At 43.5% G+C, this 57,593-nt stretch overlaps 1 protein-coding gene and 1 pseudogene across 2 annotated transcripts; both read left to right on the forward strand.

Moving 5' to 3' along the window:
• Positions 1-1,691: 1,691 nt before the first annotated feature.
• Positions 1,692-40,610, forward strand: LOC134344460 (patched domain-containing protein 3-like). Of its 2 annotated transcripts, none has more exons than XM_063044289.1 (4): positions 1,692-2,585; positions 19,303-19,424; positions 19,521-19,666; positions 37,206-40,610. In XM_063044289.1, the coding sequence occupies exons 1-4, from the start codon at positions 1,863-1,865 to the stop codon at positions 38,894-38,896; spliced, it is 2,682 nt and encodes an 893-aa protein (XP_062900359.1). In that variant the 5' UTR covers positions 1,692-1,862; the 3' UTR covers positions 38,897-40,610. The 2 variants fall into 2 exon arrangements, with proteins under 2 accessions (XP_062900359.1, XP_062900360.1); XM_063044290.1 differs by having other exon boundaries at positions 2,063-2,181.
• Positions 40,611-43,062: 2,452 nt separating this feature from the next.
• Positions 43,063-51,572, forward strand: LOC134343773 (uncharacterized; annotated as a pseudogene).
• Positions 51,573-57,593: the final 6,021 nt, after the last annotated feature.

A 57,593-nucleotide genomic window follows, 5' to 3' on the forward strand; every position in this document is an offset into this window, starting at 1 on the left:
TGCAAAATCAAGTACTTAGCAAAGAAAAAAACCTAATTAGGTTATTACAGTCAACAGAGAGAATTTAGGCTTTCAATTAAGTGCAAAACAAGCTGAGAGTCTCCAGTCATAATTCTGCCAGCACGGACCATGGAACAGCTTTTACACTGACTACAATGCAGAGAAGACCATTCAATCCATTGCCTCCCAACGACGTAATCCCATCAGTACAATTCTGCCTTTGGTAGCTCCGAAAAATGTTTCCCACACAACTCAGTGCTGACTCTTTTGCCATTTACCTTCTGTATATAGAGGAAATTTACAGTACCAACTTAATAACTTGCTTTCGGTATGGGGTGTGGTAAACAAAAGCATGGGTTTGGGAGTGTGGGAAACAGGGAAAACATGTAAATGCCACACAGAGAGGAACTGAGATCGGGAACAAACCTGGATCCCTGGATCAATGGGACAGCAATGCTAATGTAGCCCCAGAGAAAACAGCACAACAAGTCTTCTTCTTCTTCTGGCTGTTACTGGCGGTTGGCAGTCCAATTTACACTGTGCATTTCCGGAGTGTGGAGTAGACAGTTGGGAAATAAAACCCCTACTAGTTCTTTATCAAATGAAAACTAAATTACCCCCAAAATCCCAATGATTGTAAACAATCAAAGACAATATAGTCAATTAAATTAAAGTCACTTCCATAACATAGTAAAGGTTTTAAATGAAAACTATCAACCTCTCCAAAGATAGCAGTGCAACATGCATTTGCTTTCTTTCAACCTTGTATGCCTCAATTTGAAAATGAATGTGCTCAACTGTTTCCCAATGATGACAAAACCTACACAGCCTGGAGTGATGTTTTCCAACAAGATTAAAGGAATAATTAAGCATAGTATGCCCTATTCTAAGTCGAATCAATATAATTCCTTCCCTTCTTGTTTTACCCCCTTCTCCCATCAATCCAGCAGTTTTGTGTATTCTGTAAGGGTGTCTCCCCCTATTCCCGTTATCCCACAGGTCTTGCCATAAGCCCCTAATTCTTAGCCCCACTAACCCCTTAGCTTCTGATGTGCAATGTGGAAGGTTTATATCCACAGTTGAACTTTTAACAGCCTCTTTGGCCAAACAATTAACCCACTCATTCCCCTCAACACTTCTATGTGCAGAGACCTATAAGGATGACATGTAAACCAATACTTTATATATGAAATAAAGTTTGAAGAGCTTCCAGCAGTAAATCTAACCTACTGCTAGAATTTTTAAGATTAGTCAAGGCTGAAAAAGAATCTGAACAAATTATAACTTTGCAAGGACAAATTTGCTCCATCCACTGTAAACCCAAAATGATGGCAACTAATTCTGCTGTATACAGTATACTGATAAATATCAGTATATACAGCAGTATATACTGATAAGACGTTATTTTTTCCTATAATTTAGACACAAAAACAGCCACACCAACATTCCCAGTTAAATTATCTTTTGATCCATCAGCAAAAATAGTTAACATATCACAATATTTTTCTTTAACATATTGATGAACCAGCAGACTCAGCGCAGTGAGTCGAATCAGTTGCTAACAAGACTCCACCCATCCCATACGCATCCACGTACGTAAGTACGCACAGATAAGCATACACATACACACCAACACCCACACGCCCTACTGCATTAAGCCTGGTTTCAGAATCGAAACTCTCCATAAACCGGTTGACGGGAAGTCTGTTTTTGAATACGCCACATTGCAGTCACTGATGGCGTTATTTTAATAGCCATGTAAATAAATAAGCATGCGCAGTGATCTCCAAATTATTGCTGCTTCCTGATTTTGAACACATTTTGAAGAGATAAAGGCTTGGGAGTTTTGCTGAACTTTGATCATGTCCTGTTGTAAAACAAACCGTGTTGAGCAAGTTTTCAGGGCAGCTTTTAAGAAGCTCGGGAAGATTGTGGGTACAAATCCCTGGTGGTTCCTCACAATTCCTCTCCTTTTTTCTGCGGGACTCGGCGTAGGTTTTTATTTTTTACCGGTACTTGAAGCCAATGATTTGGAAGAGCAATTTACACCTATCGACGGGCCAGCAAAGTCCGAGAGAGAGTTTATTAAGCAACATTTTCCAACCAATGATTCTGAATTGTTCTTTGAACAGAGGCTTTACACAGAGGGGACGTTTGCTTCCTTTATTGCTGTATCGAAAGGTAACAACATCCTTACCATTGATGCGTTTAAAGAGATTGTATCACTTGATGAAAAGGTGAAACAGTTTAATATTTCTGATAATAACCATACCATGAGAAACTATTCTTCTCTTTGTGCATTGAGATCAGGCTCTTGCATTTCAAATGCTATTTTAAACTTCATAAAAGACAATCTGGAGAGCACCCAGTTTACTTATCCAACAATGAAGGGAATTTTTATTGGTTCAACAGTTGGGGGTGTAAAATTAAAACCAAAAAGCAATATCATGGAAACAGCAAAAGCAATTCAAATTGACTATTATTTACAAGAAGATACGGAAGAAATGAGAGAGAGAAGTTTGCTGTGGCTCAAAAATTTCCTTTCCGCCTTTCGAAAGGAACTGATGAACCTGACGGAAATTGAGGTTAGTCTTTAGTGTTTACATCTTTGTAAGTGATGGATGAATGGAAATGTGCCACTTATGAGAAACCGTTGCAGTAGATGTTTGCAGTTTATATTGAACTTTGATAATGAACAAAGCATCATCTTTCACTCGTGCGAGCTCATACCTGAGGGTGATTACACAAGAGGAAATCTCTCCTTCTGTGACCTGGCTATTTTTTTTGGGTTTTTAGTAATCTGCCAAATTTATCATGAATGAGCAGGTAAACACCAACAATAATTCACAGATCACTGAATCCTGCAATTTTCACTTTCTTTCTAAGAGCAGAAATAATTGTCGAAATGGGTAGGATATTGGATAATTGTGCCTTTCTGTTGCCCTATATTGGAAAAACTGCTTAGAGTCAGATGTTCTTCACTTTGAGGAAACTGGAAACATAAAAAAATTCCACACATCCTCGAGTTCATTCTGTATTCAATTCGTTCAACTTCAACAGCTTGGGATTCTGCAGTGTTTTAAACTCAGTGAAATGTCCAAAAGAACTTCATGCTGTCACCAAAGTGGGGGAAAAAAATGACATAAAATACAGGAAGAGATAGCAGAGTGGGAAAATATTTTAAGGAGTATTTTAGAGAGGTAAGAGAATAACATAAAGACGTTTAGGTGCAGGCACCTGAATGTTGCTGTGATTAAAATAAAGGAGGCACAAAAGAATATGTAGTATTTACAGAGCAGAGTGATCTGGCTTTGATATTGAAGGAGACCATCAAAATGGACAAAGGGACGACCATAGTGTGATTTGAATGTAAGTAGGAGAATTTTAATCGGAGACATTTGCTGCTTTGCAGTTCTCAGACCATACATTCATATCCCTAAAAATTAAACAATTGTCACCTGGGAGTCTGCGATTATACTATTTCCCTTGGGTACCTGGCTTTTCACTATTTAGAATGCAATCTGTTCAGCTCTTGTTGATCCAAATTTGAAAACCTCACAACTGGCCTGAACAATTTTGGTCATAGATAATATTGCCTTAGTTTCAGCCCAATATGAAGCAATCACTTATTAATACAGTCTAGCAACATTGGCTTGCATTTTCACCACCATCTGGTTGAATGGGCCTAGACTTGCCTTTTCCAATCCTGACAACACTGTTGTAGCTAAAGAAGCACCATCAATGGTTTCTTGTTCTTCCCTCAGAATATTGGGGACTTTGCCTCCTTTCAACTTCCATCTGCTGCTTAGTGATATTTAATATAAACAAAGTGTTTGCTTTACATCCAGCAGTTGATATCAAGAAGGTGCATCACCTTCAGTGTCTCTCTTGCCTCTTTTGTTTCCTTTAGTTTGTCATTATTTTTGTCTTAGATCTAGTCCTTGAAGAACAAAAGTTTCCTCCAATGCATGTCATGCTTAAAATTCTGTTTGCTATTTTATTTTACTCAGAATCAGATTTATTATCACCGGCATGTGATGTGAAATTTGTTACCTTAATTTGTTAACTAGTTCAATGTAATACATAATATAGAAGAAAAAAATAAATAAAATAAAAATAATAAATGAATCAATTACAGTATACATTGAATAGATTTTAAAACGTGTAAAAAAACAAATATGGGAGGCAGGGTTTAAGGGTCGGCACAACATTATGGGCCGAAGAGCCTGTACTGTGCTGTACTATTCTATGTTCTATGCTAAAGCACTCACTCCACCAGGGCTATTAAGGCTCAAGTCCCTTAAGGCTGTTACCATACTCTGGGTTAAGGTTGTCTGAAACAGACTACTCCCTCCCAGCTCCCCCAAAACAGAAAGCCAAAATCCGAGAAGTCAGATAATTTCCTCCAAAAGTCTTTTCTTTGTTGTCAAGGGATTGATATCAGTGGCATCCCTTCTGTCATGTAGTAAGGAGTCTTCATACAAATTCAGCAAACTGATCTGTTGGTCCAATGCGCAAATTCAAATACCAACCCCAGGAATGTATCACAGGAGCACCCACCACTAATCAGCATCGACCACTTTGCCATTCTGTAAAGCAGAGGGACATAAATGCACTTGGTCCTGATTAGTCACTGGGTATTTAGAAAACACAAAAACAATAGAACTACAAGATTTGCTCCCCAAATACTTAATTCCCTCTGAAATGTGGGCATCTCGTATCTGGAATAAAGTAGTCCAAATTTCTACTCAAATTTCAAATGTCCAGTATGAAAAATGAGTAATCCATAAAACCAATCATATGGGGGAACAAATAACAGATTAAGACACAGTAAACACGTAACTGTCATGGTCCGGTCCGTGAAGTCTATATTCCGGTTCACGGTCCGGTCCATTGACCCTTGCTCCAGGTTTTCTTATCTACCCTGTTTCTGTTCTTGAGCTAATTGAGGCAGCTGATGCTCATCGGGGCTGGCTGCATAAATACCTTCAGAGACCCAGGCGTGGCTGCTGGATTGTTCTTGTCCTTACTCCTTGTACCTCTTGCTCTGCCTTCTGTTTCCTTGCCTGAAGCCCTGCCTTGTCTTGCCGGTAACTCTCGCCTCGCCTGAAGTTCTTGTCTCGCCTTGCATTGCCTGAAGCCTTGCCTTGTCTTGCTGTTAAATCTTGCCTCATCTCGCCTGCAGTCTTGTCCTGGAGCCACCCTGTACCTAGCTCCCTTCCTGTCCCTTGCCTCTGCCCAGGTAATCCAGGCTGTCTTGCCGTTACCTGTGGTTGGTTCTGTCCCTTCCTGTCCCTTGTCTCTGTCGGGTGGCGATCCACACCCTGCCCAGGAGGAGCCTGCCAAGCCTCCAGCCTCGCTTCAAGTCTCAAGTCTCAAGCCTCCAGCCTCGCCTCGCCTCAGGTCTCCAGCCTCCTGCCAAGCCTCGCCTCATCTCCTGCCTAGCCTCAAGCCTGAAGACTCCAGCCTCTAGCCTCTTGCCAAGCCAAGCCAAGTCTCTAGCCTCTAGCCTCTAGCCTGAAGACTCCAGCCTCGTCCTGCCTGCCTGCCAAGCCTCATCCTTGCCTAGTTCTGGGGTCCAAGTCATAGGCAAGACCCAGGTACTGGGTGTCCTTGTCCAGTCTCTGGCTCGGAGTCTAAGCCCGGGCTCCTAGCTGTCTTGTTCAGTCCTGTTCCAGGTTCCTGGTTTTCCTGTCCATGTCCTTGCCATCGCCCTGTATCCTAGTCCTGTCCCTAGTACTTCAGAGTCCGTGTCTTGTACTTGGGTCAGTGCCCAGCCACCTCCTTATGACAGTAACAGATTTTTAAAAAAAACAAACTAAGTAAATGAACAAGAAACAAAGTAACAAATCAGAACTCAAAACACAAATCACAAAGCCCAGGCTGTACTTTTCTTTAAAACTTTCTATGAAACTGCAAAAACTTAAGATAGTTAATTTCTCACAGAAACAACATAAGGGAAAAAGCAACTGGGTGGAGACCAACATATTCACAGTGTCTCTTAAGGACAAGTAAACTGACATTTATGGCCATGCTTCATATTTCTCCACTTTCAAATCATTCACACTATTTACAGGAGAGGGTCCAGGGAGATTGATGGGAATAAAAGGGTTAACATTTGAGGAGTGTTTGGCTCTCAGCCTGTATTTGCTGGAGTTCAGAAGAATGGGGGGGGGGAGGGGATCTCAATGAAATCTATTGAATGTTGAAAAGCCTCGATAGAGTCGGTGTAGAGATGTTTCCTATTGTGAGGGAATCTAGGACTGGACTCGTGTTGGGCACGTGGCCAAGTGGTTAAGGCGTTCGTCTAGTTATTTCTAGGTCGCTAGTTCGAGCCTCAGCTGTGGCAGCGTGTTTGTGCACTTGAGCAAGGCACTTAATCACACATTGCTCGAGTCTGTGCGAGGAGTGGCGCCCCACACAGACTTCCAATCTGCGCCTTGTAAGGCATGAAAATGCCCGACGCAGGCCTCTCATGGTCTGAGTCGACGTTTCCTCCCCTCCCTCCCTAGGACTGGAGGGCCTAGTCTCAGAATAGAGGGATGTCCATTCAGAACAGAAATGAGCAATTACTTTAGCTGGAGTTTGGTGAATCTGTGGAATTCATTGCCACTCACGACTGTGGAGACCAATTCATTGGGTATATTTAAGGTGGAGATTGATAGGTCCTTGATTAGTCAGGGTGTTAAAGGTTACAGGGAGAAGGCACAAGATGGGGTTGACGGGGATAATAAATACGCCATCAAGGAATGGCACAGCAGACTCAATGGACTGAATGGCCTAATTCTGTTACTATGTCTCATTGTTTTATAATCTCATGGACTTTGACGATTCTTAAAATGAATGATGTTTCAATGTTTGGATCTTGTTGTTATAAGGCTGGAGAGCTTTGCAAAAGCTGCTTTAGAGTGTTCCAAAATTGCAGAAAGTGTCAGGGTGTTCAAGCAAACAGGTGATTAATGAGCTGCTAGTCAGTAGAATCACTTTGCCTAAATGTAATGGAATTTGAGATTGTGTAATGTCAGAGAACAGCTCCATTTCTAACTAAGAGAAATTCATTCAGTGGATTACTGATGGATGGATGTTGGATGCTCTGAAGAATGCCTTAGGACTGACATAATTTTCCTCCAACAATCTCAAACACTGGTAAAGTGAGGTCTCCAGCAGCAGAGCCTCTATCTCTGGAGACAGCTTATCTACTGATGTCTACTATAAGCCTACAGACTCTTACAGCTACCTGGACTATTCCTCTTCTCACCCTGTTTCTTGCAAAAATGCCATCCCCTTCTCGCAATTCCTCTGTCACCGCCGCATCTGCTCTCAGTATGAGGCTTTTCATTCCAGGACAAAGGAGATGTCCTCCTTTTTTAAAGAAAGGGGCTTCCCTTCCTCCACCATCAACTCTGCTCTCAAACACATCTCTCCCATTTCATGCACATCTGCTGTCACCCCATCCTCCCGCCACCCCACTAGGAATAGGGTTCCCCTTGTCCTCGCCTACAATCCCACCAGCCTCCAGGTCCAACATACTATTCTCCGTAACTTGCGCCACCTCCAACGGGATCCCACCACTAAGCACACCTTCCCCTCCTCCCCCCTCTGCTTTCCACGGGGATCGCTCCTTACGCGACTCCCTTGTCCATTCATCCCCCCCCCATCACTTCCCACCAATCTCCCTCCTGGCACTTATCCTTGTAAGCGGAATAAGTGCTACACATGCCCTTACACTTCCTCCCTCACCACCATTCAGAGCCCCAGACAGTCCTTTCAGGTGAGGCGACACTTTACCTATGAGTCGGCTGGGGTGATATACTGCATCCGGGGCTCCCGATGCGGCGTTCTATATATTGGCGAGACCCGACGCAGGCTGGGAGACCGTTTCGCTGAACACCTACGCTCTGTCCGCCAGAGAAAGCAGGATCTCCCAATGGCCACACGTATTAATTCCACGTCCCTTCCCCATTCTGATATGGCTATCCATGGCCTCCTCTACTGTCAAGATGAAGCCAAAGTCAGGTTGGAGGAACAACACCATATATTCCGTCTGGGTAGCCTCCAACCTGATGGCATGAACATTGACTTCTCTAACTTCCGCTAATACCCCACCTCCCCTTCGTACCCCATCCGTTATTTATTTATCTTTTATTATTATATAATTTTTTCTCTCTCACTGTCCTTTTTCTCCCTCTGTCCCTCTCACTATACTCCTTGCCCATCCTCTGGGCTTCCCCCCTCCACCTTTCTTTCTCCCTAGGCCTCTCCTCATATCCCTTTTGCCAATCAACTTTCCAGCTCTTAGCTCTATCCCTCCCCCTCCTGTCTTCTCCTATCATTTTGGATCTCCCCCTCCCCCTCCCACTTTCAAATCTCTTACTATCTCTTCTTTCAGTTAGTCCTGACGAAGGGTCTCGGCCCGAAACGTCGACTGTACCTCTTCCTAGAGATGCTGCCTGGCCTGCTGCGTTCACCAGCAACTTTGATGTGTGTTGCTTGGAATTCCAGCATCTGCAGATTTCCTCGTGTGTGGCAGAGTATTTTCTTCTGTTCAGATTTATTCCTTCAATTGTAATATTTATTTGTGCTTCCTTGTTGCTGAGGACAATCACTCCAACCTCACCATTGGAGATGGTTTATTTTTGGACCAAGAGGTAATAAGGTGCATTAGTGAGTTTTTTTTTCGGTAGAAGCCTAAGTAACCATTGTGGGGCAGATTATTGATGAGTAAGGCTCATTTGTCACTTGCTTCTTGATTTTGTGTGTTTATGAGATTGGGCTTGGGTGGATATGTCCTTTTTTTTTGAAGTGGCATATCTTAGTTATCTTAAAATTATTGGGTACATGCCACTGTTGTCTATGCATCATATCAGCTTGGCTAGAGGCAGGACTAAATGTGAGAAAATACGATAACAGGTAGCCCTCCTCAGAGTCACAGCATTGTTCCCCTTACTTTTGTGAACACATTGGAGAGCCAAAATAGACATCAAGGAATCAGATCTACATGATAATTCATTTTATGGGATGTGGGTGTTACTTTCAAGGACTGTATTTATTACCCATTTCTCCTTGTCCATGAGAATGGCGAGTCTGAACTGCTGTGGTCCTTCCCACAGTACTGCTGGATAGGGAATTAAAGCATTTAGATTAAATAACAGTGAAGAAACAACCATGTATTTCCTGCAGGAAATGATGTGTCCATGTATTTGCTGCATATGCTTTAAGGTTATCAAGGTGATGGGTTGGGAAGGTATTGCTGGAGACATCTACACTCACAGGTGGTCCTTCAAGATTGAGATTCATTTGTTTCCGCTCCAGTTTGATGGGTTCTGAGCTAGCTGATAAGATGCTACCAATTTAGGATAGGAGACACTTGATAGGAATGGGAAATTTGGGACAAAGTAAACTCCTTCAGGGTTCCTGTGTGCTTTCGTTAAATGGATGAGGTTTTTAATATCATTCAAATATTCTTTTCCATTTTAGAGATCATGGTGCAGGGACTCACGAGTCATATGGTGGGGATACAGGTTCCCCCCGCCATTCGAAGGTAGAGTGTTCCTATGAAACGGTTCATAAGCCGGAATGTCGTAAAGCAAAGAAGCAATTACCATTTATTTATATGGGAAAAATTTGTGAGTGTTCACAGACCCAAAAATAACCTACCAAATCATGCCAAATAACACAAAACCTAAAATAACAGTACCGCAAGGCTCAGTGCTGGGACCCCAGTTGTTTACAATATATATTAATGACTTGGATGAGGGAATTAAATGCAGCATCTCCAAGTTTGCGGATGTCACGAAGCTGGGCGGCAGTGTTAGCTGTGAGGAGGATGCTAAGAGGATGCAGGGTGACTTGGATAGGATGGGTGAGTGGGCAAATTCATGGCAGATGCAATTTGATGTGGATAAATGTGAAGTTATCCACTTTGGTGGCAAAAATAGGAAAATAGATTATTATCTGAATGGTGGTCGATTAGGAAAAGGGGAGGTGCAACGAGACCTGGGTGTCATTATACACCAGTCATTGAAAGTGGGCATGCAGGTACAGCAGGCGGTGAAAAAGGCGAATGGTATGCTGGCATTTATAGCGAGAGGATTCGAGTACAGGAGCAGGGAGGTACCACTGCAGTTGTACAAGGCCTTGGTGAGACCACACCTGGAGTATTGTGTGCAGTTTTGGTCCCCTAATCTGAGGAAAGACATGCTTGCCATAGAGGGAGTACAAAGAAGGTTCACCAGATTGATTCCTGGGATGGCAGGACTTTCATATGAAGAAAGACTGGATGAACTGGGCTTGTACTCGTTGGAATTTAGAAGATTGAGGGGGGATCTGATTGAAACGTATAAAATCCTAAAGGGATTGGACAGGCTAGATGCAGGAAGATTGTTCCCGATGTTGGGGAAGTCCAGAACGAGGGGTCACAGTTTGAGGATAAAGGGGAAGCCTTTTAGGACCGAGATTAGGAAAAACTTTTTCACACAGAGAGTGGTGAATCTGTGGAATTCTCTGCCACAGGAAACAGTTGAGGCCAGTTCATTGGCTATATTTAAGAGGGAATTAGATATGGCCCTTGTGGCTACAGGGATCAGGGGGTATGGAGGGAAGGCTGGTGCAGGGTTCTGAGTTGGATGATCAGCCATGATCATAATAAATGGCGGTGCAGGCTTGAAGGGCCGAATGGCCTACTCCTGCACCTATTTTCTATGTTTCTATATAGTGAAAGCAGGAATGATATGATAAATACACAGCCTATATAAAATAGAAATACTTCTCTAAATCATTGCCGCACTGTTCTCCGCAGCAAAAATCTCACGCAAGCGCTCTCGGCAGAAACACGGCACAAGCGCTCTTAGCAAAAACACTCTCTCTAGTAACCTTTAAGCCATGAAGCTGCCAAATCATACCAAAGAACACAAAAATACACAGCCTATATAAAGTAGAAATAATGTATGTACAGTGTAGTATCACTTACCGGAATCGGGAAGACAGTGCCGAGCACACTGATGATGGTGTGTTTGGCTGAGTCATCGGAGAGTGGGGTGGTGCAGTGGTCCCCACCCTCCAGGCCGCCGACCGATACCGATCCGCGAAGCATGCAGTGGTACAGTGGTGGCCGGGGTGCACCCAGCACATCTTTAAGAAAAAAAGCCAAAATAAACAAGCTAATTAATTACACATAAATGTCGGCCCAGATCAGAGGCGACGCAATCAGCAATCGCCCCTGATCGGGGCCAACATTTACGTGCCAGGCAGTACCTAATTAATTAGCTTGTTTATTTCGGCTTTTTTCTTAAAGATGTGCTGGGTGCGTCCCAGCTACCGCTGCATTCTCCGTGGATTGGTATCGGTTTGCTGCCCGGGAGTTGGGGCGTTGGGACACTGGGGTGTCATCTCATCATCGTCTGTTTCCATCAGGGCAGGGAGGTCATCTTCGATATCTGCCTGCCTCGATGTCGAAGGTCGAGGTTCGTCGTCAGCTTTGGCTGATGTGGAAGGCTTGCTTGACTGCTTAGCCTCGTGCATTTTTCTATCATACAGTTCTTTGTAAGCACTCAATCCATCTTGCAAATATGCCCTAAACCGACATAACCTTTCAAAATTAAAGTCATACTTTTCTGCAATAATTGCAGCGAAAATCTCACGCAGTTGCTTCACGTTCAGTTCCTGGACGACTTCACTTTCGGTCCATTCACTACTGCATTCGGTTTCGATTGTTATCCTTTCCTCTTCCAATTGCATCAGCTCTTCATCTATCAGTTCTTGGTCATGGGATGTCAAAACCTCTTCAACATCATCTTCGTCAACTTCCATAAGCCAATCTCACTTTGTCCTTACTTCGTTCACCACGATCGAAGCGCTTAATTATGTTTAGTTTTACTCTAAGTGTAACACCCTTACAAGCTCTTTTATGCTTTTCCGATACCTTAGAACTCATCTTGCTAACGGCTGCTCACAGGCACGTGTTTAAGCAATGCCGGCGAGAATGCAGTTCCGAATCCGGGGGAGGAGCAGCTGCTCGGGGTGTGTACTGCCTTTTTTCGTAACAGTGAAAACACCTCCTGTTAGCGAAAACAGGTAACTAATGTAGGTCTTTCGTAACAGTGACGTCTCGTAAAGCGAACGTTCCAAAAGCGGGGGACACCTGTATCGCCTTCAAGGAGATTTCATGAACATGCTTGAATTGTTTTCTTTCTCCGTCTAGTAATCACTTCCAGTGGAGCTCAGAATAGAGCGCTTTTTTAAGAAACAGTTATCAAGCATAGCAGAGTTGTCTGTGAATGGCCCAGGTTGATGCTGAAGAAAGAAAGTTTAGAGGATTTCAGAACAAAAATGTAGATGGGTTAATTAGTGGATAAAAATGTATATGGGTTGTAAGTTTGCAGGTGACTCAAGTTGGTTGAGTTATGAACAATAAAGGTTATTAGTGAATACAGATCAGTTATAGCTGTGGATGGAGAAGTGGCAAGTAAAGTTTAATATGTGCAAGTGTGAGGTGTTGCACTTTAGGAGGTCAGATCTAAGGGGAAAGTATACAGCTAACGAGACCTTTAACAGCATTGATGCACAGAGGGATCTTGAGGTCGAAATCCATACTTCCCTGGAAGTGGTACACAAGTAGATAGAGTGGTAAAGAAGGCATATGGAAAGCATGCCTTCATTATGAGGGACTTAGAGTACAAGAGTAAGTAAGTCATTTATGCAGCTGTATAAAACAGTGGTTAAGTTGCACCTAGAGCATTGCATACAGTCTGGTTACCCCAATGCAAGAAGGAGAGGGTGCAGAAGAGGTTATCAGGATGCTGTCTAGATTAAAGGCTATTGGCTTTAAGGAGAAGCTGGAGAAACTTGTGTTTTTTTTTCTGCACTATCAGAGGCAGAGGGGAAACCTGATAGAAGTTTATAAAATTAAGAGCAGCATAGATAGGGTAGGCAGGCAGAATAATTTTCCCAGTATAGAAATATTGAGTACTTGAGAACGTAGCTTTAGGGTGTGAGAGGGCAAGTCTAAAGGAGATGTGGAAGGCAAATTTATGTATTTATTTATTTACACAGAGTGGTGGGTGCTTTGAACGAGCTGTCAGGGTTGGTAGTGGGGTTGAAGGTGCTTTTTGATAGACAACTAAACATGCAGAGTAAGGAGGGATATGGATCATGTGAAGGTAGAAGGGATTTGTTTAATTTGGCATCATATTCAGCGCCATATCATGGGTCAGAGGGCCTATTCCTGTGGTGTACTGTCCAATGTTCCATGAGGAAGAATTTTCTCACCAAGAGGGAACACAGTGCCTGACTGGGTGGTAGAGGCACGTGCTCCCACAATATTTAAGGAGTACCAGGAAGAACACTTGAATTGGTTACAAATAAAATTGTGGACCAAGTGCAGGTAAATGTAGCACTTTATTCTGTATTCTGTTATTGCTTTTCCCTTTTACTACCTCAATGTACTGATGTGATGCAATGATCTGTATGGACAGATGCCAAAAGTAGTTTATGTAACCTTGTTACATGTGCCAACAATAAATCAGTAACTGAAATGGAATTAGCATAGAGAAGTTCTTGGTGGTCATCATAGACATGATGGACTGATACTGTTACTCTACAAATGTGTAATTACAGCTTCATTGATGTATATGTTGACCTGGGACTGGTAGATTTAAAAAATATTAGAGGTGGTGATTGTGGTACCTCTGGAGTGCGCTGAGGAGAAGCTATAGTTGTCCCTTCATTTTTGTCTGCATATCGGCACTTCCTGCTGCCTCAGTAATGTAGCCAACAGACTCAAAGACCCCTGTCACCCAGAATATTCTCTCTTTTCCTCCCTCCTGTTGGGCAGAAGAAACAAAAGCCTGAAAGCACATACCACCAGTTTCAGGAACAGCATCTATCTTGCTGTCGAATGGATCTCTTGTATGTTAAGATGGACTCTTGATCTCACAAGGTGCCTTATCATAGGCTTGTACCTTACTGTCTGCTTACACTGCACTTCTCTGTAAATATAACATTATATGGTGCTTTTCTCTTGGACTGTCTCAATGTACTTGTATGATGAAATGATCTGTATGGATGGTAAAGTTTTTCAATGTACTTGAGTACCTGTGACAGTAATAAACCAAATTAGCAATTTATTTCCATGCCTCTGAGACATAAGGAGGAAAGGAATCATTGTGACACAGTAGTCTACACTTTGTGCCACATTTGATGTCTTGGTCTTTTTACCATATGGTTGAATGCTATGCTAATACATTGAAAGCAAAGATAGATTTTATGATCAATCTGCCTCCAGCATTGCATATATAGAATTAAAAGAGTTGATGATGTGAGACAGGAGATGTCGTAGGGAAATGTGTGAATTTGGACGGATAAAGTTTCCCTGTTGGGAACCCAATGGGCTGAATGGCTTCTTTCTACATTGTAAAAAATAAATTAAGCTTGTCTTGCTCAAAGCAAAGAATATTAGAACATAGAATAGTACAACACAGTATAGGCCCTTCGGCCCACAATGTTGTGCCGACCCTCAAACCCTGCCTCCCATATAAGACGCCAACTTAAGTTCCTCCATATACCTGTCCAGTAGTCTCTTAAACTTCACTAGTGTATCTGCCTCCACCACTGACTCAGGCAGTGCATTCCATGCACCAACGACTCTCTGAGTAAAAAACCTTCCTCTAATATCCCCCTTGAACTTCCCACCCCTTACCTTAAAGCCATGTCCTCTTGTATTGAGCAGTGTTGCCCTGGGGAAGAGGAGCTGGCTATCCACTCTACCTATTCCTCTTATTATCTTGTACACCTCTATCATGTCTCCTTTCATCCTCCTCCTCTCCAAAGACTAAAGCCCTAGCTCCCTTAATCTCTGATCATAATGCATACTCTCTAAACCAGGCAGCATCCTGGTAAATCTCCTCTGTACCCTTTTCAATGCTTTCACATCCTTCCTGCAGTGAGGCGACCAGAACTGGACACAGTACTCCCAAGTGTGGCCTAACCAGAGTTTTATAGAGCTGCATCATTACATCGCGACTCTTAAACTCTATCCCTCAACTTATGAAAGCTAACACCCCATAAGCTACCCTATCCACCTGTGAGGCAACTTTCAGGGATCTGTGGACATGTACCCCCAGATCCCTCTGCTCCTCTAAACTACCAAGTATCCTACCATTTACTTTGTACTCTGCCTTGGGGTTTGTCCTTCCAAAGTGTACCATCTCACACTTCTCCGGGTTGAACTCCATCTGCCACTTCTCAGCCCACTGTTGCATCCTATCAATGTCTCTCTGCAATCTTTGACAATCCTTTACACTATCTACAACACCACCAACCTTTGTGTCGTCTGCAAACTTGCCAACCCACCCTTCTACCCCAACATCCAGGTCATTAATAAAAATCACGAAAAGTAGAGGTCCCAGAACAGATCCTTGTGGGACACCACTATTCACAAGCCTCCAGTCTGAATGTACTCCATCCACCATGACCCTCTGCCTTCTGCAGGCAAGCCAATTCTGAATCCACCTGGCCAAAGTTCCCTGGATCCCATGCCTTCTGACTTTCTGAGAAAGCCTACCATGTGGTACCTTGTCACTAAAATCCATATAGATCACATCCACTGCACTACCCTCATCAATATGCCTGGTCACTTCCTCAAAGAACTCTATCAGGCTTGTTAGACACTATCTGCCCTTCACAAAGCCATGCTGACTGTCCCTGATCACACCATGATTCTCTAAATCCCCATAGATCCTATCTCTAAGAATCTTTTCCAACAGCTTTCCCACCACAGACGTAAGGCTCACTGATCTATAATTACCTGGACTATCCCTACTACCTTTTTTGAACAAGGGGACAACATTTGCCTCCCTACAATCCTCTGGTACCATTCCCGTGGACAACAAGGACATAAAGATCCTAGCCAGAGGCTCAGCAATCTCTTCCCTCACCTTGTGGAGCAGCCTGAGGAATATTCCATCAGGCCCCGGGGACTTATCTGTCCTAATGTATTTTAACAACTCCAACACCTCCTCACCCTGAATATCAACATGCTCCAGAACATCACCCTCACTCATATTGTCCTCACCATTATCAAGTTCCCTCTCATTGGTGAATACCGAAGAGAAGTATTCATTGAGGACCTCGCTCACTTCCACAGCCTCCAGGCACATCTTCCCACCTTTATCTCTAATCGGTCCTACCTTCACTCCTGTCATCCTTTTTTTCTTCACATAATTGAAGAATGCCCTGGGGTTTTCCTTTACCCTACTCACCAAGGCCTTCTCATGCCCCCTTCTGGCTGTTCTCAGCCCCTTCTTAAGCTCCTTTCTTGCTTCCCTATATTCCTCAATAGACCCATCTGATCCTTGCTTCCTAAACCTCACGTATGCTGCCTTCTTCCACCTGACTAGATTTTCCACCTCACTTGTCACCCATGGTTCTTTCACCCTACCATTCTTTATCTTCCTCACCAGGACAAATTTATCCCTAACATCCTGCAAGAGATCTCTAAGCGTCGACCACATGTCCATAGTACATTTCCCTGCAAAAACACCATCCCAATTCACACCCGCAAGTTCTAGCCTTATAGCCTCATAATTTGCCCTTCCCCAGTTAAAAATTTTCCTGTCCTCTCTGATTCTATCCTTTTCCATGATAATGCTAAAGGTCAGGGAGCGGTGGTCACTGTCCCCCAGATGCTCACCCACTGAGAGATCTGTGACCTGACCCGGTTCATTACCTGGTACTAGATCTAGTATGGCATTCCCCCTAGTTGGCCTGTCCACATACTGTGACAGGAATCTGTCCTGATCATACTTAACTAATCAGGTGCCAGTCAATATTGGGGAAGTTAAAGTTTCCCATCATAACAACCCTGTTATTTTTGCACCTTTCCAAAATCTGTCTCCCAATCTGCTCCTCTGTATTTCTGGGGCTACCAGGGGGCTGATACAATACCCCCAATAGAGTAACTGCTCCATTCCTGTTCCTGACTTCCACCCATACTGACTCAAAAGAGGATCCTGCTACATTACCCACCCTTTCTGTAGCTGTAATAGTATCCTTGACCAGTAATGCCACCCCTCCTCCCCTTTTTCCGCCCTCTCTATCCCTTTTAAAGCACTGAAATCCAGGAATATTGAGAATCCATTCCTGCCCTGGTGCCAGCCAAGTCTCTGTAATGGCCTCTACATCATAATTCTATGTTTGTATCCAAGCTCTCAGTTCATCACCTTTGCTCTTGATGCTTCTTGCATTGAGGTACACACATTTCAGCCCTTCTACCTTATTGTCTTTACACCGTTTATTCTGCTTCTCTTTCCTCAAAGCCTCTCTATATGTTAGATCTGGCTTTACTCCATGCACTTCTTTCACTGCTATATCGCTCTGGGTCCCATCCCCCTCGCAAATTAGATTAAACCCTCCCGAACCATGCTAGCAAACCTACCTGCAAGGATATTGGTCCCCCTCGAGTTCAGGTGCAATCCATCCAATCTGTACAGGTCCCATCTTCCCCAGAAGAGGTCCAATGGTCCAAAAATCTAAAACCCTGCTCCCTGCACCAACTCCTCAGCCACGCATTCATCTGCCATCTCCTCCAATTCTTACCTTCACTGTCACGTAGCACTGGCAGTAATCCTGAGAACGCCACCCTTAGGGTCCTGTTCTTCAGCCTTCTGCCTAGTTCCCAAAACTCACACTTCAGGACCTCATCCCTCTTCCTGCCTATATCATTGGTCCCAACATGTATCACGACTTCTGGTTGCTTTCCCTCTCGTACCAGGATGTCGTGCACCCGGTCAGAGACATCCCGGACCCTGGCACCCGGGAGGCAACAAACCATACGGGTGTCCTCACGTCCACAAAATCTCTTGTCTGCTCCCAACTATAGAGTCTCCAATGACGACAGCTCTCCTCTTCTCCGTCCCACCCTTCTGCACCACCAGGTCAGACTCAGTGCCGGAAATTTTAAGAACTGTTTCCCTCTTTCTCAATTCTAATGGAGAAGCCAGACCTGAAAAAGCTAATTCTTTCTCTTTTCTCAAATGCAATCTGACCTGTTGAGTTCTTCCAACATTTTATGCTGTTATTCAAGATATCCTGCATCTGCAAATTTTGTTTTTCATGGGTTCCAATTCATTGTTGACTCATTCACTGAAGCAAAGGTAGAATGGGCCTTTGCTTAATATGCACTAAACAAAGTTCTTCTACTGATCAGACCCTGCTGTACAATACTGTCCTCCTGCAATTAATGGAAATATAGACCAATTCTTAGAACTTGGTGACTTCTTATCAATGAATGATGGATGAAATACACCATTGCCTTCACTACATCAGCAGAGCCTTTAGCTACCTAAAGATCAAGATCTCAAACCTAGCATAAAATATGTGGCCTACCAGGCAGCAGTAATGCCTGCCCTCCTGTAGCTTGCTGGATATCTTGCAAACATAAGCAGTTCACTTTACAGCATGTGTTCACTAAAATAGGGTCAGCAGTGCCAGAGAGAATGAATGTATAGAGTGATAGATAAGATGCCAAATAATTAAACGGCTTTATCCTGGATACTGTCTCATTTCTTGAGTGATGTTGGATCTGCACTCCTCAAAGAAAGCAGAGAGAAATGCAACACATGCTTGGATTTCACCTTGTAGATTATGGAAGGTCTTTGGAGATAGGTCTGTTTCTACAGATCCCTCAGACTCCAGATTCTTGTTTCCCCTTTATTACTGTCACAGTTCCTTATGAATTTCTGGTCCTTGGTAATCCCTGGGAATTTCAAGATCAAATGGAATTCAGCAAAATGTTGCTTGGCATACCCAAGGACGTAAAATCTTAACCTAAATGGAGTGAAAGTATCGGTCTATATCATGATGCTTGTCAAAATAAAGTCTCTTTTTTACTGAACTCCAAACTAGAGTAATACACTATTGAATGCGGACATCAAATTCTATTCAGTAGTTACTGATTGATATTGTATGATTTCACTTTGTGTTTCTGTAACTGGTTAAACTAAAATGTAAAGATGTTATTCTTCAACGTTAATCTTATGCATATGAATATCAAAGGTTAAATTCAACAAAAAAGGCCATTAGTTTTCCTTGTGAATGGTCAATATTTGCTTTAATGTTTTTAACATGCTTTCAAAGCAATTTGTTCTTAAATATGAATTAAGCCTCTTGTTGCAACTACTTGATGCAAATTTAATAACTAATTGTTTTCATCATGAAGTGGCAAGTCCTTTTGGAGGTTGGTTGAAATTTGCTCGAGAATAATTTGGAAGTACTTATAATTATATAACATTTGTCCCTAATTTACAGGTGTCTTATTTCACATCAATATCAAGGCAAGAAGAATTTGAAGGAAATTCTGAAAAAATCATTCCTTTGTTCTCAGTCACTTATTTTCTTTCGATCTTTTTTTCCATCACATCTTGCATGAGGTAAGATGGGCTACTGTCAGGTTCATTTTTGATATGTTTTATTTTATATTTTAAATGAAAATGTGTCTTATAGAGGACTACCAAATTTATTTTCAGGTTTGACTGTGTGAGGAACAAAGTCTGGGTTGCTGCTCTGGGAGTTGTGTCAGCTGGATTTGCCGTACTATCAGGATTTGGATTGCTGCTGTTTTGTGGGATGAAATTTGCCATCAATACAGCCAATGCACCATTTCTCATTCTAGGCAAGTTGCATTTACCTCAATACTATAAGCATGGTTAAAATATAGTCCAGATGTGGCCTAACTAAGCTTTTATGTAGCTGCAATGTGATCTGCCAACTTTTATCACAGACAAGAGAAAATCTGCAGATGCTGGAAATCCAAGCACCACACGCAAAATGCTGGAGAAACTCAGAAGGCCAGACAGCATCTTTGGAAAAGAGTACTGTCAATGTTTTGGGCTGAGACCCTTCATCAGTCCTGCCAACTTTTATACTCCGTACTCTGATCAAGGGAGGCAAGCACGCTGCACACCTTCCATATCATTCTATTGACTTGTGTTGCCACTTCCAGTGAGGTATGGACTTCTCCTAGATCTCGCAGTATATCAGTGCTCCTATGTCCTGTCAATTCCCGTATACATTCCCGTTGTTTCTATAAATTTATTTAGAGATGCAGCCCAGAACTTCCAGCCCAACGAGCTGTACTGTCCAGCAAACCCCAGCTTAACCCCTGCCTTTTCACAGGACAGTTTACAATGACCAATTAACCTACTGACCATGTGTCTTTGGAATGTGGGAGGAAATCAGAGCACCTAGAAAAGACCAACACAGTTTAAGGGGAGAACACACAAACTCTTTTACAAACAGCAGTGGGAAGTGAATTCTGAACTCTGATGCCCCGAGCTATAATGGCATTGCCCTAACTGCTACACTACTGTGGCAAATATTTGCATCATGCCTTTGTTATTCTTCTTTGCTCTAACTTTAACTTCTGACTTGCCTTCCTTCCCCTGCCCCATCATTTGTAATGCCATCTTCCCTAGCCAAAATCCAGATCAGCCCCACAATGCTGACTAATCAGCCATTGCTGAAATAAATAACAAAATCTAGTACAGATTGGAAGACTGGCAGCACCTGTGAAGATTAAATGTTCTATCAATTCCTTGGGTTGGAGTAGTCAATGTCTCATCATCACAGGTATTTCTACTTAAGCTAGGACCAGTTTCATTCACAATTACACCATTCAGTAACATCGATGTCTTGGGAGTTTAAATACCTATCACATCATCTCTCATTTGTCCGAATTAAATTCCATCTGTCAATTCTCTGAACAAATTTCCAACTGATTCTGCTAAATCCTGTGACAACTTTCCTCATTGTGACACAATTTTTGTTTCATCTGCATACTGAGTCATCAGGCCATCTACATTTTGATCCAAATTATTAACCTATTTTACAAACAACCAAGTTCCCAGCATTATTCCTTGTGGATCACCACTGGTTACAGATCTCCAACCAGAAAAATACCCCTCCTCTGTCTTCTAATAACCAAGCAATTTTTGGATCCGGTTTACCAGTTAACTGTGGATCCCATGTGAACCTAATCTTTTAGACTGGTTTACCAAAAAGTATAATTTAATGCTTTATTAAAGCCCACATGCACATATTCACTACCCTAACCTCGTCAATGATCCTTGTCACTTACTCAAAAAAAAAAAGAAATTTGAGATAGGTCTTGCCTTGCACAATACTGTATACACTACCCCAAACTCCATGCTTTCCCAATCACTAAGAATCATCTCCAAAACTTTCCCTAGCACTGATGTAAGGCTCACAAGCCTATAATTTCCTTGTTTTTCCATTGCCCTTCTCAAACAAAAGAACATTAGCTATTCTCTGGTATTCTGGGACCTTGGCTATGACTATTGAGGATACAAAGATAGATCACAAGATCATAAGATAGAGGAGCATAATTAGGTCATTTGACCCATCAAATCAGTTCTGCCATTTCAACATGGCTGATCCATTACTCCTTTCAGCTTCAATCTCCCGTTTTCTCCCCATATCCCTTCATACCTTGACCAATCAAGAATCTATTAACTTCTGCCTTAAATATTCATAAAGACTTGGCCTTTATAGCTGCCTGTGGCTGCGAATTCCCAGGTTCACCACTCTCTGGGTGAAGAAATTCCTCATCCCCAGTCTAAGAGGACAACCCTCTATTCTGAGCCCCAGCAATCTCATTCCTTACATTTTTCAGTATCCACTTTTATGTTTTTCAAGGCATTCCTCATTCTGAATATGTCTGAATATTCTCGATATGAGAATATCAATATATCCTCTCCTAATCTTGCCACTCCATGTCTTTAATGTTTATGTAACTTAAGAAAGAAATTAGGAAGAAGGCAAAGAGGGTCCACAAAATATCAATGGCAGACAAGATCAAGGAAAATAACAAAGCATTTTATAAGTATATACATACAGGCAAAGAGGGTACCTAGGGAAAGAGTAGGGACCAAGGGGAAAACTATGTGATGCCAGGGTATGTAGGTTGGTCTTGTCATCTGTAATCACTAGAGAAGAATATTGTATTTGAAGATTTCAGGGGATATTGTAGAGAATATGAACATACAGTATAAAGGAGAAGGTTTTAGATGCTTTGGTGCATATGAGGTGAAAAAATCCCCAAGGATTGTTGAGATGTATCTTAGTCTGTGTTGAGAAGTAAGGGAGTAGATTGAGTCCTTGACTTAGATGTTTAATCTAACACTGACCATATGTGAGGAGCCAAATGACTGGAGGACAGCAACTACAGAACTTGTATTTATGAAGGGCAGCAAAAATAAGGCAAGAAATTATTTGTGAGTGAATCTAACATTAATGGTAGAGAATTACTGGAAAAGATTCTGAGAGTCTGGATTAATTTGGACCTGAAAAGGCAGCTGTTAATTGGGGATTGTGTGCACATCTTTATTGTTGAGAGACTGATGTTTTTGAAGTAATAGCAAAATGTATTGATGAGGACAGTGAAGTTGATGTAGTCTGCGTGGGCATCAGTAAAACTATCATACCGACTTCTATTTCAAGCATGGTCCCACATAGAAGGCATGCTGTAAAGGTTAGAGCCCATGTAATCCAAAGCAAATTAGAAAGTGGACACATGGTCAATTTGGTAATAGGATTCAGAGGATAAGTATAGAGGTCTGTTTTATGATTGGAATCTCACAAGGTCCAGAGGTGGTGTGACCTTTACTGTATGTCATATGCATCAACAATCTGCGCTTAACTATAGGAAATAAGACTGCAGACTGCAAAGTAAGTTTGCTGATGACATGAAAGTCGGTGGTCGTGGTAATGTGAAATGAATACTCCTAGGCAAAAGAATGGTGTTGATCCGATGGCATATTGGGTGGAGTAGAGGCAAATGGAATTTAATTCTAGTAGTGTTAGGTGATGTATTTTGGGAAGTCAAATAAGGGTAGTGCATGCACTTGAAAGTAAGGCAATAAGGAATATTGGGAAACAGAGGGAACTTAGCATCTCAGAAATTTGAGTTTTTAAAGAAGTGACAGAGCAGGGTGGTAGATGTTGTCTACATGGTGTTAGAGTTCTACAGCATCGAAACATGCCTTTTGGGCTAACTGGTCCATGCTAACCAAGAGTCCCATTTTCTAGCATTTGGCCAATAATTTTCTAAACCTTTCCATTCCCTGTGTCTGTCCAACTTTTAAAAGTGATATCCTCTTGGCAGCTAATTCCACTACAATAGACATCACCTTTTGTGCAATAAAGATGCCTCTTAAGTTCCAACTAAATCTTACCCTTCTCACTTTAAACCTATCCCGTCTTTTCAGTTTAACTGGGGTTCATGGACCCCCTCAGTTAATGGTAGGAGTCCATGGCATAAAAAAAGGTTGGAAACCCCTGCTCTAGAACTTGATTCCCCAATCCAAAGAAAATGAGAGCACATTCACTCAGTCTATGTCCCTCATGATTTTATACACACCATAAAATCACCTCACAGTCTCCTATGCTCTAAGGAATAAAGTCCTAGCTTGTCCAACCTCTCCCCCTGACTCAGTCTGTTAAGTTCTGGCAGCATCTTTGTAATCTTTTTCTGTACTCTCTAGTTTAACAACATCGTCTTTACAGCAGAGTGGCCAAAACCGAACACAATACTCCAAGAATGGCCTCACCAGTGTTCTGTAAGATCTCGCAACTTTTATACTCATACCCTAACTTACATAGATCAAAGTGCCAAAATCCTACTCTACCACCCGATCTACCTGCAACTCCATTTTCAGTGAACCAAGCATCTGTACTTGAAGATCTCTCTGTTCTTCAACACTCTCCAGTGTCTTTCTGTTCACTGTGAAAGTCCTGCCTGGATTTGACATCTTGCACTTATCCAAATTAAGGTCCATTTTCCATTCCTCAACCCTCTTACTCAGTCGATCAAAATCACTGAAGTCATTAATGTTGATGACAAATAAGCTTGTAACACAAGTGATCTAGGGTGAGTGAGCCAATTGGATACTGAACTGGCTTACTGGAAGAAGTCAGAGGGTGATACTGGAGGTTGTTATTCAGATTGGAGGCCTATGCCCACTTGTGAACCATGGTGATTGGTGCTGGGTCTACTGCTATTTGCTATCTATTTTTAGAAATTTGAATGACAATGTTCTCAACAAGTTTGATGACATCAAAACCAGTGGTGTACTGGACAGTGAAGAATGTTATCTAAGACTGAAGTAGGATCTAGATGAATGTGGCAAGTGTGCCAATGAATGGTACACAGACCATGTTGTAATGTTGTAGAATAGAGAGATCAAAGCTTACTGATACATCAAAATGGCAACACAGGTAGACATGGAAATAAAGACAACAAACACAAAATGCTGGAGGAATTCAGCATGTCAGGCAGTGTCCATGGAGAAGAATAAACTATCAAATGTTTTGGACCGAGATCCTTCACCAGGGTCTTAGCTTGAAATGTCAACTGTTTATATCTCTCTATGGATGCAGCCTAACCTGCTGAATAAACAGTTGATGATTTGGACCAAGACTGTAATAAGCTCTCCGGGCCTCTGCAGGATGCCAGAGAGTGGTGGGCTCTGAGGATTTTAGAACACTTGAATTGGTTAAGCATTTAGAGTTCCTTGTAATTTTCCCTCGAGCGACTTGCTCTTTCTAATGTGGTCTCCTGGTGCTTTCTGTTTAACCTTGTTAAGTTTATTTTGATAGGCTCAGTGAATCAGTGTTACTTGTATTTTTAAGTAGATGGCTGATTAGCGCTAATCACAGTATTCTAGTTTTGAGAACTTACTTCTCTCTGTGTTGCTCGCCAATCTTCTTTTGGAATTATGATGAACAATCGCTCATCGCCATCTCTACATCAGAGTTTGTCTTTCCTTCGCACCTGGGCTCCCATATTGCCAGTGCACATCATGACAGTATGACTCTACCAAGTAATGGACACAGCGGAGGTTGAACAGCAGTGTTTCGGTATCAGTCATCTTGAGGTGAGAATGCCACCTATTCTCAAATCCACGTTCCAAGCTTTCCAAGTTGTCAATACCTGGGCTCCCAGCTTCGGGGCCCCATGACTCAGATCAGCATAACAATTGAGCACTTCAATCAAGCTTGTCAATAAAGTTCATTTGATTTCATTTGAAATCACCATTCAAGTCAGTAGTGTAAATCTTTAAAGAACTTGCCCTTTCCTGATGTTCCTTGCAAGTAATGGTACATCGTTGTTAATGACAAGTCAATGTTTGGAAGGACACTATCAAGAATAAGCTTACATGCCAACAATTGCAGTGGGAAAGACTAACCTTTTACAGTACATAATTCCCATCTGACTGCTCTGATGAGTCATGCTAATTATTGCAAATGTTCCACTGTACAAGTATCTCCTGAAACAGTAATTTGAGTTTGCAACCCTGAAGACCCCTGCTCCAAAAGCTGATCCCTGGCTGGAGTGTCCAAACACACAATTGAAGTAAACCTATGTAATGTTGAATCAGGTTCATGGGTCTGGTAATTGAGTCTGGAAGTGAACTGACTTTGAATTTAAATATATTAATCATTTCTTACAAACGTAAAAATTTGACCAAGCATTCGTGTTCCTGAGTTACAGACAATACAAAGCTGAATATTGAACAAACATACTTGGCTAGCAATGCACACAGAGCATACCTTTCCAATGGATATGTCCGTCACTTACCTTAAACAAAGGAAGAGAGACAGAACCTCAAACACGTGCTCTCTCTCTACCAGGATATTTGAACCTGGACACCAGGCAGCTAACCAATGAGAAAACCAGCTGCAATTTCTAAACTAACCAATCATGGTGGAAGCAACTTTCAACAATTAGAATAAGCTATGCCCCTCCCTCCCCAACAGGACACCCTATCAAGAGTAAGCTACCTTACATTTAACCTCTTGATGAAAATCATGGTACAGGCTGCAAAAGCCAAACTTTCAGGTAACAAATGAAATAGATCTATAGAAACGCAAACACGAGGAAATAGTCGACGTTTCGGGCCGAGACCCTTCGTCAGGACTAACTGAAAGAAGAGCTAGTAAGGGATTTGAAAGTCGGAGGGGGAGATCCGAAATGATAGGAGAAGACAGGAGGGGGAGGGATGGAGCTAAGAGCTGGAAAATTGATTGGCAAAAGGGATGTGAGAGGATCATGGGACGGGATGCCTAGGGAGAAAGAAAGGGGGAGGGGGGAAGGCCAGAGGATGGGCAAGGGGGGGGGGAGGGGAGGGAGGGAGGGGGAGGGAGGGAGAGAGAGAGAGAGAGAATAAATAAATAAATAAATAAATAAATAAATAAATAACGGATGGGGTACGAAGGGGAGATGGGGCATTAATGGAAGTTAGAGAAGTCAGTGTTCATGCCATCAGGTTGGAGGCTACCCATACAGAATATAAGGTGGTGTTCCTCCAACCTGAGTGTGGCTTCATCTTGACAGTAGGGGAGGCCATGGATAGATATATCAGAATGGGAATGGGACGTGGAATTAAAATGTGTGGCAACTGAGAGATACTGCTTTCTCTGGCAGACAGAGCGTAGGTGTTCAGCGAAACGGTCTCCCAGCCTGCGTCGGGTCTCGCCAATATATAGAAGGCTGCATCGGGAGCACTGGACGCAGTATATCACCCCAGCCAACTCACAGGTGAAGTGTTGCCTCACCTGGAAGGACTGTCTGGGGCCCTGAATGGTGGTGAGGGAGGAAGTGTAAGGGCACGTGTAGCACTTATTCCGCTTACAAGGATAAGTGCTGGGAGGGAGATCGGTGGGAAGGGATGGGGGGGACGAATGGACAAGGGAGTCACATGGGGGCGATCCCTGTGGAAAGTGGGGGGGGGGAGGGAAAGATGTGCTTAGTGGTGGGATCCCATTGGAGTTACGGAAAATTATATGTTGGACCTGGAGGCTGGTGGGTTGGTAGGTGAGGACAAGGGGAACACTATCCCTAGTGGGGTGGTGGGAGTATGGGGTGAGAGCAGATGTGCGTGAAATGGGATTGATGTGTTTGAGAGCAGAGTTTATGGTGGAGGAAGGGAAGCCCCTTTCTTTAAAAAAGGAGAACATCTCCTTTGTCCTGGAATGAAAAGCCCCATCTTGAGAGCAGATGTGGCGGAGACGAAGGAATTGCGAGAAGGGGATGGCATTTTTGCAAGAGACAGGGTGAGAAGAGGAATACTCCAGGTAGCTGTGAGAGTCCGTAGGCTTATAGTAGACATCAGTAGATAAGCTGTCTCCAGAGATAGAGACAGAGAGATCCAGAAAGAGGAGGGAGATGTCGGAAATGGACCAGGTAAACTTGAGGGCAGGGTGAAAGTTGGAGGCAAAGTTAATGAAGTCAACGAGCTCAGCATGCGTGCAGGAAGCAGCGCCAATGCAGTTGTCGATGTAGTGAAAGAAAAGTGGGGGATAGATACCAATATAGGCTTGGAACATGGATTGTTCCACAAAGCCAACAAATAGGCAGGCATAGCTGGGACCCATACAAGTACCCAAGGCTACACCTTTAGTTTGGAGGAAGTGGGAGGACCCAAAGGAGAAATTATTAAGCGTAAGGACTAATTCCGCTAGATGGAGCACAGTGGTGGTAGAGGGGAACTGATTAGGTCTGGAATCCAAAAAGAAGCGAAGAGCATTGCGACCTTCCTGGTAGGGGATGGAAGTATATAGGGACTAGACATCCATGGTGAAAATAAAGCAGTGGGGGCCAGGGAACTTTAAATCATTGAAAAATTTCAGAGTGTGAGAAGTGTCACGAACATAGGTAGGAAGAGATTGAACAAGGGGGGATAAAACAGTGTCGAAGTATGCAGAAATGTGTTTGGTGGAGCAGGAGCAAGCTGAGATAATGGGTCTACCTGGACAGGCAGGTTTGTGGATCTTGGGTAGGAGGTAGAAACAGGAAGTGCAGAGTGTGGGAACTATAAAGTTGGTAGCAGTGGATGGGAGATCCCCTGAGTGGATGAAGTTGGTGATGGTGTGGGAGACAATGGCCTGGTGCTCCTCAGTGGGGTCATGATCGAAGGGTAAATAAGAGGAGGTTTCCGCGAGTTGTCGCTGTGCCTTGGTAAGGTAGAGGTCAGTACGCCAGACTACAACAGCACCCCCCTTATCAGCGGGTTTTATAGCAAGGTTAGGATTAGTGCAGAGGGAGTAGAGAGCAGAGCGTTCGGAAGAAGTGAGGTTGGAATGGGAACAACGTGTGGTGAAGTCGAGACGGTTGATGTCCCATTGGCAGTTAGCAATAAAGTGATCCAGAACAGGCAGAAGATCAGAGCGGGGTGTCCATGAAGAGGAGGAGGGTTGAAGATGGGAGAAGGGGTCATCGGTGGGGGTGGAAGAGTCCTCGCTGAAGAAGTAGGCTCGAAGACAGAGCCAGCGGAAGAGGAGTTCAGCGTCATGGCGTACGTGGAACTCGCTGAGGTGTGGGCGAAGGGGGACAAATCTATAGAAAGCCAGCTAGCTCAGAGATAAGAGCATGTCTATGCTGTCACAATCTGTAACATTGAGAGTACAGCCTTCTGTATCCTAATTCCCTCTGGAAAAATAGTGTAAAACATTGTAAGCAAGATCCTTCCAGGACCCTTCGCGGTTTCGAGTTTCATGTTTTCTTGGTCTCAAAGTTTTTTCTGGGTCTAAGAATTCAAGGTCGTCAAGGACTTTTCAAGGGTTTCCGAGGACTTTTCAAAACATTCTCCCCATCTCAAGGACTCCCCGGGCCTCTCAAGTCATCTCTGGATCTCAAGTTCCCTACATCTTCCTGGCCTGTCAGGTGCCAGCCATACAGAGTGGAGGACTGTAATGAGCTCTTTGGGCCTGTGCGGGGTGTCAGAGGGCATTGGGTTCTGAGGTCTTTAAAGCATCTGAATTAGATCATTGTTGGTTAATGGGAATCGTTAATCATTTGGAGCTCCTTGTGTTTTCCTGAAGCCGCATGCTCTTTGTAATGCGATCTCCTGGTGCTTTCAGTTCAAGCTTCTTAAGTTTATTTTGGTAGGTTTAAGGATTCCATGTTACTTGTATATATTTAAGCAGATGCCTGATTAGTGCTTGTCACAGTGAAACTTGGCTGAGCCACCAATATTCTTCCAGCATTTTTGTGTTTGTCAGAATCAGAATCAGGTTTGTTATCACCAGCATGTGACATGAAATTCATTAATTTAGCAGCAGCAGTTCAATTCAATACATAATCTAGCAGAGAGGAAAAAAATAATAAACAAGTCAATCAATTACATATATTGAATAGATTTTTTAAAATGTGCAAAAACAGAAATACTGTATGTTTAAAAAAAAAAGTGAGGTAGTGTCTAAAGATTCAATGTCCATTTAGGAATTGGATGGCAGAGGGGAAGAAGCTGTTCCTGAATTGCTAAGTGTGTGCCTTCAGGCTTCTATACCTCCTACCTAATGGTAACATTGAGAAAAGGGCATGCCCTACGTGCTGGAGGTCCTTAATAATGTACGCTGCCTTTCTGAGACACCGCTCCCTGAAAATGTCCTGGGTACTTTGTAGGCTAGTATCCAAGATGGAGCTGACTAGATTTACAACCGTCTGCAGCTTCTTTTGGTCCTGTGTAGTAGCCCCTCCATACTAGACAGTGATGCAGCCTGTCAGAATGCTCTCCATGGTACAACTATACAAGTTCTTGAGTCTATTTGTTGACGAGCCAAATCTCTTCCAATTCCTCATAAGGTATAGCGGCTGTCTTACCTTCTTTATAACTACATCAATATGCTGGGACCCGGTTGGATCCTCAGAGATCTTGACACCCAGGAACTTAAAGCTGCTCACCCTCTCCACTTCTGATCCCTCTATGAGGATTGGTATGTGTTCCTTCGTCTTACCCTTTCTGAAGTCCACAATCAGCTCTTTCGTATTATTGACGTTGAGTGCAAGGTTGTTGCTGTGACACCACTCCACTAGCTGGTATCTCACTCCTGTACACCCTCTCGTCACCACCTGAGATTCTACCAACAATGGCTGTATCATCAGCAAATTTATAAATGGTATCAGAGTTATGTGTAGCCACACAGTTATGTGTACATAGAGAGTAGAGCAGTGGACTAAGCACTGAGGCTGATCGTCAGCGAGCAGGATACATTATCATCAATCCGCACAGATTGTGGTCTTCCGATTAGGAAGACAACGATCCAATTGCAGAGGGAGGTACAGAGGCCCAGGTTCTGCAACTTCTCAATCAGGATTGTGGGAATGATGGTGTTAAATGCTGGGCTATAGTCGATGAACAGCATCCTGACTAGCTGCTCTGGATTTCTTGCATCTGCAGAATCTCTTCTGCTCAGGGTAGGAAAGAGGCATTTGGAATGCTTGCCTTCATTAGTCAGTGCAATGAGAACAGGAATCGGGGCTTTAGCTTTTCACTGCACAGGTCATTGTTGAACTGTGTACAGTTCTGATCACCCAACTATAGGAAAAATACCATTTATTTAGAGATGCAGAAAAGATTCATAATTATGTTACCGGGACTGACAGCTTGAGTTATAAGCTGCGACTGGAGTGCTGGATGCTGAGAGGTGACCTTACAAAGGTCTATAAAATCTTGAGGGGCAGAGATGAGGTAGCTGGTCAGCTTTTTTAAATCCAGGATAGGGGAGTAGAAAACTAGAGGGCAAAGGCTTAAAGTGAGAGGAGAAAAAATTTATTGGAACCTGAGGGGCAAGTTTTTTACGTGGAGGTTTCAGAATCTGGTTTAATATCACTGGTATACAGTATGTCGTGAAATTTGTTGTTTCGTGGCAGCAATGCATTGCAATATATGCATAATAATACAAACTATAAATTACAGTAAGTATATATAAAAAAGAAAATTAAATAAGTACTGCAAAATGAAAAGGAAAAATAATGAGGCAGAGTTAATTTGGGTTCAGTGGATTAATTGCCCATTCAGAAATCTGCTTCTGAAATATTGGGTGTGTGTACATCCTCCTTGATGGTAGCAATGAGAAGAGGGTGATGGTTGTCCTCAATGGTAGATAGTGCCTTTTTGAAGCATTACCCTTTGAAGGTTTCCTGGATGCTGGGGTTGCTCGTGACCATGATGGCGCTGGCAGAGTTTACAACTTTCTGCAGCTTTTTCTGATCCTGTGTAGTGGCCCCTTCATACCAGACAGTGATGCAATCAATTAAAATGCTCTCCGCGGTACATCTGTAGAAGTTTGTAAGTGTCTTTGCTGACACACCATCTCAAACTCCTAATGAAATATAGCCACTGCCATGCCTTCTTTTGTAATTGCATCAATATGTTGGACCCAGGATAGATCCCCACAGGTGTTGACACCCAGGAATTTGAAACTTGGTAATGGAAAGAACTACCAGAGGAAGGTATAGAGGCAGGTATAATTAGAATGGTTAAAAAAAATATTTGGAGATGTACATGGATAGAAAATGCTAAAAGGGATATGAGTCACATTTGGGTAAATGGAACAAGTTAAAGGAGACATATTGGTCGACACGTTTAAGTTGGGCCAATGCTGTATAACCATGGGCCCCTAAGGTGAAAGCACAGGTAAATATGGTGATGCAGAAGGTATACAGGATACTTGCTTTCATTAGCCAAAGAAGAGAAGACCATGAAGTTCAAAGTAAAGTTTTATAAACTTTAGTTATGCACACAGCTGCACAATTGTATATCATTCTGCTCACTACAGTATAGAAATGATGTGATTGCACTGCAGGAGGTTCAAAGAAGGATCACCAGGCCACTTAAGACAAAAACATTGGCAAAACTCAGCAGGTCTAATGCAACTGTGGGAAGAGAAACAGAATCAGTGTTTCAGGTGTCTGAAATGAATTGAATTGTTGATCCATTGGACACTTAAGTCTTATGAGTCTCCAGGATCCTCTTTCAGGCTTGCTGTTGACTCTGTCTTCCCATAGTTGTGGCTAATCTTGCTGAGGAAGACGTGAAGTCCTGATGGAGTACCTGTGGGCAGAAGTTCCCACTCGCTTCAAAAAGGCAATAATCATTCCAATGCCTATGAAGAATAATATGGGCTGCCTTAATGACTATCGCATGGTAGCATTCACATTGACAGTGATGAAATGCTTTGAGAGGTTGGTCATGACTATACTGAACTCCTGCCTCAGCAAGGACCTGCACCCATTGCAATTTGCCTATCGGTACAATAGGTTAACGGCAGATGCAATCTCAGTGGCTGTTCACACGACCTTAGACCACCTGGACATTACGAACACCTATGTCAGGGGTACTGTTCATCGACTATAGCTCAGCATTTAACACCACCATTCCCACAATCCTGTTTGAGAAGTTACAGAACCTGGGCCTCTGTACCTCCCTCTGCAATTGGATCCTCGACTTCCTAACTGGAAGACCACAATCTGTATGGATTGGTGATAACATCTCCTCCTCGCTAACGATCAACACTGGTACACCTCAGGGGTGTGTGCTTAGCCCACTGCTCTACTCTTTCTATACCCATGACTGTGTGGCTAGGCATAGTTCAAATACCATCTATAAATCTGTCGATGATACAACCATTGTTGGTAGAATCTCAGATGGAGACGAGAGGATATACAGGAGCAAGATATGCCAACTAGTGGAGTGGTGTCGCAGCAACAACCTTGCACTCAACGTCAGTCAGACGAAAGAGCTGATTGTGGACTTCAGGAAGGGTAAGATGAAGGAACACAAACCAATCCTCGTAAAGGAATCAGAAGCAGAAAGAGTGAGCAGTTTCAAGTTCCTGGATGTCAATATATCTGAGGACCTAACTTGATCCCAACATATCAATGCATTCATAAAGAAGGCAAGACAGTGACTATACTTCATTAGGAATTTGAAGAGTTTTGGTATGTCAACAAATACACTCAAAATACACTTATCTATCGATGTACCGTGAAGAGCATTCTGACAGGCTACATCACTGTCTGGTATGGAGGAGCTGCTGCACAGGACCAAAAGAAGCTGCAGAGGATTGTAAATTTAGTTGGCTCTATTTTGGGTACGAGCCTACAAAGTACCCAAGACATCTTCAAGGGGCGGTGTCTCAGAAAGGCAGCTTCCATTATTAAGGACTTCCAGCACCCAGGACATGCCCTTTTTTCACTGTTACCATCAGGTAGGAGGTACAGAAGCCTGAAGACACACACTCAGTGATTCAGAAACAGCTTCTTCTCCTCTGCCATCCAATTCCTAAATGGGCATTGAACCCATGAACACTACCTCACTTTTTAATATATATTTCTGGTTTTGCATGATTTTAATCTATTTGATATACATATACTGTAATTGATTTACTTATTATTTTTATTATTTTATTTTTTCTTCTATAATATGTATTGCATTGAACTGCTGCTGCTAAGTTAACAAATTTCACATCACATGCCGGTGATAATAAATCTGATTCTGTTTCTGAGTATTTCCTGCATTTTTGATTTGTTTTTATTTAGATTTCCAGTGTCTGCATAATTTTTTGTTTTTTGATTGTCACCAGGATGTTGCCTGGAATCAAGCATTCAGTTTTATGGAGAGACCAAATAGGCTAGATTTGTTTTCCATGGAGTCGGGGAGGCTGAGGGGATGATCTGATGGAGAGACACAGAATTATGAGAAGCACAGATAGGGTAGAGAGCAAAAATAAACACTATTTTTCCCCCATGGAGATATTTACAACCATATTGCATAAATTTAATGTGAAACATCAAAAGAAAAGGGAGAATTTGAAGCAATTATCACCCAAGTAGTAGTTGTTATCTTGGAAGCACTGCTTGAGAAAGTGATGGAGGCAGTATCTGAATAAGCACTCAAATCACCAAAAAAATTATAGAACAACTGTTGTTAAATTGGAGTCATAGTTATACAGATTGGAAACAGGTCCTTCAGCCCAAGATGTCTACCTTTGTAGTCCTATTTGCCTGCATTTTGCCATATAACTCTAAATTGGGAGTTCCCAACCTTTTTCATGCCATGGACCCCTACTATTAACCGAGGGGTCCACGAACCCCAGGTTGGGAATCCCTGTTCATGCTCTGTCCATAAGTCTTCTAAACTTTGAAAATGTGCACACCTCTACAGTTTCTTCTAGCTCCACATCACACACCCCACTGTGGAAAAGTTGCCTCAAGTCCCTTTTAAATCTTTGCTCTCTCACTGCCAAATATTTAAGACTTCTCCCATGGTTCCACACACAGACAACCACATTACTCCTTAAGGGGACCATTTCCCTCCCTAGTTAACCACTTGCTTTCAATATATTCTTGTAGAATCTTTTGTGAATCTCCTGTAAGTTATCTCATGTTCCCCTTTTGCACTTGTAATTTCACTCATAGATATAGTCCCATACCCCTTAAACTGCTCAAAGATTTCACTTGATCACATCTGCCTAACCCTGTCAAACAGTGCGCTATAAAAAGTATTCACCATCTCCCCACCCCCGCCCCACCCCGCTCCCCGGAAGTTTTCATGTTTTATTATTTTACAACACTGAACCACAGTGGATTTAATTTGCCTTTTTTTGACACTGATCAACAGAAAAAGACTCTTTCGTGTACGTGAAAACAGGCTAATTAATTACAAGTATAAAACACAAAATAATTGCATAAATATTCACCCCCTTTAATATGTCACCAAATCATCACTTGTGCAGCCAGTTGGTTTCAGAAGTCACATAATTAGAGAAATGGAAATCACCTGTGTGCAGCCAAGGTTTTTCAATTCATTGCAGTAAAAATACACCTGTATTAGGAAAGTCTAACTGCTGATGACTATCCTGGAAAAAAACTGCACCATGAAGACAAAATAACTTACCACGTAACTCCACAAAAAGGCTATTGAAAAGCACAGGTCAGGAGATAGATACAAAAAAACTTCCAAGTCATGGAAGATCCCTTGGAGTACAGTTAAGTCAATCATCAAGAAATGGAAAGATTATGGCACAGCTGTAAATCTGCCTAGAACAGGCCAGCCTTAAAAATTGAGTGACCGTGCAAGAAGGGAACTAGTGAGGGAGACCACCAAGAGACCTATCACAACTCTGGAGGAGTTGCAAGCTTCAGTGGCTGAGAAGGGATAGACTGCGCTAATGACAACTGGTGCCCAGGTGCTTCACCAGTCACAGCTTTATGGGAGAGTAAGAAAGAGAAAGCCACTGTTGGGGAGGGGGGGAGGAGGAACCCTCACATGAAATCTCAGCTAGAGTTTGCCAGAAGGCATGTAGGAGACTCTGAAGTCATCTGCAAGGTTCTATGCTCTAATGAAACCAAAATTGAGCTTTTTGGCCATCAGACTAAATGCTCAGTTTGGTACGAACCAAATACCGCACATTATCCCTACCATGAAGCACAGTGGTAGCTGCATCATGCTGTGGGGATGTTTCAGTGCTGCAGGCCCTGGAAGGCTTGTGAAGGGTAAAATGAATGCAACAAATTACAGAAAAGTCCTGCAGGAAATTTGAACCAGTCTGCAAGAGCACTGAGACTTGGGAGATTTGTTTTCCAGCAAGACGATGACCCCAAGCATAAAGCCAAAGCTACACAAGAATGGCTTAAAAACAAGGAAATTAATGTCCTTGCCTGGCCAAGTCTAAGAGTCCAGACCCCAATTCATTGAGAATTTGTGGCAGGATTTGTAAAGTACTGTTCATTCATGATCACCATGCAATCAGACAGAGCTTGAGCAGTTTTCTGAAGAAGAATGGGGAAAAATTGTAGTGTCCTGATGTGCAAACCTGATAGAAACCTATCCATACAGACTCAAGGTGGTAATTGCTGCCAAAGGTACATCTACTAAATACTGACTTGATTGGGGGGGTGAGTAATTATGCAATCAATTATTTTGTATTTAATTATTGTAATGAATTTAGACCAATTTGTATAAATTTCTTTTCACTTTGACACGAGTCTTTTCTCTTTATCAGTGTCAAAAACCGAAATTAAATCCATTGTGATCAATGTTGTAAAACATGAAAACTTTCAAGGGGTAAATACATATATATAGTATTTACCCCTTGGAAGTTTTCATGTTTTACAACATTGATCACAATGGATTTAATTTCAGTTTTTGACACTGATAAACAGAAAAGACTCGTGTCAAAGTGAAAACAAATTTCTACAAATTGGTCTAAATTCAATACTATATATATATATAAAATCTTCTCCTTTCTCCTCTTCTGAGCCCTTGCAGTATCCCTCGTTATCCCTGTCAGCCTTTTTCTTCACTCTTAACAGGAACAAGTCCATAAGACTCGGGAGCAGCTGAAGAAATTCCTCCTCATCTCTGTTCTAAAGGGACATCCTTGTATTCTGAGGCTGTGCCCTCTGACACAAGACTCACCCACTGCAGGAAATATCCTATCCACATTCACTCTATCTAGGCCTTCCAATAAATCATAAGTTTCAATGAGATTCTTCTGAACTCCAGCAAGCACAGCCCAGAGCCATCAAACGCTCTTCATACATGAAGAAGAAGAGGAAGAAAGCCCTTAACTCCGAGTGGAGTCATTGGGACACCGTCATTGCGACGTTTTTATTTAGCAGGCTTTCTTATTTTTACGAGGCCAAGTTGCTAGCTCGACGCTCCATGGATGGAAAGCGTGCAAGGTAGCCGGCTGGGTTCGAACTCGGGAGCCTTCGCTCCGAAGTCCGGTGCTGATGCCACTACGCCACCAACCGGCTTCTTCATACATTAACCACTCATATGTTGGCACTGACTTCCCCTAACACACTTTTAAAACCCTCTCACTTGCCATATGTCCTTACACTAGCAAATAGTGTTTTCCAATCAACCTTTGCAAGTTCCTGTATAACATAATCAAAATTAGCCCTGCTCCAGTTGAGGACTTGTAGATAAGTCCTATCCATAACCCAGTTAGAACAGATGGGTACCTGACAGTCAGCAGACACACAGTGAGTCAAAGGGCCTGTTTCTGTAGTGCTTGGCTGTATGGCCTACAATGGTTCCTTCAATATATCAATTTCTGATCAAAAGCAGCATTATGTTTGTTTACCAAGAAAATATTGCAGAGTAATCCTGTTGTCTGGAAGAAGTTTAGTAAGAGCACTTGGTGGTATCTTGTTTGCATCTTGTTACAATAATATGGTTTTTAATTTCTATTATATGCTTGTAATGTATTTGACAAGCTCTATTAATAAACATTACATGTTATTCCAGTGATAATGACAGTACAATGTGAGATTTTATTCACTTGAGGTATTTCACTGGTATTAAGTGTCAAACTAATTAATCATATTTTCACATCTCCAGGTATCGGTGTGGACGACATGTTTGTTATGCTTTCAGGCTGGCAAAAGACAAAAGTTGAAGATAAAGTTGAAAAACGTTTGGCAGACACGTATGCTGAAGCAGCTGTTTCCATCACAATCACCACATTGACTGATGTTTTAGCCTTTTATATTGGCATCCTGACACCTTTTCGATCTGTGCAATCATTTTGTGTTTACACTGGTACAACAGTTCTGTTCTGCTTTATTTATAACATTACATTTTTTGGAGCTGTTCTTGCACTGAATGGGAGAAGGGAAGCCAGTAACAGGCACTGGCTGACATTCAGAAAGGTTGACAAAGATCCTAAACCAGGAGAATCTACACTGAGCACCATGTGTTGTGTAGGTGGGGCTTATGATCCAAAAACAGGTGCCGAATCAGAACATCCAGTCCACTACTTCTTTAAGGAATATTACGGTCCATTCCTCACCAATGGATGGACCAAGGCAGCTGTGGTTCTCCTGTATTTGGGATATTTAGCTGGCAGTATTTATGGCTGTTTACAGATCAAGGAGGGAATTGATCTCAGAAATCTGGCCATTGATGATTCATATGTGATTCCATTCTATGATGCGGAAAGAAATTTTTTCTCGGAGTATGGACCACGAATCATGGTCACTGTCACTGAGTCTGTAGATTACTGGAATTCCACTGTGCGGAGTGATATTGAAACCTGTATGGAGAGATTTGAAAACCTCTCATATGTAGATCGTGAACTGTCAGAGTCCTGGCTTCGTACCTACGTTAGTGTATATGGAAATAACAATATAGATATAGACAAGCAAGATACGTTCATGACAAACTTAACAAAATTCCTTCAGTTCGTCCCTGCATTCAAACAAGATATTGACATTTCAGAAAATGAACAGAACATTAATGCTTCACGTTTTTTCATTCAAACCATGAATGTCAACAGTTCAGTTGCCGAAAAAAACTTACTGACTGAATTAAGAGATCTGGCAAAGAAATGTAGCATTCCCCTGCTGGTATATCACCCTGCATTTATCTATTTTGATCAATATCTTGTTATAGTATCCAACACAATACAGAATGTAGTTGTGGCGGCCCTTGCTATGCTTCTTATCGCCTTATTGTTAATACCTAATCCAGTCTGCTCTCTCTGGGTCACATTTGCAACAGCGTCAGTTTTAGTGGGTGTAACTGGGTTGATGGCTTTTTGGGGTGTCAATTTAGATTCCATATCAATGATTAATCTGGTCATCTGCATTGGCTTCTCAGTGGATTTTTCAGCTCACATTTCCTATGCATTTGTTTCAAGTGGCAAAAGAAGTTGCAATGAACGAGTTATTGATGCACTATATGCTCTTGGGTATCCCATTATCCAGGGAGCATTTTCAACCATACTGGGTGTGGTTGTGCTGGCTGCTGCAGGAAGTTACATCTTCAGGACATTTTTCAAAATCATGTTTCTTGTCATATCTTTTGGGGCAGTTCATGGTCTTGTATTTCTGCCTGTGTTTCTAACTTTCTGTGGAGGTTATGCAAAGACAGACAAGGACACAAGTGCATCCCTAGCGAAGTCAAATAAAGGGACATACAATGTGCATTCAAATCCAAAAGAAAACATTCCAGAAATAGAATGTAACTCTTCAGGAACATTTCGTTCAGTCAATGGAAGTATGGAGCCCAGTAAAATAACACTCTTATAAATATATTGCATGGACTGTCTGTGATGATGTATTTTAATTAATTTTATAGTTTTGTTCATTACTTGAACAGATTTAGCATTTTTTTTTTGTTTCTCTGCTTGAAGAAGTGAAGGAAAACAGACTGTTTCCATTTATTAGTCCAACAGTGGATTCCAGTTAATTGGGCCATCAGTTAATCAGGGAGCAGCTGCTTATTTGGGACAACTCTTAAAGAATAAAAAGAAAATGAGAAAATAGCCAGGATTTGTTTTGTTTATTTGGGATACTGTGCAGCTTGATTGAGGCAGGAGACTGTTGCTGAACATTTTCTAACTAGCGTCAGTTGCATGCTCATTGTATGGCTGTTAGACATTACACCCTGCTTAGAGTGAAGTTTTTAAATAGCATCACTTTCTTGTTTGTGTTTAAAAGGCAGTGATTTTTGTCACTGGTAGTTGTCAAGTAATATAGGGTAGGACTGGTTTGCTCACTGTGGTTTCAAGCATTCAGGCTTGGAGATATCAGAAATGGCTGGGTGTGAAAATGAAGCAAATTCACTACTTCGTTAGGAACAACAAAGAATATGAAGGCATCAACAATCATCTTGAATGTTACAATGAAATTTAATATTTGCAGGATGCAATTGTTGAGTGTTCTGTTTGCAGGCAGTCCACTATCTGCGTCTAGCTGGTCTTGTTCATTTACAGTCAACCTAAAGAGCATGTCAGCGTACAATGAATTAATTCTTCCATCGATTACTATTAGAAACTAATACAGAATTTTATAGTACTGTAGTGTTCTCATTTGTTCTGTATTTCATTTAAATACATAATTTGCTACTTAATTAATTAGGAGTTTCTCTTTTTATACCTTTTTAACTATTGGTCTAATTGGGGCAGCTGCTTAATTAGGCTATTCCCAATGTGTCCCAATTAACTGAAATCCGCTGTACTTCCATTCAATTGAGAAGTAGGGCATGCACTGTGATAAGAGCTGGTGTTAAGCCAGAGAAATGGAAAATGTCCAGGATCCGGTAGTGAAAGACTGAAAAGCTCATTTGGCATAGTGCCACATAAAAGGCTGGTGCATAAATTAAGTACTCGGGTTACTGGAAGAAGTGTGTTAGCATGAAATAAAAATAGGCTGTTACATGTTAAGCAAAGAGAATCAGAAGCAGGTTTAATATCACTAGTATATTAAATTTGTGAATTACAGTAAAAATAAATGTGCAAATATATACAATTGTTATATTAAATAGGTAATGCAAAAAAAAAGTAGTGAGGTCCTGCTGAATGGTCTCAGTCTGAAATGTCAACTACCCTTTCCAGAGTTGCTGCCTGGCCTACTGAGTTCCTCCAGCGTTTTGTGTGTTACTGAGGAAGTGCTCATGGGTTCAATGTCCATTCAGATTAAGTGTGTGCCTTCACACTCTTATGTACCTCCTCCTTGATGGCAATGAAAAGAGGCCATGTCCTGGGTGATCAGGGTTCTTAATGATGGATTTAGTCACAACATCACAAGTAATGAGGGTTTCAGTATGGACCCCTACAGTGCTTTGACCACTTACAATTGGAATTGACTTGGCTTTATCCTAATTGTGTTCTTTCTTGGATAATTTACATAATTTTCTTGTGAATGCTGTGGCGTATGCCTTGTATTGTAATGCTGCTAAGAATAAGTTTATCATTGCACCTGTGCATATGTGTATATGGAAATAAACTGAATTTTAACTTTGACCAGAGTTCCTATCAGAAAACCATCCTTTCATCGTGATCTACCTCCTAATACCAAACCAATTTTGGATCTAATTAGACAGCTCACCTTGAATCTTTAACTTTGTGCATCCTAACATGGGGGACTTTGCCATATCTATTTATTTTTGAAGAGGTAACATAGAGGATAGATGAGTGCAGAGCGGTGGACTTTTGTCTGTATGGACTTTCTCAAGACCTTTGACAAAATTCTGTATAGCAGGTGAGTCTGGAAGGTTAGATCATAAGGAGTCCAAAAATCTCTTACCAACTCTTCCTTCAGTTAGTCCTGATGAAGGGTCTCGGCCTGAAACGTCAACTGTACCTCTTCCTAGAGATGCTGCCTGGCCTGCTGCATTCACCAGCAACTTTGATGTGTGTTGCTTGAATTTCCAGCATCCGCAGAATTCCTGTTGTTTGCGTTTTAACTAGATTTATAATTGCCTCAATGATAGGAAGCAGAGAAATGGTGGATTTTCAAACTTTCAGTATTGCCTCCCACCGCCCCCCCACTCTTTTGTTGGAGTGAGTTTTTTTGGTAGATGATTCGTTTACACTTAAATAACTTTGGCCACCAGATTTCTATTTGACAAAGTACTGTGGTTTGAGTCCACAACGATGCGCTTCCTGAAAAGGTGTGAATACCAGATGCTTCTGGCCCTGTAGTTTGACCTGATGCTGTAGTTTCGGAGACAGTATTATCTATATTTTAAGTATTAATTGTCTTCTATGTTAGCACGTAAAATGCCAAACAAATGTATTGTGGATTTAACTAAAGGCTGTGGATACCACCCAGACATGTTGGCGTCAGAAGGAAAGGATGAAGTTAGAAGGTGTGATGTTTGTATGTAGCTTCAAAAGGAAGCATTATCTATAGCTTTTTAAGTAGCAATTGCCTTAGTGTTTAGCATATAAATATCGAGCCCACATTGGGCTAGCAGACCTTTCTACTGAGAGCATTTCCATCCGTATGATGCCTGCTTCTTGTGTCGAATAAAGAAGCTGCTTTGTATCTACCAGTGACTCTGTCTCTCCGGTGATTCCATTAACGCTACAACACCTTTCTCCATTTCCCATCCCCTTTTCCCTCTCTCAATTTATCTCCTTGCTTGCCCATCACCTCCCTCTGGTGCTCCTCTTTCCCCCTCCTCCATTTTTCTTTCTTGACATTCTGTCTCCTTCACCAATCAACTTCCTAGCACTTTGCTTCATCCCTCCCCCTCCAAGTTACACCCATCGCCTGGTTTTTCTCGCCCCTCACCTTTCAAATCTACTCTTCAGTTTTTTTTCCCCAGTCCTGCTGAAGGGGTTCAGCCTGAAACATCAACTGCCTTTTTCCATAGATACTGCCTGGCCTGCCGAGTTCCTCCAGCATTTTCTGTGTGTTGCTAGGATTGCCAGCATCTGCAGATTTTCTTTTGTTTTAGATGGTGGATTGTTGTTTCTGGGACTAGAGGCCTGTGATTCATGGAATTAGTGGATTGTTTATTGTTTATGAAACAGTCTGGTTCCGTCAGCTGTGTAAATCTAGGGAAGACGATCTCCGGCCCCAGCCAAACGTGTGGGATTGAGGTGTGAGCCCACCCCAAAACCCCGTTTGTGTGGGTGCTGTGTGATTCGTTACCCTGTTACAATTAAAAGATTTAGCTTCATAGTTCTTAAATTGACTAAAGGTTAGTAAAGAAAGAATTTTTAAAAAAGAGAAAAGGGCCCATTTTAATGAAACAGTCTAATGTGCATAAGTTGAAGCTCACAGTTTCCCCATTGCCGATCCTCATCTGATCTCACCGCGGGCTTCATCGATCATGGCGCCACTCCAGGTCTAATCCTATTGATGAAGTTTTTGAGGATATTGGGGATGCAGGGGTTAATGACCTTCAAGGACTTTGTACCCTGTTGGCATAAGTTGCCTCCTTTGTTTCTGCTTCGTGCAGCTGTGAGGTTGTGGATTCACTAAACTACTTCTTTGTTTCAATCAAGGACAGATCAGTCTGATTCTGTCTGTCTGACGAACACTCCAAGGCTGACTACTTCTTTGTCTGGCCCTCTGTACAATCTTGTACAAAGAATTGGAAAACAACTCCATATATGGATAATGATGGCCTCTTTGATCTGTATAAATGTTGCTGTATGTAACCTGCTGATAGAGGTCCCATAGGAGCCCCCAGGGAGAGAAGGAATTCTGTCCCTCTCGGTGTTTTGGCTCTGGAGCCTCTCGCCGGCTGAGCTCGAACAAATAAACTGGTGAAAAGGATAAAGTAAAGAACTGTGGTGTGATTATTGATCTGACGAATTTAAGTTTACATTTGGTGCCGTGACTCGGATCCCAACATGGGGTAAGTCCCTCTGGGCTGAGTAAGTGACGGAGAGTTGCGGGTGAGTAATAACGGGTGGTAGGGCGCCCTGAGGTGTTTTACCTCTGACTGTCCCTTCTACATGTCCGAAACTCCTGTCCCTCGCCCAGAGGAACTGGTACCTTGCCGGGATCCAACAAACCACCCGGACCGGGAGAATAAGGTAAGCAGTTGTTTTTGTGAGTATTAAAGTCTACGGGTGCTGAAGAATTGGGCAGCAGATTAGTGGCAGTGATCTACTACATTTTTCTTTTGGGTCGGCCACAACGACTGGGCAGCAGGTTAGTGGCAGCAACCTATTACATTTTGGGGCTGGTGGCAGAACCTGGTAATTAGATAAGGGGTAACCGACTCTGGTCTATTCTAATTGACCCAGCGGGCCAGTGGCAGTGATCTGGTAAATTGAAGTAACTAATTGGGCGACAGGCGGTTGATCCACGAAATTGACCAGCACAGGACGGGACAGACGCTTGGCCAAACAGAGGGGAAAGGGACTCCCCTGCAGTCTAGCTGGATGTTAAGTGCAGCGCTAACAAAGAAACTGGGAAACGGTGTGTGGCCACCAAAGGGAACTTGGGATATGACCTCTTGTGAACAAGCAGTAAATTTAATTTGGTAAAAGAATTGAGGTAAAAAAGTGGTAATTATTGATTAAAGAACGAGAAAGACAAAGAAAACAGGCAAAGACAGATATGGACAGACAGGAAGGTTTAAATCGGCAGTGCTGCGTGCAAGATCCAGGGTCAATACGGGATCCCGAACCTATGTCTGGCATACCGACCCTGTTTGAGGACAGTGACCGTGATGAGGATTGGGCACGCACCTTATCCCCCACCTTACCAGAGGCTGAGTGCACCCAGTGCTCCCGAACCCCAATCATCCCAGTACTTAGATACCGTGGCCGCTCGGGTAAAACAGCGGCGGCAGGGAAGGGGAGGCTCTCTATACCATGAGATCCAGGAAGGGAATACTGAAGATTATTCCAAGACGGGGAGGGAAGGAGCCAATAAACCCCAGAGTTAATGGCTCCACAAAGACAATTGCCCACCCGAATGCTGCCCAGTCCACAAGCAGCCGAGGAGCGACAGCCTTCAGTAATTACTGTGTAAGCACCCTGGAAGCCTCAAGATACGATAATGATCACGAATCAGGCCCCACACAGAAAAGGAAAAACCAGCACAGTTTGCTTAGTATGTCCGCAGTACTATACAAATGTATAATGCGACCCCGCAAGATTTATTCGGTCTCTGCTGCATGTTTCTCTCAGCTGATGAGGGGCGGAAATGGAAGGCAGAATTAAGATACCAAACCTATCAGAAGTTACAGGCGGGAATCCATAATGAAAATGAACAGACAGACCAGATTGTTCAAGCCTAGGAGAGGGCTCTCCAACAACCTGTAACTATCACTAAAGTACTTGAATGTAAACCTAAGCCTGGGAAATCGGGACCAGACTGTCAGGAGTGACTTGTGGCCTGCTATAGCACTTTCACAGGAAGCCAAGCTTCTAAAAATGGGAATCTGTCCCCCAGTTTAATGCCTTACTGCTCCAATGCTTACCAATTAGGTTACCCAACATGATTAAAACAAATAATAATGGATTGGCCTGACAATGATCGAAATCGACTGCGATGAACTTTGACATATTATTGGGATCGGGTTTTCGAATCCCGATCAACCCCAAAGGGAAATCAGGCTACGTCCACACTAGACCGCATAATTTTGAAAACACCGGTTTCGCGTAAAAACGATAAGCCTCCACACCAGGCGTTTTTGAAAATACCTCCGTCCACATTGAAACGGATATTTGGGCGAATCACCTCCTACTGGGCATACGCAGGACTCATCTACAGAAAACAAGTGAAGAGTCTTCACCAGCTTCGACCAGTACGCAGCCCGACTCCGACAGTTTGGCCAGCAACAGGTGATGGCTGCGACATGTTTGGTGTCGAATCTTGTGGTGAAAGACTTAGTGCGCATTTGTCCAGGTACTGTCATAAGGGGGCACGTTCAGAATGGACCCAAATGCAAGACACAGACACTGAAGTACTGGGAACTGGACTGGACTAGAGTTAGGGACAGGATGGAGCACAGACTAGGAGCTGGGACAGGAACACAGACTTGGGCTAGGAAAGCGGGACCAGGATGAGGAACTGGGAACTAGGAGCCTGGGCTTGGAGTCCAAGCCAGAGACTGGACAAGGACCCAGAACCTGGGTCTTGACTCAGGCTTGGACCCCGGAAGTAGGCGAGAACATGACGTGGCTACAGGACTAGATGAGGCTTGGGGTCCTTCGAGGCCTGGCTACAGGACTAGACGAGGCTTGGGGTCCTTCGAGGCCTGGCTACAGGACTAGACGAGGCTTGGGGTCCTTCGAGGCCTGGCTACAGGACTAGACGAGGCTTGGGGTCCTTCGAGGCCTGGCTACAGGACTAGACGAGGCTTGGGGTCCTTCGAGGCCTGGCTACAGGACTAGACGAGGCTTGGGGTCCTTCGAGGCCTGGCTACAGGACTAGACGAGGCTTGGGGTCCTTCGAGGCCTGGCTACAGGACTAGACGAGGCTTGGGGTCCTTCGAGGCCTGGCTACAGGACTAGACGAGGCTTGGGGTCCTTCGAGGCCTGGCTACAGGACTAGACGAGGCTTGGGGTCCTTCGAGGCCTGGCTACAGGACTAGACGAGGCTTGGGGTCCTTCGAGGCCTGGCTACAGGACTAGACGAGGCTTGGGGTCCTTCGAGGCCTGGCTACAGGACTAGACGAGACTTGGGGTCCTTCGAGGCCTGGCTACAGGACCAGACGAGGCTTGGCTACAGGTCTAGACGAGGCTTGGGGTCCTTCGAGGCCTGGCTACAGGACTAGACGAGGCTTGGCTACAGGTCTAGACGAGGCTTGGGTCCTTCAAAGCTTGGCTACAGGAATAGACGAGGCTTGACTACAGGTCTAGACGAGGCTTGGGTCCTTCGAAGCTTGGCTACAGGACTAGACGAGGCTTGGCTCCTTCGATGCTTGCCTGGGCAGGACGAGGTACTACTCCTTACAGCATAGGGCCAGGCCCCTTCCTTGGACACCGGGCTGGGATGCTTACTAGGATGCGGGGCCAGGATGACTGCCGAGGAAAACCGCCGAAGAAACTGTCAGGGATTCAGATGGAGAGGGGAAGGGAACAGTCCAGCCTCAGGGTGATGGCAAAGACGGCCGGACTAACCCAATGGAGGCAAGGACAGGAAGGGACAGATCCAGCCACATGGTAACGGCAAGGACGGCCTGACTTACCCCACGAAGGCAAGGACAGGAAGGGAGCTCAACCTTGGCTGGCCCCAGAATCGGCCAAATCCACACCACGATGACTGCTCCGACTAGAGACAACCAGGTTCTGTGAAGTAGTGGTCCTCTAACCAGGCCTAGAGATCATGAATGGCTGTTCTAGCCTTCCACCAACAGGGTGCTCCAAGTGGATACTGATGAGCTGAAGCAGCAACCACACTTGATCCCAGGGCCACTTATATTCCCAGCCACAAGACGAGCATCAGGTGCCTATGATTAAGCCCAACTGAAACAAAGGACAGCCGGAAGACCTGGAGTCCAGAGTCCACGGACTGGACCATGAACTGGAATGCAGACTTCATGGACCTGACCATGACAGTTACAATGGGTTTGTACATTACACAAAATCCGCACAAAAGTTTGGCGGGGCCGAAGGCTGCTCTTCGTAGACGAACATGAGCTGAGCGAGCCTGAGTATTACATATGTCTCCTTATTAACCATTTCAGCCCTGGGATAAAGTCTCCGACTATCAACTCAATCTGTGCCTCTTATCATCTTATACACCTCTAGTCTCTTCACCGATGAAAGGGATGATAGCTACAACTAAATGCAATAATGCTTGTTACTGGGCAAAAGTGAAATTTGCTGCTACCTCATTTGTTTGCCTTTACTCTCGCCATGTCTTAAATATTAAAGGTGAATATGTTCAGCGGGAAGAAGGACGCGAGCAGGCTATATCTGGGGATCAGAAATTGGAACCAAAGCACGGAACGCACGTATTCACGTACCCAGCCACTGCAGGTGGAATTCCAGGGGGACCTAGTGTGAGGTTTTATTTACAGCTACCACCATTCTGGGGTGTAATCTAGCAGGGACAGACTTGTTATGTCCGTTGGAAGTCAAGATTCTATGCACAGACAAGGGTATCACCCTGGGACTAGTGAACAACCAACAGCTTCCCCAGTTACCAATTCACCCTCCCCCCCCCCCACAGTGGTGGGCACTTAATCTGGACTCCACTTCGTTTGAACCCCTTCTGCCAGAGGCAGACCTTCATGTGACTCTGTGCTATGATCCTACTGGGTGCTCAACTGAGGAGAGCCAATATTATGCACCCTTTGAGGGACACAAGTTTCCAGTCACGGTGATTGGAGAGGTTAAAAGAGGGCAGTGGATTACTGACTGAAGTTCCAGGTTCCCTTTGGTGACAGACAGGACTGGCGGTTTCCCGTGCCAACATTAGGGTTCGCCCTGGGTTCAAGCCAAAGAACCAAGGGTTCCTTGCCTACACCCTGATGAAACAAGCCTCCAGCACAGAGGAAGAATGGCAAGACTCGGCCGCGGGCCAACTCCGATACTGTAAGGAGACGGAGGTGAAGATGGGACATCTGGTAAGACACTCTTTTAATACTGACAAACCCAAGGCATTTTACCACATCTCTGGGCAATTTCAGGCCATGAAGTCTGCCGCACCAACTGCACCCCCCCCCCCAACTCATCCGGATCACCATGAAAGAAGGACAGACTCTCCCATCCCTTCCACAATACCCCCTCAAGCCCGAGGCAGCATTTTATGACGACGGAAGATGGTTGTGGATCCAGCAGGGAAACGATGTTCTGGCTCTGCAATAATGGTGGACAGTGAAGTAACTGAGCAGGCCTCTTTTGAAACAGCTGTCTCCGTCCAGAAGGCTGAGCAGTTTGTTCTGATTCGTGCCTGTATCCTAGCAACAGACTGAAGTGCGAACTTTTACACAGACTTCCGTTATGCATTTGGAGTTACGGGATTCCTGACTTCCTCTGGCCACCCCATTAGTAATGCTACCTTTATAAACAACTTACTCACTGCTCTACAGCTACCTCAAGTTTTGGCTATTATTAAACGTTCAGCCCCTACTGGGGAATCTGATGAGATATAATGGTAATGCTAGGGCTGACCCAGCGGCCAAACAGACAGCCTTGAATCCCACACTTTTAGTCCCCTCGGGATCCCAGAAAGCTCCTATTAGACAAAATCTAAGGACGGCTATGCCAGATATGGGGGAAATACGTATGTTCTAGGGGGACGTCCCTGAAGGAGAGCGCAAACTATGGTCCCAAATGGGTTGCCACCTTGAACCTCAGACCAATTTATGGGTAACCCCTTTGGGACAGGTCTGTGTTCCCTCTGTGTTCTTACCCATTTTCATAGATTATGTACATAATTGTACACACCTGGGCAAGGAGGGAATGGTTAATACATTATTACAATTTTGGTGGCACCCTGGCTTCCAGCAGGCAGCTAAAAAATGAGCCACAGCATGTTTAATTTGTAAAAAATGAATGCTGCAAAGGGAATGCCTTGTGTTTCTGGAACCACCTCCTTGCCTGGTGGGACTTTCTCTTGTTTGCAACATGATTTTATAAAACTACCTAGAGTACATTGTAATAAGTATTGCTTAGTGATAGTAGATGTATTTAGCAGATGGATTGAAGCTGTTCCTACAATTAATAATACCGCTATGACTGTTGTGAAAATATTGCTAAAAGAAATAATTCCTTGCTATGGACTGCTAGAAATAATAAGCTTGGATAATGGGCCACATCTTGTTGCCAAAATAAATGAGGGGGTCTGTAAAGAATCTGCTATAAAACAACAGTTCCACTGTACCCATCATCCGAAAGCAGCCGGCATAATGGAACGAGCCAATGGTACTTTGACAGGTAAATTGGTCAAAATTACACAAGAAACTGGATTGACCAAGTTGAAGGTTTTACCCTTAGCCCTATTCCATATGAGAATCACGCCATCAAGACGGGGTTATCACCTGCAGAAATCATTTACGGGAAACCCATGAGAACCCCACGGGGACCCCAACGTTGTGTGCCGCTCCTCTCCAAAAGCTTACCTGCCCAAATGGATATGCATACCCTGGGGGAGGAGATGGGAAAACATTTATGCAAATTAACTAAAAATCTCCAAAGCTTGCATTCGCAGGTACGACAGGCCTACCAGGAAGACGAAACCCAGCCTAAAGGTGACTACCCCACGATTGAGCCTGGAAATTTTGTCCTGATCAAGAACTGGGATCGAGGGAAACTCAGACCTTGGTGGAGAGGACCATATCAGGTGTTACTGACCACTACCATGGCTGTGAAACTAAAAGGGCAATCTCGGTGGACATATCGAACAGACTGCAAACGTGTTACTGAAGGAACTGAGTAGGAGGACTCTCTTGGACTAAAGGAAAATTCATCATTGGTGGAAAAGAAACACTTCGAGGAAATTGCATTTGGAAATGGAATTGATGAAACAAAAGGGATAAAAACTTTCCCCATGGACTCAAGTCAATTGGAAAGCAGCAATGGAGAGAATTTAGTGAAATCAAGTATCCCATACACTCCCAATATCAGAGAAGCGGTCCCTGAATATCCAGTGAATAATGTAGAAATTTGTACTGTTCCCGAAACACAAATGAATCAGATTGCAGTACCCACTATGATACCAGTCCGCCATCATAGTTTTAACCGATCAAAGGAAAATATAATAGCTGAATCTCAGCATTTTTTTGAGCTGTTCAGATAACAAAAATGAGAAACCGGGTCCACAATATAGGTTTACTGAGAACAAAAAGAGGCAAAGTCTATTGAAAAATTGTGAGACTCTTTGTTCCGTTAAGCTGCCTGGTAAAAGATTTACTAGTGTCAATGGGGCTCTGAGGTCAAAGAAATGGAAAGGAACCCTGGTTAAAGAGAAAGGTGATACCGCATCCCAAGACACAGAGGCTTCCTCCGATAGTCTTCTAGAAGAGTGTCTAATGGCTATTAAGCAGACTACTTCTGGGTCTCAGCTATGCAGCCCTGTGAAGGGAGCTGAGAATAGGAAGCTGAAAAGTATGAAGACAATACAGTGTGTAAATAGTACTTTGAAGGTTTTCCCATCTCCAGCTACTGCACAGAAAGATGCAGAGTTTTGTTTGACTACAAAGAACAAGATGGGGAACCCACAATTTCCCATGCATATAAATCCATTGAGGAATCTTTTTTAGAGATTTAGATACAAAACAATGTACAAATATACAGAATGGAAGTTGTGATTCTGCATTGATTCGAGTAACTAAGTCACAATATGATGGCTGCAGTAAGAGGGAGAGCGAGTGGGTTCAGTCCACAATGCCAATGAATAAAGTTCGGCTACAGACACTGCAAATGGCCTCAAAGCTGGATCTCCTGAAAACTCCTGACATAGTTGCAGAACAACAATGGGAACTGGGCAAAGGGGATACTATACCTCACTGCATAAATTCAAAACATAAAAACAGTGAAGAGACACAGACTATACAGGCAACAAAGGAAAGGCTGTCACAGTTTTGGAAACAGAGACGTATCAGCATGAACTTTTATCTTTATAGGCATCCGTTGGTCTGATGAGACCATGGATTTGCTCCTTGGAAGGTTTCCAGGGTGCAGGCCTGGGCAAGATTGTATGGAAAACCAGCAGTTGCCCATGCTGCAAGTATTCCCTCTCCACGCCACCGATGTTGTTCAAGGGAAGGGCATTAGGACCCAAACAGCTTGGCATCGGTGTCATCACAGAGGAATATGTGGTTAAGTGCCTTGCTCAAGGACATACACGCTGCCTCGGCCAAGGCTCAAACTAGTGACCTTCAAATCACTACACAAACGCCTTAACCACTTGGCCACGCGCATGAACTATATTCCAATATATTAAATAAAACCCAGCTTGCAGAAGTTACATTATCAGACAACTCACAAGAAACAAAGATGGGGATCACGCTACAAAGTTCCGACAGAGCAGCAAAGATGAGCTGCCCAAGTAAGAAGTGTTCAGATGGTGGTGTGGGCTTTCACAAGGGACGGTTCCAAGTTGTGACGGTGAATGACGTCCTTAATTCCTGTGGAGATCCTGAAAAACATTAGACCATTACAGTGAACCAGCCAGTACTCTGAGTAACAACAGCACAGAGCAATGTATTCTGAGGGATGATTGGGACACCACTGAAGTCAAAGCTGGGGACATAATGCATCCTGAAGGAGAGAAACACTTGGACACCTGGATAATAGGACAAGATGTTGGGTACATGATTGTAAGTCCTGACCATCTTATTTCTGGGACTACTGATGTGAGTGATATCCAGTGTATGCGCAGGGCTATACTGACTGAGCGATTTAAGGCTTGTGAAAGGGGGATGGCCCTGGCTCTTCAATATATTTGGGGACTTCTGGGGATTGATTTTGCATTTCGGAAGTCTGATTGTATTAATTTTGATCGTTGTCTGCATTTTAAGATGCCTTTGGCCATGTATTGCATCTCGTTGTCGAAGTGACCACCTATTGTGAAAGTTTATCACGTAATGATAAATTGACCTTCAAGGACTTTGTACTCTGTTAGCATAAGTTGCATCCTTTGTTTCAGCTTAGCGCAGCTGTTAGGTTGTGGATTTGCTATACTATTTCTTAGTTTCAATCAAGGATAGAACGGTCTGACTCTGTCTGTCTGACAAACACTCCAAGGCTGACTACTTCCTTGTCTGGCCCTCTGTACAATCTTGTACGAAGAATTGGAAAACAACTCCATATATGGATAATGATGGCCTCTTTGAACTGTATAAACGTTGCTGTATGTAACCTGCTGATAGAGGTCTGATACGAGCCCCCAGGGAGAGAAGGAATTCTGTAGCAGTGGACCAGATGTCCAATATATCGACTCCACTTGTTCTTCTTGCTGATTTCTAAGGTTCTGGGCATGTCTAGCAAAGTCTGACTAAACCTCTCAGGCTGGGGATCACCCTGTGGGTGATAAAACGTGGTCCTCGTCTTCTCGACTCCAAGCATGCTCAGTAACTCATATAAGCCTACTCTCGAGTCCCATCCCTGATCACTATGTATCCGCCTGGGGAGGCTATAATAAATGAAATACTTCTCCCATAACACTTTGACCACCATGAACACCCTCTGATCCTTGGTAGGGAAAGCTTGTGCATATCTGGTGTAGCGATCCATAATGACTAAGGCATTTGCCATGTTGCTGGCATCTGGCTCTATTGACAGATGCCCAGATCATCTCACTGAGCATCTGCCACTTCCCCAGGACTCCATTCCGGCAATAGGTTTGTCTTCAGAGCAGTCAGGTTACAGTAAGCTTGTGGAATGGTGCCATCAGAAGCTCCCAATTGACCTGCTGCTTGATCCTGCCCTTGTCTTCTCTCTGCCTTCATCATGATGGCAAACTGGCACATGGATTTCACTCCTGGGGCAGGAACACTCTCCCACTCTTCGTCCCTGTCCTGCCCTTCATGCGCATGCCGGGATAAAGCAACAGCATCAATGTTAACAACAGGAATTTTGCAGATGCTGGAAATTCAAGCAACACACATAAAAGTTGCTGGTGAACACAGCAGGCCAGGCAGCATCTCTAGGAAGAGGTGCAGTCGACGTTTCAGGCCAAGACCCTTCGTCAGGACTAACTGAAGGAAGAGTGAGTAAGGGATTTGAAAGTTGGAGGGGGAGGGGGAGATCCAAAATGATAGGAGAAGACAGGAGGGGGAGGGATGGAGCCAAGAGCTGGACAGGTGATAGGCAAAAGGGATACGAGAGGATCATGGGACAGGAGGTCTGGGAAGAAAGACAAGGGGGGGGACCCAGAGGATGGGCAAGGGGTATATTCAGAGGGACAGACACTCTGTCCGCCAGAGAAAGCAGGATCTCCCAGTGGCCACACATTTTAATTCCACATCCCATTCCCATTCTGACATGTCTATCCACGGCCTCCTCTACTGTAAAGATGAAGCCACACTCAGGTTGGAGGAACAACACCTTATATTCCGTCTGGGTAGCCTCCAACCTGATGGCATGAACATCGACTTCTCTAACTTCCGCTAATGCTCCACCTCCCCCTCGTACCCCATCTGTTACTTATTTTTATACAAACATTCTTTCTGTCACTCTCCTTTTTCTCCCTCTGTCCCTCTGAATATACCTCTTGCCCATCCTCTGGGTCCCCCTCCACCCCTTGTCTTTCTTCCCGGACCTCCTGTCCCATGATCCTCTCGTATCCCTTTTGCCTATCACCTGTCCAGCTCTTGGCTCCATCCCTCCCCCTCCTGTCTTCTCCTATCATTTTGGATCTTCCCCTCCCCCTCCAACTTTCAAATCCCTTACTCACTCTTCCTTCAGTTAGTCCTGACGAAGGGTCTCGGCCTGAAACGTCGACTGCACCTCTTCCTAGAGATGCTGCCTGGCCTGATGCGTTCACCAGCAACTTTTATGTGTGTAGCATCAATGTAACTACTTCCCGGCCGGTACTTCAGGCTGAAATCATAGGCAGACAATGCTACCAACCACCGATAGCCTCTGGCCTCCAATTTCGTCAAGGTCAGGATATAAGTTAGGGGATTGTTGTCCGTCCTCAACTCAAACTTGGCACCATAGAGACAGGACCTCAACTTATCCATCACAGCCCATTTCAATGCCAGGAACTCCAACTTGTGCGTGGGATAGTTTTTCCTCAGAGGGTGACAGACTCTGGCTGACAAATGCAACAGGTCTCAATCCTGTGCCCTGATCCTGCTACAGGACACCCCCTAAGCTCTCTCTGCTGGCATATGTATGCATTACATACGGCAATTGGGGGTCTGCAAAAGCCAGCACAGGCACTTGTGTCAGCAGCTCCTTCAGTGACTGAAAGGCCTCTTCACATTTCACATCCCATCTCGCTCCAAAGGGCTAAGATAATCTTTACCCTTCTCTCCTTTTGTCCTCCTCCCTTTCTTCCCCAAGGGAGGGTAACCATACAGAAACTGATTTAAAAGGTGACTCACTTTCGCCTAGTCCTTCACGAACCTCTGATAGCACCCACACAACCCAAGGAACAAGTGCAAAGTGCGCCCAGTCTGAGACCTTTCCCAGGCAGTCACCACCTCTATCTTAGACGGATCCGTAGCTACTCCATGCTAGGAAACAATGTGCCCAACATAGCTGACAGATATCTTGCAGAACTGGCACTTGTCCAGAGGAAGTTTTAACCCTTCAGCTTTCAGGTGACCCAACACCTTCAGTAGTCTTGCTTCATGTTCCTCCAAGGTGGACCTAAACACACAGGTCATCCAGATACACCAATAACCCAACCAAGTTCATATACACCGCCATTTTTTCCACGACACGCTGGAAGGTGGCAGGGGCTCTCAATATATCCTAGGGCATCCTTTCGAACTGGAAGAATCTCAGAGGACATGTAAATGGCGCCTTCTCCTTGTCAGCCTCACTCATGGGATCTGGTAATATCCACTCCTCAAGTCTAGCACACTGAACCACTTTGCAGGATTCAGACAGGCCAGTACGTCTTCAATCCTTGGGAAAGTATATTGGATGGGGATGGTACACCTGTTCAGAGTCCTATAGTCCACGCACATCCGTACCTTCCCATTCTTCTTCCTGGCCACTACTATTGGAGATGCATAGGGACTTCTGGACTCAGTGATGATCCCAGCTTTCTTTAACTTACACAAATACTGCTGAACGTCTTCTACCTCTGCAGGGGCCAGTCACCACGACCTTTCTCTGAACAGGGTTTCCTCGGTCACCTGGATAGTGTGACGAGTGTTCTTGGAATAACCCACATCAAACTCATCAGTAGAAAAGACATCTTCCAGTTTCAACATCTTCTCTATCAACTACCTCTTCCAACCTGCAGGTACCGGGCAGTCCCCAAATTTGAATCTCTCAGCAGTGAACTTTCCCTTCTTCACAGAGTGTTTCTCCCCAGCTTGTCTCACACGACCCCCGTCTCTCAGGGCTTCAATCCTCTCCTCCCGGGAAGTATGGACAGCCCACGGCCCCACCTCTCCAAGGGCCCCAGTAGTATCAGGCAGTTCCACTGCCGTTATGTCAGCACTAGTCTGGACTAAAACAAAGTCTTTGCCCACCATTTTATCAAACCTCCGTTCCACAATCGTAACTTTTGAAGTTGGAGCTTAGGGTTTCCCCGTTGCCGATCCTTCTTTGATCTCACCCCAGGTTTCGTTGAATCATGGCCCAGCTCCAGGTCGAATCCTATGACATCTTCTCTCCTGCGTTTTCTCTCTTCATCTCCTCTCAAACAAAAGCCCCAAGCCCAACCTTAGTGTCCTTCACCAGAGAAACCTCCCCTTAATCTGGCCATCCTAATTGGATGGCACACAATTCTCCTATCTCTTATCTTCAACAGTAACCCAAGGAAGCAGCTTGCACAGAACAGCATAATAGTAAAAAATATGACCCAGGGCATTACATTTATATGAATGATTTGGATGAGAATGTACATTTAGTAAGTTTGTGGATGATACTGAAATGGGTGGTATCATAGAGAAGAAAATTATCAAAATTATCGAAAATTACTAGGGGATCTTCTTCAGCTATGTAAATAGACTGAGAAATGGCAAATGGCATTCAATCCAGAGAAATATGAGATGTTGCATTTTGAGAAGTCATCCAGGAAGGACTTGTTCAGTGAATTGTAGCACACTGGGGAGTGTTGTGAAACAGATGGGCCTAAGGGTGCAGAAATGAGTATCACAGGATGGTGAACAAGGCACTTGGCATGCTGAATTTAGACAAGACACTGAGTAAGACATTATGTTGCAGCTATATAAGATGTTGCTAAAGCTGCTCTTGAAGTATTGTGTATAATTTTGCTCTCTGTTATAGAACAGATATCATTAATATGGGAAGAGTAGAAAGACGATTTATGAGAATGTTGTCAAGGCTCAAAGACCTGAGTTATAAGCAAAAATTGGACAGATTAAGATTTTATTCCTTGGATTGAGGGGTAACTTTATTGAGGTGTGTAAATTCATGAGGGGCATAGAGAGGGTAAATGTACAAAGTCTTGGAACAAAAGAAAGGAACCCAACACTAGAGTGTTTAAGGTGAGCGGCCAGATTTAAAAGGGACTTAAAGGGGTAGCTTTTTCATATAGAGAGTGGTGTGCATATGGGTCAAAATACAGAAAAAGTTGTTGAGGGAGCTACAATAGCAACATTTAAAAGGTATTTTTGACAAGTATATTGATGGGAAGGGATTCAGAGGGACATAGGCCAAATAAAGACAAATAGAACTAACTTAGGTTGGTATCTTGATCGGTAAGAACAAGTAGGACTGAAGGCCCTGATTCTGTGCTGTATAACTCTCTCAAAATGCTTGGTTAAAGTCTGTATAGACAACATCTATCACTCGTCTTCATCAATTTTCTTATCTCCTTGAACAACGAAATTAATGAGACAGCTTTTTCCCCATACAAAGAAAGCCATGCTCACTGTCCCTAATCAGCCCCTGCCAAGCATTAACCCTGTCCTTTAAGGCTCTCACCAGTTACTTACATCGAACTGATGCAACCCTCTCACCAGGGCTCATGTACAAACTTGGCTTGTTAGCCAACTCTGCTAACAACCATGTGACTCAGCGGTGAGAAGGCCACCTTTCATCAGCAATATACACCTAGGGTCAGTATGATTTGGGGTTCAACAAAATAGGAAAGTTGGGATGTTCTGAATTAAGCAACGTTGGTTGTAGCAAATGCTGTGTAAATACTGCTCACAATGATCAATTGCCAAGAAATGGCAGATCATACACCAGCATAAAGAAAGCACATTTACCAATTTTTCAACTTTATCAGTCAACAGGAAAGATGAAAGGGCCCATAACAGTTAAAGCAGTCTAAATATGCACATAAATGTTGGAGCTCATTTCTGTAGTAGCTGGGTGTATTGCTTTACTCACAGCACTGAATTCCTGGTGCTTTTCTCTCCACATCTGCCAAAAGACCCAAACCAGACTACTGTCCTTCAGAAATCTCATCCTGCCCAGCCCTATCAAATCTTCCAGGGCATTCCACTGGGCAGAAAGTTACAACACGTACCAAGACAATCCAGATTGACTGACACAATATTCCTAAATTGGACAACATGGCTCCTTATCCTTGGCTGAAGCCAAAACACACTTACTAACAGTACACACTGTTTTTGCTGAGAATTGCTAAAATAAAAATGCCTTCCAGCAGAGCAGTAGAAATCTTACGAAAATAGCCATGTCCTCATGACTTTGGAACTTATTAAACTATTAATAATAAGAACAGTATTCAAATCAATTTTGTGATTTCAGGACCTCCCCCCCCCCATCTATTTGTAAATGAAAGTAACAGATCTCATCATTGGGATGGATACAATACTGTTTCCCCGGTGAATCATACGCCAGCGTATCTGGGGTTTCTTGACTCTCTGAAACCTCCTTATCACATCTTCAGCTTCAGTCACTCATGCTGACCATTCCTGTCTACTAGGAGATGCCTCCCCTGACGCCCCCACCCCGCTGTC

Source organism: Mobula hypostoma, chromosome 3, assembly GCF_963921235.1.
Source record: "Mobula hypostoma chromosome 3, sMobHyp1.1, whole genome shotgun sequence".
NCBI lineage: Eukaryota > Metazoa > Chordata > Chondrichthyes > Myliobatiformes > Myliobatidae > Mobula > Mobula hypostoma.

Bases quoted from the DNA above. Each gene is read 5' to 3' on its own strand.
- LOC134344460 (XM_063044289.1), top strand. From the start codon at position 1,863: ATGTCCTGTTGTAAAACAAACCGTGTTGAGCAAGTTTTCAGGGCAGCT. The intron at 2,586-19,302 runs GTTAGTCTTTAG...CCTAATTTACAG, and splicing joins TGAACCTGACGGAAATTGAG to GTGTCTTATTTCACATCAAT. The intron at 19,667-37,205 runs GCAAGTTGCATT...TCACATCTCCAG, and splicing joins TGCACCATTTCTCATTCTAG to GTATCGGTGTGGACGACATG.